Genomic DNA, 69,884 nt, shown 5'->3' with positions numbered 1-69,884 from the left:
ACCATGCATAAGTAACTTAGCCAAAATAAGAGTAGAAGCAGCGCCAAGTCAGTGAGCCTCCAGATGATGGCACGTGTACAGACGGATGCGAGCCACGTGTCCAAGTCTATAACTGCCAGGAGAGAGAAAACCACCAGGTATATAAGAGTTCTTAACAGACTTTTTTGAGGTATGCACGTTCAGTTCATACACTTTACGCTTGCGAGTGAGAGAGGATTTGCACGGTTCTCGTTCTTAGTATTTGGTGATACCGTCACTGACTTGAGCGTCGGAGTGCGATCGGCCGCAGCGGCGCCGTATCGTTTCTTTGCAGGTTCTTGAGATAGATCCAGAGGAGGAACGGAGGTGAGAAGCGGTGCGCACGATCCTTTGACGAGGCATTCTCCCGCGCTCCGGTCAACAGGCAGGATCATCAGGCGCCCACCGTGGGGCCGTGTAAAGCTTGCTCCCATCCACAGCGTGAGTTCGTGGAAGTTTTCGAGATTTTCGGCGTGGTTGTGTGCTGGTGCAACCGTCGTTCGTGGTTTCTTTGAGTTTCGTTCGGTGAAGTTTGCATTTTGAACCGTTCGTTTGGCTTTTCGATCGGTGGATTCGAGTTCGTGGAAGTTTTCGAGATTTTCGGCGTGGTTGTGTGCTGGTGCAACCGTCGTTCGTGGTTTCTTTGAGTTTCGTTCGATGAAGTTTGCATTTTGAACCGTTCGTTTGGCTTTTCGATCGGTGGATTCGAGTTCTTTCGTTTGCTTGGTTGATTCGCGGGGAAACGGTGGTTTTTGGTGAAGCTGCGATTTTCTTCGAAGGTTTGCGGTGTTCTTGGGTTCTTGCGCAGTTTCTTGAGTTTTCTCCGGTTGATCGCTGTTTCGATCGTGGTTGAAGTGTTGTTTGCTGTATTTCTGTGGTTCGCTGAAGTTGATGAGAAAAATGAGAAGCAATCGTTCCAGTCCCGTGGCGCCTGTCGCAGCTGAAGGCGACGCCGCCATGACCATGGCGCAGATGGCAGAGATGATGCGCTCGTTGCAGGCCACTGTGGAAGCCTCGCGCGTCGAGCAGGCGAGGATACATGAGGACCTGGTCGCCTCTCGCGCCAGGAACGAGGAGCTCAGCAAGGTAACTGAGGAGCTACGTCGAGCTCTTCAGGAGCAGCAGGGACGTTCTTCTGCTGAAGAGGTGGCACCGTCGACACCACCTCGTGTGTTCCCAATGCCTTTTATCCAGGCGATTACCGACACGCCTATTCCCACGAGTGTGGTTCCGGTTAAAGCTGTTTTTACCGGCGTGGAGGATCCAGAGGCTCATCTGACCACGTTCCACACGCAGATGATGCTGTCGGGAGGGTCAGACGCCGTCTACTGCAAGATGTTCGTGAGTACGCTCCAGGGAACGGCGATGGAGTGGTTTGTGAGCCTGCCTAATGGCCACATAACCAATTTTCAACAATTCTCAAAAATCTTTGTCGAGCAGTACATTGTGAATAAGGCACCGCCGAGGGTGTCCTATGATCTGTTTGATATAAGGCAGTACCATGGGGAGTCCCTCAGAGACTACCTCAATCGCTTCGGAGCACAGATGGTCAGATCGCCGGCCAAGGATGAAGAGATGCTGGTCTATGCCTTCAAGAAAGGCGTGCAGCCAGGGCCATTCTGCGAGGCCTTGATCAGGGCTCATCCAGCGACGTTTGCTGAAGTCAGGCGACTTGCGGTGGCCCACATCGCCGACGAGAGTGAAGTCGCCGAGAAGAGAGGTAGCGTGGCTCCCGCCAGACCACGCGCCCAGACCAGGATCCAACCGCAGAGGGTGCTGGAAACGGCGGCGGCAGCTAGGAAAGACCAAAGGACTCGCTATCCTTATGATAGGAGAAATAAGGGAAGAAGCCAAGCGCGCCAACAGCCAGCACGCCAACAACCAGCACGCCGGGAATACAATCGCCCGCCTAAGCACAAATTCGTCATGGGACTAGTGGACCTGATCGCTATCCCTAACATATCTGCTAGGTTGAAGGCGCCCGAGAAGGTGGGCGACAAGGTGCTGGGGTCAAAACCGGACGCCTGGTGCGAGTTCCACCAGTGCTTTGGCCACAACCTGGACTCGTGTTTGTCTTTAGGATACCAGCTCGACGATCTGGTTAAGAGCGGGTTCCTAAACGACTATCTGCTGGACAGAAGGACCGGAGGAGCGTCGAGTTCCCAGCCAGCGGGTGGAGAAGCCCAGCAACACGAGATGCCTATCCATGGAGAGATCCACACCATTGCAGGGGGTTTCTCAGGTGGTGGATGCACCGCATCGCAGAGGAAAAAGTACGCGCGATCGGTAATGGCAGTGGACATGTTTGAGGATCACTCGCCGGAAGTGGACATTACGTTCACCAAGCAGGATCTTCGGGACGTTGTGCCTCATGACAACGATCCCATTGTTATTTCGTTGATAACAGCAGGGAGGAAGGTCCACCGAGTTCTGGTGGACCAAGGAAGCTCGGCAGATGTGATGTTCTGGCCGACTTTCACGCAGCTGGAATTGCCCCTTGACCAGCTGAGGCCCTATGGAGGGTGCTTATATGGATTCGCTGGTGACCAGGTGGAGGTCAGGGGGTACATTGAGCTGAGAACCACGTTTACAGATGAGGCTGGGTCGAGGACGGAGAAAATCAAGTACCTCATCGTAAACGCCCCTTCAGCATATAACATCCTGTTGGGAAGACCCACTCTTAACAGGATAGGCGCGATTCCCTCAACTCGGCACATGAAGGTGAAGCTGCCGTCCATGGAAGGGGTGGTGATCACGATCAAGTCGGACCAGAAAGAAGCGAAAAGGTGCTATGAGAATAGCCTGAAAAACAAAAGGTCCGTGAGCTATGTAACAACCACCCCACCTCCCGGCGTGAAGCCCAGACCGCCGGTATCAGAGGAGGCCGCCGGAAGGGATGTAGAGATGATAGATGCTGAGCTGGGGGAGAGAAATGCTGGCCTGGAGGAGGAAGAGGCGCGAAATCGCCCCGAGGAAGCAAGGGAACTGGGAATTGCCAAGGCGGTGATCGCCAGAGAATCCAGGCCCAAACCCGTCGAGCAGTGGCTCGAAAAGGAGATCGGAGGGAAAGTCTTCAAGCTCGGAAGATCTCTGGAGGTCGATCTCCAAGACCAGATCGCCAAGGTGATTGAACGGCATCTGGACGCGTTTGCTTGGTCCGCCTCGGACATGCCCGGGATCGATCCCGACTTCTTGTGCCATCATCTGGCGATGGACAACATGGTGAGACCGGTGCGACAAAGGAGAAGGAAATTCAACGAAGAGAGGAGGCAGGCGATCAGGGACGAAACACAGAAACTCCTCGCTGCAGGCCACATCAGGGAAGTCCAGTACCCTGAATGGTTGACAAATGTCGTACTGGTGAAGAAGAGCAATGGGAAGTGGCGCATGTGCGTCGATTTCACCGATCTGAACAAAGCTTGCCCGAAGGATTCGTATCCTTTACCGAGCATTGATGCCCTGGTTGACAGTGCCGCAGGGTGCAAACTGCTGAGTTTCCTGGACGCCTTCTCGGGCTACAATCAGATCAAGATGCATCCCATGGATGAAGAAAAAACAGCCTTCATGACGGAGAGGTCGTGCTACTGTTATAAGGTGATGCCGTTTGGGCTGAAGAACGCGGGGGCCACGTACCAGAGGTTGATGGATCGAGTACTTGCACCGATGCTGGGAAGGAACGTGCAAGCCTACGTCGATGACATGGTCGTGACCTCGCAGGAGAAGAGCAAGCACGTTGCAGACTTGGAAGAATTGTTCACGACGATCGCCAAGTTCAAGTTAAAGCTCAACCCGGAGAAATGCATTTTCGGCGTGGAGGCTGGAAAGTTCTTGGGTTTTCTTTTGACTGAAAGGGGAATAGAGGCTAACCCGGACAAGTGTGCCGCCATCTTGGCGATGAGAAGCCCGGCTACAGTGAAAGAAGTCCAGCAGCTGACAGGTCGGATGGCAGCCCTATCTCGCTTCGTGTCAGCAAGCGGAGAAAAGGGACATCCCTATTTCCAATGTCTGCGGCGCAATAACAAGTTCGCTTGGACGAAAGAATGCGAGGAAGCTTTTGTCAAGCTAAAGGAGTATCTGGCGAGCCCGCCGGTTCTGTGTAAACCACTGGAGGGTACCCCTCTCAGGTTGTATTTCGCTGTGACTGAGAGAGCAGTGAGCGCGGTGCTCGCCCAGGATCAAGATCAGGCTCAGAAGCCTATTTATTTTGTGAGCAAAGTGTTGCAGGGCCCAGAAACGAGATATCAGGCCCTGGAGAAGGCTGCGCTGGCTGTGGTGTTTTCGGCGAGGAGGTTGCGCCACTACTTCCACAGTTTCACAATACTGGTGATGACTGACCTGCCCATCCAGAAGGTTTTGAAGAAACCTGACGTTGCAGGAAGAATGGTGAAGTGGGCAGTGGAGTTGTCAGAGTTTGACATTAAATATGAGCCTCGAGGCCCGATCAAGGGGCAAATCTTTGCAGATTTTGTAGTCGAGCTCTCTTCAGAGGCGACGCGGGTTGAAGGAGACGACTTCCGTTGGGTACTCTCGGTGGATGGATCGTCAAACCAGCAGGGTAGCGGTGCTGGAGTCATATTGGAAGGACCCAACGGCGTGCTGATTGAACAATCTTTGAGGTTTGCCTTTAAAGCCAGCAATAATCAAGCAGAGTATGAGGCGCTGATCGCCGGGATTTTGCTGGCCAAGGAAATGGGGGCTAGGGTGCTGATGGCTAAGAGTGACTCGCTGCTAGTCACCGGGCAAGTAACAGGCGAGTTCCAGGCTAAAGATCCACAAATGGCGGCTTACTTGGCGTATGTGCAGGAATTGAAGAGTTCCTTTGCCTCTTTTGAAGTAGTGCATGTGCCCCGAGAGCAGAATGCCCGAACTGACTTGCTGGCTAAGCTCGCCAGCTCAGGCAAGGGGGGTAGGCAGAGGACGGTGATTCAAGAAACTCTGAAAACGCCAAGGGCATTTGTAGCGGATCACCTGGTCCTTCAGATAAGCAGGTCGACGGAGAGAGCAGCGAGAAGCCACAAGTCTTTGACGCAAGAAACTCTGAGATCGCCGAGAGTTAGAGCTTGTCGAGGAGAGAAGGTGGACGTGATGCAGGTCTGCGCCGCCCATGAGCCAGACACTTGGATAACACAGTACAAGCGGTGCTTGGCAGATGGCCTCCTCCCGCTAGATCCAACAGAAGCTAGGAAGGTAAAGAAAAATTCCAGCAAGTATACACTGATTGATGGCGATCTGTACAGGTTTGGGTTCACTCACCCACTCCTGGAATGTATACACGGCGAGAAGTGCACGAGAGTTATGGCAGAGCTCCACGAAGGTATATGTGGAAGCCACGTCGGGGGTCGAGCTCTGGCCGCAAGGACTCTCCGTGCAGGCTACTATTGGCCATCTATGAGAGAAGATTGCAAGAAATATGCCCAGTGCTGCAAACAATGCCAACAGCACGCCGATTGGCACAAGGCACCTCCCGAGGAGTTGAAGTCGATCTATAGCCCTTGGCCGTTTCATACTTGGGGAATCGACATCCTGGGACCTTTCCCGCTGGCGATCAGGCAAATGAAGTACCTGGTGGTGGCGATTGAGTACTTCACCAAGTGGATTGAAGCAGAACCAGTGGCCCAGATCACCGCGCACAAAATCGAAGGTTTTGTATGGAAGAACATCGTGTGCCGGTTTGGAGTGCCTAAGCGCCTGGTGTCAGATAATGGGACGCAGTTTGCAAGCCACCTGTTGAAGAAGCTTTGTGAAGGGGTGGGAATTCAGCAAGTGTTTGCATCCGTCGAGCACCCTCAAACAAATGGCCAGGTGGAATCAGCTAATCGGGTGTTGTTGAGAGGTTTGAAGAGAAGGCTTGAGAAAGCCAAGGGAAGTTGGGCTGAGGAGGTACCCCGTATAGTTTGGGCGTACCACACCACCGAGCAGTCAGGAACTCACGAGACCCCGTTTAGTTTGGTCTATGGGTGTGACGCCATGATTCCAGTGGAGATCCAGGAGAGCTCGCCGAGATTCCAGAACTTTGTGGAGGAAGACTCGAATGAAGAGAGAAGGCTGAACCTGGATCTGCTGGATGAGGTCAGGGAAGAAGCAAGGCTGAAGGCTGAGGCGGTGAAGAGGAGGATCGAGCGAAGATACAACTCAAAGGTGATGCCAAGGCAGTTCAGAGAAGGCGATCTGGTGATGAGGAAGGCCCACCAGTACGAGATGGAGAATAAACTATCACCCAAGTGGACTGGACCGTTCAGAATAACCGAGGCGCTCGGGAACGGAGCCTACCGCTTGGAGACGCTGGAAGGTGGGGCGATTCCTCGCACCTGGAACGCCACACACCTGAAGTTGTACTATAGTTAAGAGCTTTGTAAGTAAAGAAAAACACAGTGTTATATTACAATGTCTCTGTTAAAACAGTTTGAAGGGGGCGCTCTTTTTTCCCTAAGGAGGGTTTTTAATGAGGCCACCCAATAAAAGAAGAGTTTTCGAAATATAAGGTGTTTTCAAATTATATATGTGCTATTTCCAAAAGTTTCGAAGAAAGACCTTGTCATTCGTATATGATTTAAGGCAAGAAAGGATATGTCGCGTGTTTTCTAAGTTTTTAAGTCCCCATCGTTTTTCGGCGATTAGAGGCACCAGTTAAGTTTTTAAGTCCTCATCGTTTTTCGGCGATTAGAGGCACCAGTTAAGTTTTTAAGTCCTCATCGTTTTTCGGCGATTAGAGGCACCAGTTAAGTTTTAAGTCCTCATCGTTTTTGGCGATCGGAGGCACCAGATTAAAGACCTCCTCGCCGTCGAGCGAGCGCAGGCGAGAAAGAGGAAAAGTCCTCCGTGTTTCTGGGAGCGGGAAGATGTAACTCCCGGGGCAACGTAGAGGCGAGTTTAAGACCTCCTCGCCGTCGAGCGGGTGCAGGCGAGAAAGGTCCTCAGTGCATCCAGGGGGGAGGAGATGTACACCCTGGGCAAGTTGAGGCACCGGATAAAGTCCTTGTCGCCGTTGTGCGAGCCAAGGCCAATTAAAGACCTCCTCGCCGTTGAGCGAGTGCAGGCGAGAGAAAGAAAAGGTCCTCAGTGCATCCAGGGGGGAGGAGATGTACACCCTGGGCAAGTTGAGGCACCAGATAAAGGCCTTCTCGCCGATGAGCGAGTTGAGGCGAGTTAAAGACCTTCTCGCTTATGTGCGAGTATAGGCAAGATAAAATCCTTCTCGTCTTGAACGAGTTCAGGTATGGCGAAGAGGGTGGAGGAAGCTTGAAAGGTGGCTAAGGTTGGTTCGAAGAGAACGCCTAGCCAGCCGGTCTTTAGCTCTGAAGTTCAGGGGAGGTAAAGGAAGATCCTAAAGGGCGTTTCTCCCCCAGATAAAGAAATGATTGCCGAAGCACGGGGCCAGGAAAAGCTGGTGTTACCAAGAGGTCTTGGCGATCGGGAAAAGTTCAAACACGGCGAGAAGATTGAAAGACTTGCTTGATAAAGCAGGTCGAGTGGGACGTTGTTTGAACCAATGATTAAGTTACAGTTCGTTGCTTGGAAGCTTTTCTTATGATCAGGTTAGTGCCTCAAGGGTACAAGTTGTTTAAAGCGATTGTTGCTTAAGTTTGAATCGGCTCGAAGCAGTTACGCCAAAGGTCGTGTTTGCAAAATCGCTAAGTTAAACTCGGCAAAGTTAAACATACAAAGAAGGTGAAAGCGCTCAAAAGAAGTCAGAAGAAAGAATATCCAAGTTTCGCTATTGAAATAAGTAACTGTTCAAAACACATATGCAAGAGTTTTTACAAGGTAAATACAAGTGAATTTATAAAGAAGCAGATGGGGTGGAATTGGTTGAGCCTTCGGCGGGAACGACCTTTCCATCTACTACTTCGTTGTTTATCGACACCATGCTGAGGTCGAGATCGGGGAATAGGCATGCGAATTGTTCCCGAGCGGCTTCAAATCCAGCAACCAGAATCTGAGCGGAGCTTAGCTTAAGTTCTTCAATTTGCCTTTGAAATTCTTCAACCTGTTGCTTAAGCTCCTTGTTCTGCTGCTCCAGCTCTTCGACCTGTTTTCGGAGTTGTTCGTTGGTCTCTTGAGCATGAAGAAGGTCGTCAGCAACCTTCTTGGATTCTGATTGGGCTTGAGTCAACTCGGCAGCCATTTTCCCTTTCTCCTTGTTTGCCTCGGCGAGATCAGCCATGGCGTCGTCTCTCGCTTTTTCTACTTGCCCAAGTAGCTTCTCGCGGTCGATTGACCTTTGCTCCAGTTTTTGTACCTTATCGGCATTAGCTTGAATGTGAGCCTCCAGGTCGCTCGCCTTGGTGCGCAGAGGCACGATTTTGCTTTCTAGCTCAACTTTCTCTTGGGCAAGTTCATGGACTTTGCGGCGAAGGTCAGCAGCTTCCTTGCGCGCCAGCCTAAGCTCGGTACTCAGGGCATCCTCTACTCGAGAGTGTTCCATTTCCGCGAGCGTCAGGCTGAATGACACCTTCTCCACCTCAACCTTCATAGTGCTATTTTCGGTCTTGAGGTTGTAGAGATCGTCTTGAAGCCGCCTGGTGGAGCTCTCCACAGCCCTCGTTATGATCGAGGGGATATCCTCTGCAATGGTTTTGAGTTTGGCGGTCAGAGGTTCCCACATCCTTGTGACTTCAAGGGAAAGGTTGGATGCCTGGAGAGGCGCCAGGGGGGCTTGTGGAGGGTTCTCGCCGCCACCTTCCTTAGCAGGGTTTTCAGTGTTTGCTTCCTGGCGTGGCGACGCAACCGGGGACTCGGTAATTAGAATTGGGGAGGTGTGAGCAACCTCATCCCCGGTCGGAACGTTCTCTGCAGCTGAAGCATTTGAAGGAGGGCCCCCTCCGGCTGAGATATGGGGCGTAGAGGCACTTGGGGGGTCCTCCAGAAAGTTTAGCTCTTGAGCCTCGACTGCTGGTGGCGCAGTGGCCAGTGGAGTTGCTTGGACTGGTGGTGAAGGGGCTCGTGGTGTTGGCGATGAGGGAGGAGGAGCAGGTGTTGATGGTGGTGTTGAAGCTAGAAGAGGGGGTGGGGCAGGTGGAGAAGGTGGTGCCACCCTTTTCCTCTTTGTAACGAGGCCATCCTCAGTGACCTCGTCGTCCTCTTCCTCCTCCTCTTGGACGACTTGGGGGGCTTTTCGCTTTGGCCTTTTAAGGACCAGTTTCTTTCGTTGGGTGGGCTCCTTGGGCGGTGATCGCCCATGAATGATGGCCTTCTCGACCGCCGAGTTGGGCACCGTCTGGGAACCGGTCGCCAACCCGTGGTTGCGGGCGAGCGCCTTCAAATCGGCGAGCATGTTCTTACCCAACATGGTATCTGCATGAAACGAAAGTGCATGAGTTAGCTCAAAGGGGAAAGGATAAGTGTACAAGGCAATGAGACAGCAAAAACAGGCATATGCAGAAAAGATAAAACCAAAGTCTTGTGCGTGTCGCACAAGACGCCCAGAAACAATATCAGAAGCAATGTCAAGACAAGAGTGTAGCGTCCTGACCTATTTGGAATTCCAACTGGTCCTCAAAGAACTCGAAGGAGATCAGGGTGGGGGTCAAGAATGTTATGTGGGCATCTGCCACCCTCTTCCAGAATAGGCAAAGGTCTCGGTCCAAAGCTCCCATGCTATCAGGACTTCTAGGCCTCCTGAAGCAGCTCTTGGACTCCTTTTTCCCCTTGTCCACCCAGTACAAGGGGAAACCGTCGAGAAGGGAAGTGTCTTTGTCATTTGCGCGAACCTGGATGAACTTCCCCTTCCAATCCTTGTACGACTGCTGGAAGATGGTGAAAATGGATCTCCCAGCAATGGCATTCAGGCTGACCCACAGGCGATCTCCTGGGTGCTTGGCCTCAAACAGGAATAAAAACACGTCCACTGACGCGGGCAACCCCAGGTGGGCGCACGTTATCTCGAAGGCTCGGACAAACGCCCAGCTGTTGGGGTGAAGCTGGGCGGCAGCGATGTTGAGCTCAGTTAAGAGTTCCCTCTCAAATCGAGTAAGAGGGAACCTGAGCTTGACCTTCTTGAAGAAAGTGGTGTAGACGAAGCAGAAGGGCCCATCGGCGCTCACTTTGTCATCGGCGCACACTGGCAGAGCGGCGGGGCAAGGCAGCACCATCATTCTCTCATCGTGCTCCTTGTGAAACGATTGGTGGACCTCGTCCCCATTGGTCAATCGCAGAACCGCTCCCGCAGTGTTCACCGACGAGGTTTCCTTTAAGAGGGTTGGGTTAGCCCATGGGTATAAAGTCTTGAAGTCTGGCAGAGGGATGGGGGCTCCTCCAGCGTTAGATGGAGTCGCCTGAGCCAGGGCAGTTTGGGAAGATGCAGGCCTCACAGCCTGCGAAGAGGGAGCACCACGAACTTGTGTTGAGTCGTGTGCTTGTGAAGGAGGGTTTCGCGCTGATGGAGGGGGGTTCGGGGTAATCTTGGTGCGAGTCATGGTAGCAACTGCAAAGGAAGAAGAAAGAGGAAAAAAAAATAATCAGGAGGGTTACAAAGGCTGACTCGATCATAGAAGGAAGGCGAAAGACGAACGAATGTGAGTTCGTTGCGACGATCGACAAAGCCCTAAGTTACGCAGAAGGAGAAATGGAAAAACAGCCCACAGCGTATGCACCAGACAGTTACAGGATGATGCAAATCGGTGAAAATGCAAGGAAACCCAGCAGATGAAGGAAAGTAGTTACCTTTCGATGATCAAGAGGACGTTGAAGGGAGGTGGTGATCTAGAGCGTCGAGGAATGTTGAGAGCTTTCGCAGAAGGAAATGAGAGCGTATGCAAGTGTGAAGAAAGTGATGGAACAGTAGGAGCGTAAGGGGTTTAAGGGTTTTTCGAAATAAGTTTTGGAAGCGCTAACGGCAGATGAAGAGAGCCGTTGATGAAGCCACGTGTCGAGCGATCGGTGAAGGGTTTGGTGGAGCGTCAGAGCAGCAGAAAGTACGATCGCTTGGAATTCTGCGTCAGTGCCACGTAGATCGGTGTTGACGAGGGCTCTTTCAGTCTTTTCGCTAGACAAGTCTTCGCTTAAGACTGGGGGGCTTGTGTACCGCCCTGGTGGACGGGTGTGATGACGTGGCATCCTGCTACAGTGTAGGCGTGTTGACAAGGCGCCAGGTTGGCAGATAGGAAAGAAGTCGGGAGGCACGTGTGGTCGCCGATTGTTAAGTTGGCGTGTTCCGACTTCCAGTTTACCAGAATAGGCGATCGCCAGGTTGCAGATGGAGTCGCCAGATGCAGACTCAGGCAACCAAGCAGTCGGAGATCGCCAGAACAAGCACATCGCCGAAGGTGAAGGAGAAGCAGGTTATGAAGGCGGCCGGCGAGACCACAGGGAAGGTGTATGAAGGCCCTAACTCGCCAGTTTCAGTAGAGATCGCACTCCTAAGTTAGCTATGCACTGGGCAGTACCATGCATAAGTAACTTAGCCAAAATAAGAGTAGAAGCAGCGCCAAGTCAGTGAGCCTCCAGATGATGGCACGTGTACAGACGGATGCGAGCCACGTGTCCAAGTCTGTAACTGCCAGGAGAGAGAAAACCACCAGGTATATAAGAGTTCTTAACAGACTTTTTTGAGGTATGCACGTTCAGTTCATACACTTTACGCTTGCGAGTGAGAGAGGATTTGCACGGTTCTCGTTCTTAGTATTTGGTGATACCGTCACTGACTTGAGCGTCGGAGTGCGATCGGCCGCAGCGGCACCGTATCGTTTCTTTGCAGGTTCTTGAGATAGATCTAGAGGAGGAACGGAGGTGAGAAGCGGCGCGCACGATCCTTTGACGAGGCATTCTCCCGCGCTCCGGTCAACAGGCAGGATCAGAAAGTATGACCGTTTTAGTTTATTTTAAATTTGATTAAAATTATTTTAAAATATATTTTAAGAGGAATAATAGAATACACTGCCAAATGTAATATTTGAAATGATTAATGTGGGAATAAAGAATTACAAAAATTTAAAATTAATTCAAAACGAAAATTATAAATACTCCAAAATATACTTTTTTTTTCAATTAAAGTAAATTATATATGTGTGTATATATAATATCTATTAGCATGTTTATTTTTATCATTTTATATTTGAAAAATGAACGATCTTTTTTACCACCATTCAATAGATATGGGTGTGAATTGAGCAATGCAATTGAGACAACATTTCAGAAAACCATTCGTTTCTTGAATTTAGAACACGTGAAACGATGAAAACATGGTAGGGTTTGAGTCAGAAGAAGGCAGAGATGTGAAAGACGTTAAACTTGTACAATTAGTTGAGCAGTAATTGCTGTTTCAACTTGCTACACCCTTGTATATATGTATGTGGACCTTTGAGTTCCACGTACGTGTGTGAAGAATACCCTCATCCTCCATTCTTATCGAAGCTACCGTTTTGCTTTTGGGTTGTTCTGCATTTTCAGATTGCAGCACTAGAAGGGATAAAAAGTTGAATTTTTTGGTTACTGTTACATAATAGAGAGAGAGAGAGAGAGAGAGAGAGAGAGAGAGCAAAGATGAGGATTGCAGTGGTTGGAGCTGGGATTAGTGGGTTGGCTTCTGCTTATGTTTTGGCCAAAAGTGGAGTGAATGTGGTGCTCTATGAGAAGGAAGATTGGTTGGGAGGACATGCCAAGACTGTGAATGCTGATGGTGTTGATGTCGACCTTGGCTTCATGGTCTTCAATCGGGTAACCCTGTACTTCAATTGTTTTTCTTTCATTCAATTGTTCAAAACCAGGATTTAGTTATATTATAACATACTTGGATATTCTATTGAACTACAACCAGTTATTCATTGACACATTATCCAAAACTGTAACCTGTGTGCTTTTCAGTTTTCATGATTCTATCTGGTCTCAGCCTTTTTTTTCTTCCATGAACTGAGTTTTAATTGTCTTCATATTTTGAAGAAGGAAATTGGTAAAAGGAGAATTTAGTAGAATGAGAATTATATTCTCATGCTCAAAGAAGGTTACTCATTTCTGATGAATGTGGTATAGCTATGAAGCATTACTGTTTTGATTCTTATTTGACTTTATTCATTTAGCAAAGAAAAATTCAGAACCTACACTCTTCTTTGGGGAATAGATTAAAAGAGAAATATGAAAAGGATTTGTACTTTGTAGTGTTGGGGGATGCTTAGCCACACATGAGAGACACTTACCACTATTCCCCCATTAACTGCATACATTCTCTCTACCATTGCTCAGCATCCATTTCTCCCCAATATATCATTTTTTTTTCAAAACCATTTGTAGTATGCCTTCTAAAAACTTAGTTTCTTACAACTATTTTTTATTTATCATGTAAAAATAAAAAACAAATTACTATAATTTTTTTTACTGTTTCATATAAAAAAATAAAATAATAAATCAAAGAAAAAAAAGTCTTATAATTATCAATAAAACTATATGAAACAGAAGATTTAATTTAATTAAATCAAACAAATCCTACAAAACCAAGTGCATGCTAATGTTTTTAATTCTAAAATATTGTTTTCTATAAATTTTACACAAGAGATTACAAAACCACCAAAGATGAATGCTTCATAAAAATAGTTTGTAAAATGGAAATTTCTAGTCTTGATATATACTATAATTGGACTCTAGTTTTAGTGATATACTCAAAATTGTCAAAAATAGTAATATAAATTAGTGAAGTATAAGTGTACTCTTAGTGATGAAAGAAAGTAAGTATACTTAAGTTGTTCTCTTTAGCTTCACCTGTATGGGGCCCTCAAGTGGTCCTCACGCCTACCATTTTTAGCCTCCTATACTTCTTGAAGTCTGTTACTATAAGGTGGCCATGGATCTTTCTCAATTCCATGAAACTAAACAAAAAGCTTCAGAATGTCTTCGGAAAAAAAATTATAAGAATTTTTAAAAGAAACAAATAGAAAAAAAATTTAAATATTACTTTTTCATAAGTTAATTTTATGGAAATTTTCTAATAACTTCACTTTACTTTTGACAGTGAATAAATGAATAAATTCATCATACTATTTTTTCTTTTAAAAACATAACTAAAAAATTATTAAATAAAAATCAATTTTAAAAATAAAAAATAATTAGTTATTATATTAACTAAATTAAATTAAAGACTAAAAAAATTATTAATATTTAAATTAGTTTTTATTACTGCTAAATAATTTCTAAACTGATAATTAATTAGCTACCAACCTTAAAATTTAAATAATTGATAGCTAAAATCTTAATAGTTAATTAGATATCAATTTAAAAATTTTCTATCAATAATAAAAATTAATTTAAATATCAATAATTATTTTAATTTTTAAAATAATATTTAATTTAGTCGGTGTCTAAAATTATTTTTTCTTTAATAATTTTTTTTAGTGAAATCTTTAATCTTTATGTAAAAATTGTCCAACTAATCCTTTCATCAGATTGAAAAACTATAAATTCAATACTCCGATCAGAGGCATTTTCTAACGTGGATGAGACATTTTCTAACGTGAAAATGGTGTATAATGTAGCATTCATATAGGGTTGTTTATTCTCATTATAATTAAAAGTAACAAGGATCCACATTAAAAGCCTAATCAGTAGCACGGAATAATGTCCTTTAGAGCCCAGAAGAAAAAAAACAGACATGGATAAAGAAGCATCACTATTATATTATGCTGATAAAAAAAAAAATCACTATTATATTATATCTGAACAATTCAATTCATTTACCTGTATCTAGTCATAGAGGTGTCTTGTATAGCTTTTTATGGTACATATCTTGTACAGTTATGAAAATACTAATTGACAATACTTTATTGTTTATATTAATGAATAGAGCATAAAACTCCCATGAGTGTAAAGGGCTGATAATTATTCAGGTTCATCAATTACTAACTCTGTCTGTAACTCTGCATAAAAGCGGGGTTGAACATACTCTTCTTAAACCATAAAATGCAACATGTTGAAATTTCAGGCGTTGAATGCATTTTTTTGCACTTTGAAACTGGTTGATTTTATATGGTAAAGTAACTAGAGCAATGCTTGTGAGACTATATATATACTGACAATGTAACATGGATTATTGAACAGGTCACCTATCCTAATATGATGGAATTTTTTGAGAATATTGGAGTGGATATGGAATTGTCAGACATGTCTTTTTCTGTTAGTCTAGACAGAGGCCGTGGCTGCGAATGGGGAAGCAGAAGTGGGTTGTCCGGCTTGTTTGCACAGAAGAGGAATGTAATGAATCCTTACTTCTGGCAAATGATTAGGGAAATTGTCAAGTTCAAAGATGATGTTATTAGGCAAGTTTTTACCTACTTCTATTTGTTGAATGCTTCAAATTTTGAACTATATAGAACTAAACTGATGGAAGATGACCAAGCACAACCTTTCATGAAAAATCAAGAGCTAAGTCAAGAACGTCCAAGATCAAGCTAGGAGCGTCTAAGACCAAGTTAGTAGCGTCTAAGACAAGAAGACCAAACTAGGATGAATTTGCCATCATAACTGCTGCACTCAATTTTTCTCATGCATTGTTAAATTTCCATCTTTCCTTTGGTCTTTGATTGTCAGTGAACTGAGGAATAATAAATCATACAAACATCACCAAATTGATGGTGCCTCTTGTTTCTAGGAGTTACATATCCAGTGAAACAATTGGTATCCCAATAATTAGCTTTGGATAAAATTTGACTATAGTTCAGCATTCACTTCCCTGTGTAATTGAATTTGAACTCCACCGCATAAAGATGAAGTTGAGAAAAATACCGAGTATACCTTATAGTAGTCTTCTTCTTGTTGCCCTGAACAACTGAACCCTGATCAGTTAGTTGGCTTTGCCTTTTCAAATTTTGCAATGCAGCTATCTTGATATGCTTGACAATAACCCAGATATTGACCGCAATGAGCCTCTGGGGGAATTCATCAAGTCAAGGGGCTACTCAGAGTTATTTCAGAAAGCCTATCTTGTGAGTTCAATGGTGTTATATATATATATATATATATATATATATATATATATATATATATATAAATATTCTCTCTCTCTATATATATTCTCTCTCTCTCTCTCTCTCTCTCTATATATATATATATATATATATATGTATATATATGTATATGTATATAATTTCTATGCTTAGTATGTATTTATAACATCCAATGCCTTTAGATTCCAATATGTGGTTCTATCTGGTCCTGCTCTTCTGAAGGAGTTTTGAGCTTCTCTGCTTTCTCAGTCCTTTCGTTCTGTCGCAACCACCATCTACTTCAGGTAGTAGCACAATAGACTCTTTTCCAGATTTATGTTGTGGCATATAATCTAGCTCTTGAATCCAAAATAATTAAAGATAATTTATTGACACACTTAGACCTCTCTGCAGCTCTTTGGCAGACCACAGTGGCTAACTGTAAGATGGCGATCACAAAACTATGTAAAGAAGGTGCTATTTGTCGATTTTCATACTGTCTTAAATTACAACTGTGTCACTTGGGGAGACATTTTCAGTGTCTCTTATCCAATAGATCTTTCAACTTCTGAGTTATAGATCAACTTTTGTCAATAACTACTTGTTATAAAAATCAGGTCGTAGAAGAGCTTCAAAGGGAAGGTAGTCAAATAATAACTAATCGTGAGGTTCACTTCGTTTCGACAACTGAAAAAGGTGATTAAGTAATCCATTTGTTGTTACTATTTCAATTCCTTCCTCTTCACAAAGAGAAGGTGAATTCAATCTGATTGATTAGCATTCACATTGCCTTTTCATACTTACTTACTATTCTAGTAACATGGTTAGAAAAATAATTGCAGGGTGTGTTGTTTACTGCAAAGATGGTTCTCAAGAAGTGTATGATGGATGCGTACTGTCAGTGCATGCACCTGATGCCTTGAGACTATTAGGAGATGAAGCAACATATGATGAGCATAGAATTCTCGGTGCTTTTCAATACGCTTACAGGTAAAAAATTCATTCTAATATTTCTATTGTTGGCTACCGTCCTCTCATCGAATACGAAAACACTGATTGTAGTCGTTATATTTACATTTGAACTATTGTCAAATGCATGCAATAAGGTATCTTTCCTTTATCATTTCTTTGGATTCAATAGAGTTAACATTGGATAAAAATGTTTAATGACTCAAGTCATGGATTAACATGTTGTCATACCAAAGCATGAAAACATTCCTAAATTTATATTCTCTTAGGACCTAGAGCAGAAAATCAGTTTTTTAAGCCCGGATGCCATTGAGTATATTCTTGTGATCTCGTATGTTAATGACAGAAAAATCTTAAGATGCTAAAGTAAAGAATCTTTTGTCATCTATTTTCAAATTAGACCAAATGCACAATTATTCTTTGATCTGTGTTGGCAGTGATATTTTTCTTCATCGTGACAAAAATTTAATGCCCCAAAACCCAGCAGCATGGAGCGCATGGAATTTTCTTGGAAGTAACAACAATAAAGTTTGTGTCACATACTGGCTCAATATTCTTCAGGTTGGTACATTTTTTATCATAACTGAATTGTGTTGTGTTATTCTAACTAAAGAGAGTAATGAACAAACTTGTTGGTTGATCTTCATTCTAATTTGCAGAATATTAAAGAAACAAGTCTACCCTTTCTTGTAACTCTAAATCCTGATCATATACCAGAAAATACCTTGGTTAAATGGTCAACTGGTCATCCAGTCCCGTCAGTTGCTGCATTCAAAGCCTCGTTAGAGCTAGACTATATTCAAGGGAAAAGAAAAATCTGGTTTTCAGGGGCTTACCAAGGTACAATCCTTCTTAGTATATCGACAACCAAGATATATACTTTAAGCTTCCATGAATCCACTTATGCCTACTAAATTTTCTTATATCCAATCTCCGTTATTTAGAACCTCAGTTAGATTGAGGAATTTATATTTACTTTCAGATATACCAGTGATCTAAACATCATATATTATATATACGTGCTTTTCAGGTAATGGATTTCATGAAGATGGATTTAAGGTAGTTAAAGCTAAGTTTCTAGTGAAAGGGAAAATATAGTCTTAACTGAAAAATATTTCTTTAAAGAGTTTCCTTAAGTGGAAATTTTTAAGGCAGTTAATTTTCTTGCAAATTGTCACCAACCCGTTGAAGTGAAACAAAGAAACTTAACTGTAAGATTATACTTCAGGCTGGCATGATTGCAGCTCATGGCATTCTTGGAAAACGCTGTGTCCTTCAGACCAACCCAAAACACATGGTACCTTCTTGGAAAGAACTGGGAGCACGCATTTTTGTGACTAGATTCCTGAGTTGCTATGTCAATACTGGTTGTTTAACGTGAGTTTACTTCATACAGTATGAATTCTCATAAAAAACAAAAATGAAATAAGTTTGATGGTAATATCACATAATGTATCAAGATTATATACATTTAGTAGTGAGCTCACCTTAGTGTTTTCGAATGATATAAGCCTCGGTTACTCTTTGTTGGTATGTACTTAAAATATAAAAGAAATGAATAATTGGAATTTATTTAGACACAGGATCTTTACTTGTAAATTGGAAAGGTGACCAAAATTTGATGCAGGGTGATTTCAAAAACAATTGGAATTGCTATTTATGAAAAACAACAATAATCATTTAGTCTGATATAACGATTTTTTTTATTCAAAGCTTGACAATAAAAATCCAAAATAATCATGTACTTCATCTTCTATGGATTTGACTTGTCAAAAATGGCATTGGTTAATGGTGCATATACCTTGAGGCGTACAGTTTATTGGAAGAGGGAGGAACAATGTTCACCTTTGAGGGAACTGGAGAAAATGGCATTCTGAAGAGTGTTTTGAGAATCCACAGTCCACAATTTTATTGGAAGGTATATACTTTAAAATTTCACATTAAGTATGATTATTGATTGATGTCATTCTAGCTGTGGAAGTGACAAGATATGTTTATCTTTGTCAATGCATCTCTAAAATTAAGTTGGTTAGGAACTAAAAACTATCATTTGTGCAAGTTTTTCAGGTAATGGCACAGGCAGATTTAGGCCTTGCTGATGCATATATCAACGGGGATTTTTCATTTGTTGATAAAGATGAAGGTCTCTTGAATCTTATTTTGGTAACCATTCTCAACTGAATCTTACAATGAGTTGTCTCTTTGGGACTTTACACTTTACTTTCTTGTACCTTGGTACTTTTACTGCAGATTCTCATAGCCAACCGAGATTCAAATGCATCCAACTCACACCTGAAGAAGAATAGGTAAGTTGATATGATGAGTTGAAGTCTACATTTCTATGTTAGTTAATTGCATTCGCATACCAAACTTTTTGTTTTTTGCCTTTAGGGGTTGGTGGACACCAGTTTTCTTTACATCTGCTTTGACATCTGCCAAGTTCTTCATGGACCATGTTTCAAGGCGAAATACTCTCACACAGGCTCGCAGGAACATTTCTAGGCATTATGATCTGGTATGAATTCAAAAGCTCCTAGATTCAGCGACTTTAGAGGAACAAATAGTATAAAGAACATACTATCCAACAATATAGAGTAGTGTGAGCATATAACTTTATCTTCCTATGCATTGGATTTTTCTTTTTCCTTGATATAAATTGAATATAGACAAACTCAATGCTTCAGTTACAGTTTATTGATTGTGAATAGCATACACAGTTTGTTATACCACAATATGTCAGAAAGAATTATAAATTACCTGAAAAAAGTGTCATTGAATTTCTTAATGGCTCTCTCTTTTGTGTTTACCTTTTATTTATTCATAGTGAAACTTTTTCTATTGATATTCGGTGCCTTTTACTTCATGGCTTTGAGCGCTTACACTAAATGAACAGAAGCTTACAATTTTTCTTTGGTCTGTTTCTAGAGCAATGAACTCTTTGCAATTTTCTTGGATGAAACAATGACATACTCATGCGCAGTATTCAAGGCAAGAACAACTATCTGATCCTTGAGTCCAAACTTCACATAAAAAGTATTTCTCCAATTTTTGCAGCATCAGTAGTTTATATTCTTCCTTCTTTGTTTGTTAAATTATCTGATAGAACAAAGATGAAGACTTGAAAGATGCACAAAGGAGGAAAATCTCCCTTCTGATTCAAAAGGTATGTGCCTTTGGTTTCTCTTTCATTAGAATTTCAGCTATTATCTTACAAAATTTCTAATGTGATTTTTTTTTTCAAAAAACCAAGGCTAAAATTGATAAGACGCATGAAATTCTTGAGATTGGATGTGGATGGGGAAGTTTAGCCATTGAAGTTGTCAAACAAACAGGCTGCAGATACACTGGTATCACTCTGTCTAAGGAGCAACTGAAATTTGCAGAACAAAGAGTTAAAGATGCTGGGCTTCAGGTATCAACAAGCTCATTTTTTTACAATTCCATGAATTTCCTTATAAAAATATGATTGACTCTTTATAAAATCAGAATAAGCTAAAAGCGAATTCATGTTATTTTAATCATGATGATCCCAGGATTACATCAAGTTTCTACTGTGTGACTATCGTCAATTGCCCAAGACATACAAATTCGACAGGATTATATCTTGGTGAGCTATTTATAATTTAATTTTGCAGACTTGTTGTTGCAATATTTCCAACATATTGCATGACTTGTATAAGCATACTTCAGTGAAATGATAGAAGCTGTTGGCCATGAATACATGGAAGAGTTCTTTGGTTGTTGTGAATCAGTATTGGCCCAAAATGGACTTCTTGTTCTCCAGGTATTTGATACATTAGTACTTCTCTTATACTTTTTATCTATATAATTTTTCTGTGTTTAGATTATAGAAATTTTCTGGTATGCTATGCAAATGAAACAGCATCAACAAGTACATTCTTTTTGGTAATAAAATTTCTGCTAACCATTATCAAGATGGTTATTGTTTTGTAGTTCATATCAATCCCGGATGAACGTTACGATGAATATAGGCGTAGTTCTGATTTTATAAAGGAATATATATTTCCAGGAGGGTGTCTACCCTCTCTAAGTAGGATAACATCAGCCATGGCAACCACATCTAGACTATGGTACAAGTTATATGTAAATACTGAGTTCTATCATTGACCATTCCCTTCATTCTTCTCTCATACTATACTACACAAATGAATATTCTTAAATGCAGCGTGGAGCATGTTGAAAACCTGGGAATTCATTACTATCAAACACTCAGATGCTGGAGAAAAAACTTCATGGAAAGGCAGAAGTATGCTCTGAAGTTGATTGAATACGTTAAATTCAAGTGACTACTTACAACAACTAACTATTGAAAATGTATTTATTTGCTGACAGTGAAATTTTGGCTCTGGGGTTTAATGAGAAGTTCATTAGGACATGGGAATACTATTTTGATTACTGTGGTGCAGGTTTCAAGTCACTCACACTTGGGAATTACCAGGTACATTACGCAGTTACTATCCTTAAATACTCAATGAGCATGATATGTAATATGTTGGTTATAGTTGCAATTGTAACAAAAAAACAAGTACATATAATGTGTTTATGTACCATGTAGGTGGTTTTCTCTCGCCCTGGTAACGTTGCTGCATTTGGCGATCCATATAAATCTTAGACCTAAACAAATTGACAGAATAAGCTTCACACATTCTACCAGACTACATTACATGATTGTGCCATGTAAAATTTACTGGAGCTGAAATGTGTGGCTTCGCTGTGCAAAAACAGCTACATTGGTGATAATTTTTTCGTACAAAACAAATATTTTTTTACAGAATGGAACAACCTTTTTATGTAATTAATTTACAGAGTATTATGAAGTACAAGATATGTTGAAATTGAGGTCCCCCTGTGTGTCCTAATTATGACAAGAAAAAAAGGTCAATTTTTCATTACTTATATGTAATTTATGTATTTATAAAACAGAATGCTATCTTTTATCCTATAATTCATATTGAAATAAAAAAAAAAAACACATTCTCTCACAAACATGTTGCATCGCACAAATCACAATCACAGGTATAGGCCAACTAAGTAGGCTATTACGATTCTTCCCGACTCCAACTGTGTTTGCATGAAGGTGAGATTGTGCTTGCGAAAAAAAAACATGGAAGTAGATGTTTGGATTCACTCTACTAAAGCCATACCGATGAATTTAGGGTGATCTTACTTTTTGTCTACCCTCATATGTGTCAATAAAGTCAAACTCAACTATAAATTTGACTCTTTTTATTTTTTTGTCTATGCACATTATATATATATATGGGGAATCTCTCCTTATTTAATAGGAGACCGTGATCAATAAATCTTAGTAAATGATCTATCTTAGTAAATGATTTATTGAATATTGTTCTCCAACTAGGTTGGGGACTGGGAGAACTATTGTCTTCGGACGTCGCTCGGTCGGTCGTATCTTACTTCCTCCTTCGGTCCTTCTCGCTGGATGACTCCTCAGGTGGGTGGGGTACCTGCAGATGGCACTCCAACGCTCAAGTCAATGGGGTATCGTATTCGGTTGGCTAGAATACTGTAGATAATGACGTACCTTCTTCCTTGGAATGCGTGATATTTATATTACCTTGATGGGCCCTCGCTGTTGGGTCGGATTAGGGGGTTACTTAGCGATTAGGGTTGGATTAGGTCGTTTCCTAACCATAGGTTAACCTTTGTTAATTGGGTCAACCTTTGACTTGAGCACTTTATGTCGGTCGGCCACGTGTGACACATGGTCGACCTCGTACCTTAAAGTATGGTCTTGACACATGGGTTGACCGGGTCACAAGACCGGTCGGTCATCCCGGTACAAATATATTTAACGATGGTCATTTAAAGTCTTTGAGTTATACCTTAACTATTGAAAACTCTAAAGTTCAACCTAGAAAATTGAAGATAGTTTTTTCTAGGTATCTTAAAAATGTGACAAACATTAATTATTCATTATCTCTTTATGAAAAAAAAATATTTATCTTCTTCTCTATATAAAGGGAACTTGTAAGGAAGAGAAAGACAAGAAATTGATATACATCATAGTGTGAGACTAGAAATCCTAGTGAGAGACTATAAAAATGATGTATTTTACACTTGTAGTATGAGAGAAACAAATATTGTAATTATACTTTCATAGTGGAGACATTACTCATGAGGACATGTTCAAGTTGCATGCAACTATTCCTACTGAAAACCATGATGGATGATCACTTATACAGTAAGGATATACACAAGCCTATTTCTTACAAAGACAATTCAGAAGGTAAGAGTGACAAAGATTGAGAAATTTTGAATTGAAAGTTGTTGCAATGATTCACAAGTATATTGATAAAAGATTGTTTGAGCATGTGTCCACATACACAAATGCTTGTTGTGGTTAAACTTGAATTTATGATTTAAAAAAAAAACTCCAAGAAATAAAGCATCTCTTAGTGGAGTGATATGAGTTGATTTTAGGATTGTTTATTTTATGGTTTGACACTTTACTTAGATTGAGATTTTAGGAATTTAAGAGTGAAGACCTTAGGAAAATCCACACTGGACATTAACTTAACTAAGTGGTTAAGTAGATGTGAAGGTTCATTTCACAAAGGCAAAAGGAAAAGACAATTATAAGATGAAAATGATGCTAGAAGGTACGAAATTAAAGAACAAGGAAAAGAAACTTGTATCGTTTTGTCTTCTCATCATACCCAATAAAAACATACCTTTTGGTTTTGTCTTCAAGCTTCGTTCTTCGTTGATCATAAGCCACACTACCAAACACTTTGAGATGAGAAACTATTGGCTTTTGTCTGCTCCATGCCTCTTGTGGTGTTTGATCATCTAACTTCACATGTGGACATCGATTTTGCACATAGATGGTGCATTGCACAGATTCCACCCAAAATTCCTTTGGCATCTTTTTGCTCTTAAGCATTGATTGAACCGTGTCGAGAATGGTCTGGTTCTTCCTCTCGGCCACACCATTTTGTTGAGGAGTGTATGGTGCAGTTAGAAATCGCCTTATATCTTGCTCCTCGTAATACTCCATGAAAGTCGTTGAAGTATACTCGCCACCTCTATCAGATCATATAGCTTTGATCTGTCTATCAGTTGCCTTCTCCACCATCACCTTGAACTTTCTGAATGCCTCGAATGCCTCAGATTTTTCCTTCAGAAAATAAACCCAAGTCTTTCGTGAGAAATCATCGATAAAGGTAATGAAATACCTTTTACCGCCGAAGTATTCTGGAGTAATTGGTCCACATGAATCAATTCGAGAGGTTGCTTAGACCAATATTGAGCCTTCTCTGGAAACGAGGTTCTCACATGCTTGTTGAGCACACATTCTTCACAAAATTTTCCCTCGTAGTCCATGTTGGGTAGCCTGTGCACCATATTCTTCTTCGCTAACTCTTTTAGACCACCATAATGTAGGTGACCAAAACGGAGATGCCACAACAATGTCTTATCTTCTATGTAGACTTGCAAACATTTTTCTTGTATGCTTCTCAAATTCAGCTTGTACATCTGATTTCTTGCCATCTCGATTCAAGCAACCAAACGCCCTTGCTTGTTCTTCAAGTGTAGTAGTCGATCTTTCAAAAATATCAAGTAACCTTTCTCCGTGAGTTGTCCCATACTTAAAATGTTGGTCTTAAGGTCTGGTACGTAATAAACATCTTGGAGTGACCCAATTAAGCCATCCTTTTGTAAGTAGCAAACTGTACCTCGCCCTTTAACCTCCACCTTTGACGCATCTCCAAATGACACATGACCATCTTCAATCTTTTGCATATCTTTGAATAGGTACCGCACATATGGTTGCTTGCTCCTGAGTTGAGGTACCATAGAGTGTCACTGTTAATGTTGACTTCATCTTGAGCCATCAAGAGAACACCTTCATTCATTTGGTCTTCCAAGGCTAGGTTGGTTGTTTCTTCTATCTTTATATCAGCACGACAATCTTTTGCAAAATGCCCCACTTTACCATAATTGTAACATTTGTCAGAGTTGCAATCCTTCGCATAGTGACCATATTTGTGACATTTGTAGCACTCGATGTTGGAATAATTCGATTGGTTGCCTTTTCCTCTTCCACGCCAATTTGGTTGGCTCGATTTTTCCTTCTCCTTATTGTACCCTTCATGACTGTTGCCTTTTCCACCACGACCGTTTCCACGCCTTCCACGACCACGCCCTCTATTTCGAGAACTTTGATGATAGAGTACCTTTTCATCTTTGATTGATGCCTTTGTTTGAAGTGCTTGCTTGAGTGTTTTCTCCTTCTTCTTCTTCTTTCGTTGCTCATGTGCCTCGAGAGAACCAGCAAGCTCGTCGACTGTGAGCGTCGCTAGGTCCTTTAACTCTTCTATTGCGCACACAATACTCTCAAAATTGTCAGTTAATGTTCTCAAAATCTTCTCCACAACTCGTGCATCAGTCAACGTTTCACTGTTTCGGTTGAGTTGATTCACCACAGTCTGTACACGCGTAATGTAGTCAGATACACTTTTTGACTCCATCATCTTCATGCTCTCCAACTCGCCACGAAGAGTTTGTAGACGCACTTGCTTAACTCGATCAACTCCTTTGAACACCTTTTTTAAGATGTCCCACACTTCTTTTGAAGTAGTTGCACTAGCAATCTTCTCAAAGCCCGACTCATCAACCGCTCAAAACAACATATATAGTGCCACCTTACCCTTTGATCGCATCTCTTTCAACACCTTGGTTTGAGCCGCCGTATAACCTGTGGTATTTGTTGATTCTTCGAAAGACCACCTCCCATGCATCTTGAGAACTGAGAAGAGCTTTCATTTGAATGCTCCAATTATCATATGTGGTCGCCTTCGTTAACTGTGGTAGCGGTATTTAACCCATCACATTAATCATTGGCTCTTGATACCAAATTGTAAAACAAACAATCACTCACTTGAATTTTCTCTAAAGAAAACACTCTTCTTTTATATTTCTATCTATTGTATTTCTTTTTGTGGTGCATATTACAACTGAAAAAACATCTTATTTATAGGCTTTAGGAAGCTCTTCTAGAAAAATCTCCATTATAAGATTAAAACCCCACTAACAACATAATTAAAATCTCACTCACAACTTTTGACCTTTTACATATCCAAACTGTCATTCCACTCTTTTATAGTAACTTCTAATTTTGAAAACCACAATTTCATTTAAAGTTTATTCAACAATAATTACTTGTCCAGCCAGCTTAATGTTCATCTTTTTCCATTTGACACTTCATAAATAGCATTCCTCTTCTTTCAGTTAACTTTACAGAAAGAAAGTGCGTTTCATTCGCACAGGGAAGAACCTGCCAAGTGAATTGCGTAGGTAGAAGGAATAAAACGCGCATACTATGTTACTCGCGTTTTAGCATAGATAAAAAAAAGTGCATGCACATTTTGCCATTAAATTAGAACCTAAGATTTTATAGCAAACAATTATGAACCTAAAATAATATACATACTCTTCATTCACATACCATATTTGAGAAAAACATTGTTCAAGATATATCTTGGGAAGCTAATTGCGAATTATCTCCTATTAATGGATAAGGTAAATAGCATTTAAGCATTTAAATTCTACACATGACAATATCCAAATCATTACTATATAATTAAAGAGCAAACAAATTTTTGCAAAGTTAAACCTTCAAATTTACGCAAAATTAGATAAACGGTCATATGAAATATAAAATAAGTTTTCCATAAAAACAGATGTAGATTAAATTCCATAACACCTAATCCAAAAAACATCAATCAACTTGACACCCCAAGATTAGGATAGGATAAAATTCTATAGGTAGGCCAACTGAAATAGTCAATGTGCTGCTGACACTCTCAATATCTTTCCGCCACCATAGACCAGATTGAAAGTTAAGGAATTTTTTCTCACAGAAATCTCCAATTCGACGATGCGTTGGTTCGCCAAATTTCATTCCTTAGACATGGGTGGACACTTGGCTCCACCACTTCAATACTCGTGCACCTCTCCTCCTGTACAACACAAGTGCAAATACAGGGGGAAAATGATTATGCCATACTCAAAGTTTTTGACTATCACTACGATTACGCTACCCATTACGAAGTGATCAATCCAAGTCTCCACTGCTATGATTAAATAGCTTGACTACATCTTCATATTTCTAGTTGTCATGACAATAAAAATATGAGTCTAGACAATATGTAATCAGAAAATGACAGACACTAAATAAAATTCAACCACAAAAAGACAACTGATAATAAGCTGCATCAAACCATCATATAAGATGAAATATCATACTATAGCTTAAATGCTACAAGAACGGCCATTCGAGATCAACTAAAATCATAAGCACGCAAATTAAAGCTACACGCAGAAACAAATACTAAATAGAAAGTAGCATCTAGTATCTCTTAAACTTAAACCAACTACTTATTATAAACTACGAAAGCAGATACTGCAAACTACTGGGATTCAAGCAATCCAACCAGTCCCATTGTGTATTGACATCCATCTTTGAGCCCCTCCTTTGCTGCTGGAAGAATTCATTGTGACCTCATGATTTAAGACTTTTAAAAGGCTAGGGATCCTCAAGTTGAAGTTCAAAATCCAGCAAGATATCCAACTATCAAAATTACTGTTGTTGGGCTTGTCGAGACTGAGCACCACCGTAGCCACCACCGTAACCAACCTGCCCACCATTTCCCTGCGGGGTTCCATAATTTCCAGATGCATGTGTTTGTTCTGATCTCCAAGCTGCATTTCCATAACCTGAATTTCCATTTGCATCCCCATAGCCACCACTCATGTAGCTACCACTGCCACCACTACTTGTTAGTTCACCCCCACCAGGACCGCTAGCACTATTGTTTGGAGCACTCCCAGTTCGTCCACCAACAGTGCCATATGCACTTGAATTATAAGAACTATCACTTCCACCATATCCACCATACCCACCATATCCATAACCTTGGCTCCCATATCCAGCAGCTCCACCAGGGGACTGACCTGCAGTTGCTGAACCAGGACCACCGCCACCAGATCCAGCACCACCACTTGGAGCACCCCAAGGAGCAGTATTCCCATAGCCCATAGATCCATAACCAGAAGGTGCCTGAGCAGGCCATGAACTCCTTGGGCCTCCTGGTGGACCACCAGCATAAGCAGCATTAGGAACATTAGGATTTCCATAGGTTGCACCAGCAGGTCCACCATACCCAGCAGTGGCACCGCCATAACTTCCATATGCACCATACCCAATACCATTATTAGCCGGACCATAACCATACCCTGGAGCACTATAGGCAGAAGAACCATAAGGAGGGAATCCACCTGCAGCGCTTTGAGGCTGCATATACCTACTAGAATCCATACGACCATCATATGCATTTTGGTTACCACCAGATGCCCCATACCCTTGATACCCACCAATTCCAGAACCACCACCTCCAGCACCACCCATCATACGGCCACTTGCACCAGGATTGGCATCCTTGGGAAGTGCACGCTTTACCTCAACTTGTTTACCATTTAAATCATGAAATGATTTGTGCAAAACCCTATCAACGGCCTCCTCAGTATCAAATGAAATAAATCCAAATCCTCGTGGCCGCCCAGTATTCTGGTCATACATGACTACTACATCAGTTACATGTCCATAAGACTCAAAGTACTGACGAAATTTTTCTTCAGTCAGGGTAGGAGGCAGTCCTCCGACAAATATCTTTTTAGTTCTGATGTTTCCTCCATTTCCAGAATTCATGCCAGAATTGGAATTTCCACCTCTCGAGGTGACAGAAATTTGTTGATCCTCTCTTGAGAAAGCCTTTTTGGCATCAACCTGAATGATGACATTATGAAATAATTGACAGTTAGTACTTTAATTGATGATGACAAGAAAAGATTGTATAGGATTGAAATTAGCCAAAAAGGCCTTAAATAATGGATTTTGATATCCATATATCCAAAACAAAACATGATAATCAAACAATCTCAAAACAATCATTACTGGAGGTACAGCGTACAAGCTGGGGTAGGCTCATCCAAGAAAACAGGTAAACCAATATTAACTTAGTCCGAAATACTAGTGTTTATGCATATCATTGAAAGAAATAGAACATATCTAGTAACTTCAAAAGGGTCATTTCAATTATATGCATAAGCACAAGTATTCATATAATCAATTCTTAAAATATCAGCATACTATCAATTATTGTAAATTAGTAACAGATAAACTGCAAACAAATAGCAGCGTTCACACATCAAATAGCATTTCGACTACTTGTTTCCTGATAAGTTCGCCCGCAGACAACACAAAAAAACCTTATCTTTTGAAACAGTAGTCAAAACAAAAACACTTCTTGAACTAAGAAAACCAAGTAGCAAAGAGAGCCAGGAACAAATTAGCCCAGTGTTACAGAAAAAAACCCTAGCCACTCGAAATACAAAATAAATAAACCAGCATTCACATACCCTAATTCCAAGAGCAAACCACGAAAACAAAACCCTTACCAAAAACCCATCAATCATTCCACCACAAAAAAACTCATTTTATCCCAAAACCAAACACAACTCAATTCGAAACCAGCACATCAACAAACACGCCCAAAAAATTTATTAAAAACGAGCATAAGCAGCAGCAGAAATGAAGTATAAACGGGATAAAGCGTCACCGTTCTGCCATCGATGACATGTTTATCCTCGAGAACCCTATCGAGAATGGTGGGATCCGCGAAGACGACGAAACCAAAGCCCCTGGGCTTGCCAGTGTTCTTCTCCCGCATAACAGAAGTGCTCAAAACGTCGCCGTAGTTGCCAAAATGCTCCTTGAGCTTGTCCTCCGTAGTGTCCCACGAAATCCCACCGATGAATAATTTTCCTTGATCCGAATCCATTTCCCCTCTCTCCCTCTGTATGTATATAGGAATGAATAAAAATGAATAGTGGTGGGTGCGGTGGTGGTGGTGGTCGATTTGGTGAGAGGGTTGGAAGGTGGGAAATTTAGGTTTGATTTGGGAACGGAGAAGAAAAAAGGAAGAAAGAAGGAAGAGAGGGTTTTGAGGTTGAGGGCTTCGAATAAATGGTATGAGAGAGTGTGTTGGGTTTTTGTAATGCAGTAGAAATGGTTTCAAAAAAGTAGTGCTTTTTAACGGCTCAGATTTGATTGATTCTATTTAGTTACACGTGTAGCGCATGCCAATTCTATTCAATTAACCTACTTCAATTAATAATAAATCAGAACTGGACACTTAATGCTTTGGTTGGACCAAGAGAGAAGATTAAGAGAAAAAATAATTAATAATCAGAATAAACATAATTTTATTTAAAAACTGTTTTCTTTTACCGTTTTATTCACATGAATGATCTACAAATAATTTCATTTTTGTGTCATTAATAAATTTATTTTTTTCTTAATATATAAATGTTAGTAATCAATGAGTACATAAATAAAATTACTGTTTTATTAAATTTTAATATAAACATTTTTTATGAGTCTTATGATTTTTTTTTATTTTAACTTAGAATCAATTTTTGGTACTCATAGCTCTAGAATGTGAAAAAAAATTTGAAAAGTTTAATACCAGTTTCATCTTCAAAAAAATTAAATTAACTAAATTTAATCAAATATAAAATTATCAAATTAAAGTTTCCAAACCAATTAAAATCTAATTCAAGTAAAAAAATTGTAAATTCTGATATGGGTAAAAATTAAACCTGAAAAATTTGGGTTAAACTTGTGGTAAGTCGAATTCCCTTATCGATTAGTTATAATAAAAAACATCTTAACATAGTTCAAACCAATCCAATCCAATCCAATAAAAAAAATGAGGTATCGAAAATTAGAGTTAAAGGATTTTAGTTATTCTCTCTAACTCTTCTTTTTCTTTACTTTTTTTTCTCAAAATTAAAATATATTAATTCACGTATTTTTTTCTCCCTCTTTTCTACCTAGGATTTGTATTTTTCACCGTAAGTACGTACCACCTCCAATCTCCTAACACCCTCATCATAAACAAGTAGGGGTGTCAAAGTGAGTTAATTCAACTCACACAAGTTGACTTACCACGATTCAACTCGACTCATTGTTTTATGAATCAAGAATTTTGTAACCTAGCTTGATCCGCCACTAGTTGGTAGTTTGGGTGAATTGATTCATTTAATATCTCTTAATTTGTTTTATATATTTCTTACAATCAATCAAAGTAGATTGATTTGACCCACCTACTTATTAGAGTGTAATCGAAGTGTTCATCAAGTATTAACCACAACAATTTGAAAGTGATATTATAAAATATAGCATGAGAAAATTAAAGTGTCTAATGTATTGGGCAGACAAATAAATTAAGTATCCAAATAATTTAAACACTATTGAATAACATTCTAATATTAAAAGAGACCAAAGTGTGAACCTACATAATTAAAAATGGTAAATAATTATAATAAAAAAATGGTGAAAATGATGATAAAGGGTTGTTGTTGATGAGTTATGGGTCAATCTATCTCCAACTCAACTCAAACTCGTTTAATCCATAGGTTAAGTGAGTCACATTCAATTTGACCCACATTTAAAATATTTATATCTTTTTCCAACCTAGCTTGTTTCTAACTCATGGTGAGTTGAGTTGACTTACTGATTTGAACTTATTTTGACACCCTTTAACAACAACGTTGCACACCACCAACCCCCTAACCTCTTGTTTTGTATATATTCACATATGTCATGGTCATAATATGTATATGTTTAACCAATTAACCTGTCCTAAACTAGATCAAACTCACCTTTTAAAATTCACTCATAAATAAGTTAGGTTAGGTTAACTCACTAAATGGTCAATCCATAACATGTTAGAGTAAGCTGGATAACCCATTTTGACAGTTGTCTAATAAAACATAATTCAAACCTCTTGTAACATCCCAATAATACATCTAACTATTATAATACAGGTTCTACATATTTCTATACAAACTTAGAGTTTTTCAAAACATTCCTAATACATGATATTTACAATATAAAGTTCTAAGGAACGTCCTAAAGCTTCTTGAGACCTCCAACTCTTGTATGATCATCTGCTCGTGTACATATAGTACAGTCATCGCAGTTCACAACACATCAAGAAAAGTAAGGGTACGCTAGTGAAAATAAAATTTTATAATATACACAATTAAATCAAAAGAGAAAACCAAATTACATGATCAATTTCTCAATTATTCAATATTCTTCAAATACCAACATAAAATAATCACATGGATCTCACATGGATTTACACATCCAGGATATTCAACAAACAAAATAATATCTGACGCCTTCTGGAATACTCGTATTAAGTAAGTCCTACCAAAGACTAACACCTGATTCAAAGATTACCATCGAATCTAATAGAAAGGATCAGGGTAAGTTCAATACAACCCAAGTCGTGCATCTCATATGTCACGGTGTGCATGAACTCCCCCATCAGCTTCTCACCACCTGATATCTTAGTCTATGTGACTTAGATCATTAGTGAAGCTCGAAGATCTCTGTTACCACATAGGCATTAATACTTAATACACAACAAACATCAGTGCATACATGATCTCAAATGTATGAATTCAATTCCATACCATTTTTATCATACAATATCATTCAAAATGTGATCCACAACATTCAAAAGTCTATTTAACATAAAAAAAAACACTTAAATATTAAACCATCAAAATCTAATATTTCTACAAGTTTAAATAATATATAAACAAACAACAAAATATATAAACAAACAACATCCCTGCAAGAGAAATTGAATATTGGGACCAAGTCCCTTCCACATCCAGATCTTCTAACCTAGGGTGTTATTAAAAATTAAATTTAGCTTTCCTTACCTTAATTGCTTGCTTTCCAAGAAACTTCTAGAATTTTATCCCCTGAGTCTGGATAAGCTTCAAGATTTAAGGACGCAATGCAAGTTATCCAAACAAAACAGAAATTCAGTATATAGTAGAATAAGTTGAGAGAGTTACTCTTCTCAACTAACCCCACTAAGATTGATGACTAAATCCTAAGAAAAACATAGAACAAAGGATCTTTAGAGGAAAAATGAATTTACTATGTTTGAAAATTTGATCGGGTAGAAATGTTCTTTAACTCCTCAACTACAACGTGGTTCGATCAAATTCTAAAATAAATAAAATTTGAGAGAGGAATTTAATATAGAAGGAAGAGAGTTGGAGAGATGGAGAGATAAGGAAGAAAGAAAGAAAGAAAGGATCTGTGTGCATGATGGAGGGGCTTCTGGTCTATACCGACCAGGTCATCGGGTGCGATGACGTGTCTTGCGCGTGTCCGGGTGGAGCGTGCTCAGTGGAATACGTAGGCTAGAAAAGATGAATGGTTCAGAAGTGAGCATAGTCGCTGGTTACACTGAATTGGCGTTCTCCGATCTCTAGTGTGCGTGACCGGCGGTCACCAGAGTTACGACGCAGTCGCCGGTTACACTGAATTGGCGTTCTCCGATCTCTGGTGTGCGTAACCGGCGGTCACCACAGTTACGTCGCAATCACCGTATGAGAGTGCTAGGAGATCAGGTGGTGAGAGATCGCCGAGGAATGCTAGGAGCTCGGGTGGTTTACACGTCGCCACGAGGAGCACATCGTCGGATCTCCCAGTAAACTCAGTTAAAACTGTTAGAGGCTCAGAAGGGTAATCTCAAGCGTGTAAGTTTAGTAAGATGACTGTTGCGCCAGCATGGGGCGTGAAGGCTGAGTGGGTTGAAGGGAACAAATTGCTCATCAGCGACAGGATTCCCAGAGGGGACATTCGTTGGTGGCAAGGTTTCCTCAGCTAGAGCATGCATGGCGTAGCATTAAGGAAGGTGGCACTTGCGACGGGCGAGAAAAAGATAAAGTCCTCCTCGACTTTGTGCGAGTGCAGGCGAGAACAGATTAAAAGACCTCTCTGCACCAGCAGATAGAGGCAAGATTAAAAGTCCTCAGTGCATCCAGGGGGGAGGAGATGTACACCCTGGGCAAGTTGAGGCACCAGATAAAATCCTTCCCGCCGTTGAGCGAGTTCAGGCAAGATGAGCTGAAAAGTCAGGGGTGTTTGTGACCTTAGATGGTGGGAAGGGAAGGAAAATGCCTTTCCCCCTTTAAGTGAAACATCAATATTGACCCAGTAAGACCAGATCATTGTTCTGAAACTCAGGGAGGTAGAGAAGGATCCGAAAGGCGCCTCTACCCCCAGATGAGGGAACAATGATCAAGTCATGAAAAGAAGAAAGGTAACATCGCCAGAACCTTATGGCGTGAAAGTTGAGACAGTGAAGGGGTTGTGCGGCGAGTACCAGATCAGAAGAGTTCCGGGCGATGACAGAAGTAGGGGGCACTTCACTTGGCAGATCAGGTAAACTGTATTTTAATACTAGTTTGAGTCAAAACCTGCTGCCTAGTAAGTGATCTTACGTTAAGGTTCGTTGCCTTAAGTTCGCGAGTTTTATTGAATGTCATCGCCGAAGAGTTGATAGTTGCTCAAATTTACTTTGAGTTAACAGTTTGCCAAGTTTGTTATAAGGTTAACAATTTGCTCGAGTTAAAAGCGGTACACGGAGGGTTAAGTTCAAGTATTGCTGAGTTCACGCAGTTGAGCAAGTTTCGCCCGTTATGATAGTTAAACTAGTTGATTGCGCAACAGATAAGTTAGAAGATTATATATATATAATATATATATATATATATGCACATCTGCGCACATGAGCGTCGAACAGTTCGAACAAGATGAGAGTTATTACAGAATAAGGTAAAGCGTAAGAGTCTTCAAGGAGATGAGTCGATCAGGGGCACGATCTTGCCGTCCACCACCTCGTTGTACACTGAGAACTCAGAAAGATCGAGGTCGGGATATTTGCAAGCAAGCTGCTCCAAAGCAACGCTAAAGCCGAAGGTTAGAACCTGGGCAGCCTCGAGCTGAAGCTCGTCGATCTTCGTCTTGAACCCACTGTTCTCCTCGCGAACTCGAGCAAGCTCAGCAGCAGCTTCACTAAGTTCATGGGAAGCCTTATCCCGATCTTGCTCGACCTTTCCCAGAAGAGTCTCTTTCTCAATTGACCTCTTCTCCAGGTTGGCCATCTTCTGAGCGTCGGTCTCCTTCGCCTCCTCTAGCGCGGCAACTCTTTCCCTCAGAGGGATGATCTTGCTCTCCAGCTTGACGGCGTCTTGGAGTTTGTCATGAAGCTTTTTGCGTAGCTCTTTGTTGTCTCGCCGTACGCTCTGGAGCTCGTCCTTGAGAGCGTTCTCAACTCGCGAAAACTCCAAGCCCTGCATCATCATATCGCACTTGGCTTTTTCAGCTTCCGCTTTCGCGGTGCTTGTCACCTCCTGGTTGATCCGATTGTCGAGCTCGAACTTCTCCAGGGAGTCTTTGAGCCCTTCGCCGACGATTTGGGGAAGGCAACCGTCAACCATGGCACTTAGGCGCACAGTGAAGGACTTCAAAGCTTCTTGAAGAGCGGCTGGGAGGCCTGAGGTTGCTAGTGGAGGTGAAGGTTGGTGTTCACCACCGCCCTCGCAAGGTTGAACGGCGGGGGGAGCTTCGAGGCGCGGTGGTGAGGCAGGCGGCTCCTCGGCAGCTTGTGAGGAGGCTTGCGAATCAGCGAGTTGATCAGGAGCAGCCTCAGCAATTGATGCGTTTGAAACAGGAACGCCCCCAGCGGACTCAAATGGAGTGGAGGCACTGGGAGGGTCCTCAATGAAGTTTGGAACGACGCTCTCAATTGCTGGGGGCTCGGAAACCGCCACCCTCCTTCTTTTGCAGATTAGCCCATCCTCGGTGCTCTCATCCGCCTCTTCGTCAGATACTACCCTGGGGGCTTTCCTTTTGGCCTTCCTAAGAGGTAGCTTTTTGCGTTGGGGGGCTGGAAGAGCAGCAGCAGCGGTTGGGCCAGCTGGTGGGGATTGGCCCTGGGCGGCGGCGATCTCCGCAACAGAGTTCAGGATCGTTTGGAAGCCCGCCGCGAGTTCGTGGGCTCGGGCGATCGCCCTTAGTTCAGCCAGTCTTCCTTTGCCCAACATTGTGTCTGCACAAGGTAAAAGTCAATGAGTATGCCCCAAAGCAAAAACAGAGCGTGCAGGCATATACATACAAAGATAACATAGGTAAACAGCACAAAGACAGAGTGGTAAGAGCCCTAGGTCAGCTTAAACACGAAGTGAGAATCTTGGTGTTGGGAAGGGGGCTAACCTATGTACATTTCGAGTTGGTCCTCAAGGAATTCGAAGGAGATTATCTGAGCAGTGGGGAGGGTGATGTTGGCAGAGGCCACATTCTTCCAGAAGAGACAAAGGTCTTTGTCCAGTTCCCCCATGTTGTCGAGACTCCTTGGTCTCCTGAAGTTGTCTTTGGAGTCTTTGTGCCCCTTGTTTACCCAATACAAGGGGAAGCCATCAAGTAGTGAAGGGTCTTGGTTGTTCTGGCACACCTTGACGAACTTCCCCTTCCAGTCTTTGTAGGATTGCTGGAAGATGGAGAGGATTGACCTCCCAGCAATCCCGTTCAGGCTGACCCAGGGGCGATCTCCAGGATTCTTTGCCTCGAACAAAAAGAGGAAGACATCCACCGAAGCTGGTAGCCCCAAGTGCGCGCAAATAATCTGGAATGCCCTCACGAATGCCCAGCTGTTGGGATGGAGCTGGGCAGGGGCGATGTCGAGTTCGGTCAACAACTCCCTCTCGAAGCGAGTGAAAGGAAACCTAAGTTTCACTTTCTTGAACAGCGTGGCGTAGATGAAGCAGAACAACTCACCGTTGCCCCCCTTATCGTCCACGCAAATCGGCTCTCCAGGAGGGCAAGGCAGCACTGTGATTTTGCTGTCGTGCTCCTTGTGAAACGAGAGATCAGATTGATCCCCTTTCCTCAGTCAATGTACCCCCACCTCAGTATTTATCGATGAAGTTTCCCTTAGTAGAATCGGGGAGGCCCAAGGGTAGAGCTTTTTGTAGTCTGACGAAGGAAGGGAGGCTCCCCCGGCCTGCGGAGGGGTTGCTTGGTTAAGATTGGCATGGGATGAGGCAGGCCTCTCAGCCTGTGAGGAAGGAGCATCAGAGGCTCGTGGGGGGTTGCGTGTTGGTGGAGGGTTTGTCCCAGTGGTGACCCTACGAGTATTGGGAGGAGGGTTTCGCGATGAGGAAGGACGGTTAGCGGTGGACTTTGTCTGAGCCATCGCAGGAACTGCAAAGGAAAGAAAAGGGAGGAAATGAGGATAGCAAAAGAATGACTCGATTGAAGACGAAGAAGACAGAACGAACGAATGAGAGTTCGCTGGGAAAGACGCTATCAAGAACGAAGCTCTAAGTTACGAGAAAAAAGAGAAACAACCCACAACGTATGCTCCAGGCAGTTAATGAATGATGCAAACCGATTAAAATGCAACAAATATCAGTAGAAGGCGTAAAAGAGTTACCTTTTGACGATCGGATGAGTGTTGAAGGAAGTTGAAGATTGAGGGAGACGTAGGTTTTGTAGTTCGCAGAGAGAGTGTTCAGAATGCTTGAAGACGAAGAACGATAATGAAACAGTGAATAGCGCGAAGGGTTTAAGGGTTTCGAACGTTGTGGGAAGCGCAAACGGCAGTGAACAATGGCCGTCGATAGGTCCACGTGTCGACTGATCGGAGGAGTTGGTGAAATGTCGAGTCAGTGAACAGTCTTAGCGCCAACGCGCAAAGCAACGTAAGCCGCCAGTTTAAACCTCTTTAGTCTCCTCGCTGAACAAGTCACAGCTCGAGACTGGGGGGCTTGTGTACCGACCAGGTCATCGGGTGCGATGACGTGTCTTGCGCGTGCCCGGGTGGGGCGTGCTCAGTGGAATACGTAGGCTAGAAAAGATGAATGGTTCAGAAGTGAGCATAGTCGCCGGTTACACTGAATTGGCGTTCTCCGATCTCTAGTGTGCGTGACCGGCGGTCACCAGAGTTACGACGCAGTCGCCGGTAACACTGAATTGGCGTTCTCCGATCTCTGGTGTGCGTAACCGGCGGTCACCAGAGTTACGTCGCAATCACCGTATGAGAGTGCTAGGAGATCAGGTGGTGAGAGATCGCCGAGGAATGCTAGGAGCTCGGGTGGTTTACACGTCGCCACGAGGAGCACATCGTCGGATCTCCCAGTAAACTCAGTTAAAACTGTTAGAGGCTCAGAAGGGTAATCTCAAGCGTGTAAGTTCAGTAAGATGACTGTTGCGCCAGCATGGGGCGTGAAGGCTGAGTGGGTTGAAGGGAACAAATTGCTCATCAGCGACAGGATTCCCAGAGGGGACATTCGTTGGTGGCAAGGTTTCCTCAGCTAGAGCATGCATGGCATAGCAGTAAGGAAGGTGGCACTTGCGACGGGCGATATCACAGAGATGATGCACTTTGTTGCATCCGATACCCGCCTTGTCAGGTGATGTTTCACAGCGCATTGTGCGCTAGCTTGCTCCTTGAGTGGAGGACTTAGCTGTGTGGCTGGTTACTACACAAGAATGACGTTCAAGTTGCCCCAATCCAGATGACGACACGTGTAGGGTTAGATGTTACCAGTTACTCCAACCTAGATGATGGCACGTGTAGGGTTGGGAGCAATGGAGAAATGACGCTCAAGTTGCCTTGGCTCAGATGACGACACGTGTAGGGCTGGGCGCTACCTGCTATCCCAGTCCAGATGGTGACACGTGCAGGGCTGGATGCGAGCCACGCGTCCAAAAGCATAACGGCCTAGAGAGAGAAGAAACCTAGCTATAAAGGTAACCTTAACAGAATTTGCAGAGGTACGTTTTTCATTACGGCTGATACTGCTAGGGTTGTGTGCCTACAGTACGGTCCTACAGAGCATATTCTCTCTTAGTTTTGGGGTGTTCTTGTCACTGACTTGAGCGTCGGAGCGCCACCGGCCGCAGAGGCGCCACTGTGTGTTTTTCAGGTTCTCAGAGAGGCTATCTGTGGAGTGGACTTGGAGGGCACGTGGTGTCAAGCTGGTGAGGAAGATCGTGACGAGGCAACGCTCTTGCGCTAAGTCAACCGGCAGGATCATGGTTTATTTTTTAATGTTGTTACATTACCAATAAAGACATTAGAGTATAATGCTCGTATCTCCTCTTCAATTTCTCAAGTGGAGTCTCTAGAGATGAGATCCCACAATACTTTCACCATGGGAATACTTCTTCCACGAAGTTGTTTCACTTGTGAATCTAAAATTAAGATTAGTTTCACTTCAAAATGACATATTTTCTTTCACCTGGATTGAATCAGACTCTAAAATGTGGTTGGAATCAGGTATGTACTTTCTTAGCTGGGATACATGAAAAATATTGTGAATGTTAGCTAAAGGAGGAGGCAAAGCAATTTCGTAAGTCACATGGTCTATTCTCCTGAGAATTTGATAAGGTCCTGTGAACTTAGGAGTCAATTTCTTAGATTTGATTGTTCTTCCTACATCAGTGAATGATGTAACTCTCAAAAAGACATGCTCACCCGTAAAGAATTCTAAAGGTCTTCTTCTTTGATCTGCATAAGATTTTTTCTTGCTGAGAGATGTTTTCAATCTTTCCTTAATCATTTTGACTTTCTCATTGGTTTGTTGTATTAATTTTGGTCCAATTAACACACTTTCACCATCCTGAAACCAACAGAGAGGTGTCCTGCACTTTCTTCCTACAATGCCTCGAAAGGAGCCATCCGTATGCTTGTTTGGTAACTATTATTGTAGGTGAACTCTACCAATGGTAGAATTTCATCCCAATTGCCTAAATGATCTAACACACAAGTCCTAAGTAAATCCTCTAAGGACTGGATAGTTCTCTATGATTGTCCATTAGTCTGAAGATGGTATGTTGAACTAAGTCTAAGTTTAATCTCCAAAGCTTTTTGAAGTGTTTGCCAAAATCTGGAGGTGAATTTGGGATCTTTATTTGAAACTATGCTGGAGGGTACACCATGCAATCTAACTATTTCATCTATGTAAATTTGGGCCAACTTCCGCATAGATATTCTCCAATCTATAGGTAGGAAGTGTGTCGTCTTTGTCAACCTGTCCACTATGCGCTAAACAGAGTCATGCTTCCGCAAAGTACGTGGCAAGTAGGTAATAAAATCCATTGAGATATTGTCTCACTTCCACACTGGAATGTCTAACTGAGTTAACATGCCTCCAGGCCGTTGATGTTCAATCTTTGATTTCTGACAAATCAAGCAAACAACTACAAACTTGGCTACATCATTCTTCATGTCATGCCACCAATAAGACTTCTTGAGATCTTGATACATCTTGGTCATTCCTGGATGTAAACTGAGTTTGCTTTTATGACCTTCAGATAACACTATTTGCTTTAGTTCATTATTTTGTGGTATGTGTTAGAATATATGGCTTTAAACTAGAGGGGGGTGAATTGTTTAAAGAGATTTTTCGCAATCTTTTAATCCTTGAATAAAAATACTTCGCGAATACCTTGATTAAGAAATTAGTTTTTCAAAACACAAAGCTTAAAGCACTGCACCAGCAAAACAATCGGTTGTTTATACCAGTAAACAAATATCAAAACTGAATTTAAAGAGTTAGGCATAGAGAAAATGTACACAGATGTTTATACTGGTTCACTCCAAACCCAGAGCTACATTCAGTCTTCTCAGAAAACCTCTAAGGAAATCCACTAAGCAATCACACCTTGATCACTTACACCACAACCAAGAAAGTGACCTTGATCCCCTCAAGACACACACTTCTCTTGGCCAACACACCAACACTAAGATTTCTGATCTTGATCCCCTTAAGAACACACAACAAATCTCAGGAAACACACAAACGAAACTTGTTTTACAGAGTACAAGGATTACACTTGTTACAGAAGATAATCTGAAATCAATACAAGCAGAATCCTATTCTACACACTTTGATCAATCACAAACTCTAAGCAATCTCAGCTCTTTGAAAAACTCAAAAACTCTATTCAAAATCTTATTTCTCAAATCTGTTTTTATGAATTTATTCAAAGATGTTGTTTGTTATCAAATCTTAACAAACTCTTAAATTGCATTTAAAGATTGGTCAAAGCATTTAAAGACTGGAGCGTAAGCATTTAAAACATTTAAATCTCAGTCAAAGATAAAACAGTTTTTTTGTTATGGTACCAAAACAAACAATCGGTTGTTTCCTCGAATCAATCGGTTGTTTTGGTTTTTGATCCTGCCGGTTGACCTAGGTGCAAGAGCGTTGCCTCGTCTCGATCTCCCTCACCAGCTTGACACCACGTGTCCTTCAAGTCCACACCACAGATAGCCTCTTTGAGAACCTAAAAAACACAAGGTGGCGCCTCTGCGGCCAGTGGTGCTCCGACGCTCAAGTCAGTGACAAGAACACCCAAAAACTGAGAGAAAACTATACTCTGTAGAACCGTACTAAAGTGCACTCAACCTAGAATAATGAGCCGTAATGAAAAACGTACCCCTGCAAATTCTGTTAAGTTTACCTTTATAGCTAGGTTTTTTCTCTCTCCAGGCAGTTACGCTTTGGACGCGTGGCTCGCATCCAACCCTGCACGTGTCACCATCTGGGCTGGGGTAGCAGGTAGTACCCAGCCCTACACGTGTCATCATCTGAGCTAGGGTAACTCGAGCGTCATTTCTATATTACATCCAACCCTACACGTGTCATCATCTGGGTTGGGGCAACAGGTAGTATCCAACCCTACACGTGTCGTCATCTGGGCTGGGGTAACTTGAGCGTTATTTCTGTGTAATAACCAGTCGCGCGGCTAAGTCTCTTACTCAAGGAGTAATCTAGCACGTAATATGCTCTGGAACACCACCTGACAAGGCGAGATATCGCTTGTCGCAAGTGGCACCTTCCTTATTGCTACGCCATGCATGCTCTAGCTGAGGAAACCTTGCCACCAACGAATGTCCACTCTGGGAATCCTGTCGCTGATGGGCAAGCTGTTCCCTTCAACCCACACAACCTTCACGCCCTATGTTGGCGCAACAATCATCTTACTGAACTTACTCTTCTGAGCCTCCAGCAGCTTCAACTAAGCTTAATGGGAGATTCGGCGATGTGCTCCTTATGGCGATGTCAGACCACTTGATCTTCCATTACCTACTACGTCGATGACACACAAATCCGGCGACAACCGACCATGTTCACTATAGAACGCCAGTTCCACGAATCGGCGACTATGCTCACTTCTGAACTATTCATCTTTCTCTTGTCCACGTGTTCTGCTGAGCACGCCCCACATAGTCACGTGCTAGACACGACATCATACCCGATGACCTGTCGGTACACAAGCCCCCCAGTCTTGAGCTGCGATTTGTTCAGCTAAAAGACTAGAGGGTCGAATTTTCGGCGACCTACGTGGCCGTGCGCGCTGGCGCTCATACTGTTCACTGATTTGACATTTCACCAACCCCTTCGATCATTCGACACATGGACTCATCAACGACCATTATTCGTTGCCGTTTGCGCTTCTCGCGACGTTCGAAACTCTTCGAAACTCTTAAACACTTCACGCCACTTCACTGTTTCATTATCTTCTTCCTCACTCCAAGCTCTCGAAACGCTTCAGCGAACACTTCGACTCCTTCAAACATCCTTTACTGAACGCCCTTTTGATCATCAAAAGGTAACCTTTTTCTCACTCCCACTGATATTTGCTGCATTTTAATCGGTTTGCATCATCCATTAACTGTCTGGAGCATACGTTGTGGGATGTTTTCCCTGCTTCGCTTTTTTCTGCGCTTAGGGTTTCTAACCCTTTCTCTGCGAGCCCCCCTTGTCCCCTCTACCTTCTTCTTTTCTGTTGGGTCCCTCTGCTTTCAAACTCTCATCTCTTCCCTTTTCATTTTCTTTGCAGCTTTCCTGATGGCTCGCTCCAAAGTTACACCAAACCCTCCTCCATCTACTCAAAACCCTCCGATGAAAACTCGTAGGGCCAACCCTTCCTCCCCTCGCAACCCACCAAGGGATCCTAACGTCCCTTCGAGCCAGGTCGTGAGGCCTGCGTCTTCTCGACCCAGCCAACCACAGCCAAACCCACCTCACACCAGCACGGTTGTGAGGCCCCTCCCAAACTATAAGAAACTATACCCCTGGGCCTCTTCAGCTTTGCTGGGTGAGACCTCCTCCATCAATACTGACGTCGATGTCATCCGCCTCAAGAGAGGTGATCCAGCTCACATTTCTTTCAGCAAAGAACACGACGACAAGGTGTCCGTCCGCCCTTGCCCTCCCGGAGAACCCATTTGCACTGACAACCAGGGAAGCGACGGCGAACCCTTCTGCTTTGTCTACACCACGATGTTAAAAAAGGTCAAGCTTCGCTTCCCCTTCACTCGCTTTGAGAGGGAGCATCTGACGGAGCTTGACATAGCCCCCGCCCAGCTTCACCCCAACAGCTGGGCGTTCGTCAGGGCGTACCAAATCATTTGTGCGCACTTGGGGCATCCGGCTTCGGTGGATGTTTTCCTTTACCTGTCCGAGGCCAAGAACCCGGGTGATCGCCTATGAGTCAGCCTTAATGGGGTTGCTGGGAGGTCATCCTCTCCATCTTCCAGCAATCTTATAAAGACTGGAAAGGGAAATTCGTGCACGTCTGCTGCAGCGCTCAAGACCCCACCCTCCTCGACGGGTTCCCCTTGTATTGGGTGAACAAGGGGAAGAAAGAGGCTAGCTTCAGGAGGGCTAGGGGGCCAGAGAAGATGGGGGAGCTCGACAAAGACTTATGCAAATTCTGGAAAGGAGTCTCCTCCTCCAACGTGACGTTGGTCACCTCCTCCATTATCGCCTTTGGGTTCCAAGAAGGCCAACTTGACGTTCATATAGGTTCGTCTACCTCCGAGTCCCCTTAGCTTGAATTCGCATCACCCTGTTTTTTTTTACTTTGGTGTCGCTGTTCTGATTCGCGCATAGTCTTAACTTATTCCATGCATTGACTTACACTGCTCATCTTCCTGCGCATACTAGTTTGTAATTGTTGGCCTCTTTGTGCAGATATGATGCTGGGAAAAGGAAGGATGGCTGAGCTGCGCTCCATAGCCAAGCTCCACAATCTAGCGGCGGGCTCTCAAACCGTCCCAAACTCGATTGCAGAGATCGCCGCTGCTCAAGGAAATCCTCCACTAGTGGGCCCGTCCAACGCCGCTGCTATTCCCACCCCTGAGCGGAAGAAATTACCACCCAAGAGGGCTAAGAGGAAGGCCCCCAGGGTTGTATCAGATGATGAGGCTGATGAGAGCACCGAGGACGGACTGATTTGCAAAAGAAAAAGGGGAGTAGCAACTGAACAACCAGCAGCTGAGGTCGCCCCTCCTGATTATGTCGAGAACCCCCCCAGCGCCTCCACGCCCTTCGAGTCCGCTGGGGACGTTCTTGCTTCAAACGCCTCGGCTGCTGAAGCTGCACCTGAACAACTTGCTGATACGCAAGCTTCCTCTCAAGCTGCAACAGAACTCCCCGCCTCACCACCACGCCTCGAGGCTCCTCTCACCATCCAACCTTGCGAGGGTGGTGGTGAGCACCAACCTTCAGCTCCTCCAACAACTCCAAGCCTTCCAGCTCCTCTCCAGGAAGCCTTGAAGTCTTTCACCGTGCGCCTAAACACCATGGTCGACGAGTGTCTTCCCCAAATCGTCGGTGAAGGGCTAAAAGACACCTTGGACAAGTCTGAGCTCGATAACCGCGTCCATCAGGAAGTGGCGAGCACCGCGAGAGCTGAAGCTGAGAAGATCAAATGCGACATGATGATGCAAGGCTTGGAGTTCTCGCGGGTTGAAAACGCTCTCAACGAAGAGCTCCGAAGCTTGCACAAAGACAAATCTGAACTGCGCCGGAAATTGCACGACAAGCTTCGGGACGCCGTCGAGTTGGAGAGTAAACTCGTCCCTATGAGGGAGAAAATTGCAACGTTGGAGGAGGCCCGAAAGACCGACGCCGAACAGATGGCCAAGCTGGAGAAAAGGTCGATTGAGAGGGAGACCCTCCTGGGGAAAGTCGAACAAGATCGGGACAAAGCCTCCAAAGAACTGAGCGAAACTGCTGCTCGAGCTTGAAATTACCCAGGCTCGTGAAGAGAACAGTGGGTTCAAGACGAAGATCGACAAGCTTCAGCTTGAAGCTGCCCAAGTTCTTACTTCCGGGTTTGGAGCGGCTTTGGAGCAGTTCGCTTGCAAGTTTCCCGACCTTGACCTCTTAGAGTTTTTGGTGTACAACGAAGTGGTGGATGGCAAGATCATGCCTCCGACTTAACTACTGCTCCCATCTGCCAGTTCAACTTTACCGCCTTTGAAATTCTTGTACCTTTGAAACTCTTGTATCTTTGAAACTCTTGTATTTAATTTTGACTTGTATGTAATAACTTCTATTCTACTTAAACTGTTTGATATACATGTGTGCATATATATGTGGTCTTCTAATTTATCTGTTGTGCAATCACCTGGTTTGACTGGTTGGTTTTTACTCAACCAAATGCACTTTGCACAAATTGGTACTTAATTCTCTGGAAATCACCTTAACTCAAACAAACGGTTAGTCTGTAGCAATAATGTTTAACGCGAGATCACTTACTTGGCCAAAAGGGCGTAGGTCGATCTTAGTATCTGAAACCTCACTCGCTCGATCTGCCAAAGGACAAACGTATTTCCACGTTATCGCCCAAAACTTTGCTGATTTGGCTCTCGCCGTGTGATCCTCTTTCTATCTCAATCTCAAGCCATGGGCTTTTGGTGACGCCATTTTCCTTTTAACTGAAAACGTCCCCTACGGGACCACCTCATGACTTCATCTTTGCTCATCTGGAAGGAGAGCTGCCTTTCGGATCTCCCTCTACCTTCCCCGAGTCTTTAACCTGAGATAACTTAAATCATTGCCCCCTCATCTGGGGGTAGAGTCGCCTTTCGGATCCTTCTTTACCTCCCTGAGTTTTAGAATAATGATTTAGGTGGTAAGGTGTCCTCTGCGAACCTCCCCCAACCACCCTTTAATCTCTTTTTAACTGGTCTTACTAGGTCAATATTGATGTTTCACTCAAGGGGAAAGGCGCTTTCACCAACTCTCCTTTCCCATACTTAAGATCATTAACACCCCTGACTTTTCAGCTTCATCTTGCCTGAACTCACTCGAGGGTGAGAAGGACTTTTTCTGTTGCCTCAACTTGCCCAGGGGTTACATCTCCTCCTCCCCTGGATGCACTGAGGACTTTCAACTTGCCTCAATTTGCTTACGCAAAGAGGTCTTATGATCTGCTCTTGCCTGTACTCGCTCAGGGCGAGGAGGATTTTAAATCTTTTCTCGCCTGCACTCGCTCGAGGCGAAGAGGTCTTTTCGATCTCTTTCTTGCCTGCACTCGCTCGAGGCGAGGAGGTATTTTTAATCTCTTTCTCGCCTACACTCGCTCAAGGCGAGGAGGTCTTTTTAATCTCTTTCTTGCCTACACCCGCTCGAGGCGAGGAGGTCTTTTCAATCTCTTTCTTGCCAGATGGCGGTCAGAAAGTTTTATACTTGTGCCTCCGATTGCTGGGCGGCGGTGAGGACTTAGAAAACTTTATTCCTGTGCCTCCGATCGCCATGTGGCGATGAGGACTTAAAACTTTAACTTACACCTCCGATCGCCAGGTGGCGATGAGGGTTCAAAACTTCATACTTTGAAAACTTTGTACTGGATGCATGCGATTTGGATTCACCGTTGTTTAAAACTACACAAGGGCGATAAAATCTCTTTCCAAAAACTTAGAAAACGATGAGCATGCAAACTTAATAACTGGGAAACTTCGATAAACTTCAAAACCTTCTTTATTGGGTGGCCTCGTTAAAAACCCTCCTTAGGGAAAAAAGAGTGCCCCCTTGAAAAATTGTTTAAACTGATACATCTTAAACTGTTCGAGTTAATTGCTACTTACAATGCCTTAACTGTAGTAAAACTTGAGATGGGTGGCGTTCCAAGTGCGAGGAATCGCCCCTCCTTCTAGCGTCTCCAAACGGTAGGCACCGTTCCCGAGTGCTTCGGTTATCCTGAACGGTCCTGTCCACTTGGGTGACAATTTGTTCTCCATCTCGTACTGGTGGGCCTTCCTCATCAGCAGGTCACCATCTCTGAACTGCCTCGGCCTTATCTTGGAGTTGTACTTACGCTCAACTCTTCTCTTTACTGCCTCGGCCTTCACCCATGCTTCCTCCCTGACCTCATCCAGCAAATCCAAGTTCATTCTCCTTTCTTCGTTCGAGTCTTCCGCCACGAAGTTTTGGAATCTTGGCGAGCTTTCCTGGGTTTCAACTGGAATCATCGCGTCACACCCATACACCAAACTAAACGGGGTTTCGTGGGTTCCTGATTGCTCAGTGGTATGGTACGCCCACACTATACGGGGGACCTCTTCAGCTCAAGACCCTTTGGCCTTCTCCAACCTCCTCTTCAACCCTCTCAACAAGACCCGGTTGGCTGACTCCACTTGGTCGTTCGTTTGTGGGTGCTCCACAGAAGCAAACACCTGCTGAATCCCAACATCCCCACACAGCTTCTTCAACAGGTGGCTTGCAAACTGAGTCCCATTATCTGATACCAAACGCTTGGGCACGCCAAATCGGCACACAATGTTCTTCCACACAAAACTCTGAATCTTGTGTGCGGTGATCTAGGATACTGGTTCCGCTTCAATCCACTTCGTGAAGTACTCGATCGCCACAACCAAATACTTCATCTGCCTGATCGCCAAAGGAAAAGGTCCCAGAATATCGATTCCCCACGTATGGAACGGCCAGGGGCTGTAAATCGACTTCAGCTCCTCTGGGGGTGCCTTGTGCCAATCAGCGTGCTGCTGGCATTGCTTACAACACTGGGCATATCTCTTGCAATCTTCCCTCATCGTGGGCCAGTAATAACCTGCACGGAGGGTTCTTGTCGCCAAAGCTCGACCCCCGATGTGACTCCCACAGATCCCCTCGTGAAGTTCAGCCATGATTCTCACGCACTTCTCCCCGTGTACGCATACCAGAAGAGGGTGCGTAAAACCAAACCTGTACAACTCGTCGTCGATGAGGGTGAACTTGTTGGAGTTCTTCTTTATCTTTCTGGCCTCTGTCGAGTCCATTGGGAGCACGCCATCCGCCATGTAGCGCTGGTAGGGCGTTATCCATGTATCTGGCTCATGGATGGCGCAAACTTGAGTCATCTTCGTCGCTCCCGCTGGATGCGCCCTAACTCTCGGCGTCCTCAGAGTCTCTTGAGTCAAGGATCTATGACTCCTCGTCGTTCCCTCCATTGACTTGCACACATGAAGAACCTGGTGATCTGCCACGAATGCTCGAGGTGTCTTCAAAGTTTCTTGAATAACGGTCCTCTGTCTGCCCCCCTTGCCCGAACTGGCGAGCTTGGCTAGCAAGTTAGCTCGGGCATTCTGCTCTCTCGGCACGTGCACCACTTCAAACAAAACAAAGGACCTCCTCAACTCTTGCACATACTCCAGGTAAGCCGCCATCTGCGGATCTTTGGCCTGAAACTCGCTGGTTACCTGCCCAGTGACCAACAACGAATCACTCTTGGCCATCGGCACTTTTGCTCCCATCTCCTTTGCCAACAGAATCCCAGCGATCAAAGCCTCATACTCCGCTTGGTTGTTGCTTGCTTTAAAAGCAAACCTCAGGGATTGCTATATCAACACACCGTTGGGTCCTTCCAAAATAACCCCAGCCCCGCTACCCAGCTGGTTAGACGACCCATCCACCGAGAGTACCCAACGAAAATCATCCCCGGGGTTCTGCACTGTTTCGGAATATAGCTCAACCATAAAGTCAGCGAAGATTTGCCCCTTGATCGGTCCCTGGGCTCATACTTGATGTCGAATTCCGACAACTCCACCGCCCATTTCACCATCCTCCCAGCTACATCCGGCTTTTTCAAAACCTTCTGGATGGGTAAGTCAGTCATTACCAACACCGTAAAGCTCTGGAAGTAATGGCGCAACCTCCTCGCCGAAAATACAACCGCCAGCGCCGCCTTCTCTAAGGCCTGATACCTCACCTCTGGGCCCTGCAACACCTTGCTAACAAAATAGATGGGTTCTGGACCTGATCTTGATCCTGGACGAGCACCGCACTTATCGCCCCTAGCAAAATATAACCCGAGGGGCGTTGCCGCTTGAGGTTTGCACAGAACCGGCGGGCTCGCCAGTAAACAAATATCAAAATTGAATTTAAAGAGTTAGGGATAGAGAAAATGTACACAGATGTTTATACTGGTTCACTCCAAACCCAGAGCTACATCTAGTCTTCTCAGAAAACCTATGAGGAAATCCACTAAGCAATCACACCTTGATCACTTACACCACAACCAAGAAAGTGACCTTGATCCCCTCAAGACACACACTTCTCTTGGCCAACACACCAACACTAAGATTTCTGATCTTGATCCCCTCAAGAACACACAACAAATCTCAGCAAACACACAAACGAAACTTGTTTTACAGAGTACAAGGATTACACTTGTTACAGAAGATAATCTGAAATCAATACAAGCATAATCCTATTCTACACATTTTGATCAATCACAAACTCTAAGCAATCTCAGCTCTTTGAAAAACTCAAAAACTCTATTCAAAATCTTATTTCTCAAATATGTTTTTATGAATTTATTCAAAGATGTTGTTTGTTATCAAATCTTAACAAACTCTTAAATTGCATTTAAAAATTGGTCAAAGCATTTAAAGACTGGAGTGTAAGCATTTAAAACATTTAAATCTCAGTCAAAGATAAAACAATTTTTTTGTTATGGTACCAAAACAAACAATCGGTTGTTTCCTCGAATCAATCGGTTGTTTTGGTTTTAACAGCTCAACCATTTGAAAAACAGTTTTCAATCTTTTCTAAAAACATCAAAGTATAAACAATCGGTTGTTTCGACAAAACAATTGGTTGTTTTTAACTTAGTTTGAAAAACATTTTCTTTCAAAAAGATTGAGAATGCCTATGCTTTGGATTCAATCAAGAGGTGGATTACATACACAATCTACCCCAGATCCTAACTAAAACAGCACAGCAACAACAAGCACAACCAAGATTTCAACATCCTTCAAAGGGTTTGGATTCTTCAAAGCTTGAACACCACTTGGTTCAACAATATGCATATTCTATTCTTGAATCTCAAAACACTATAAACTCCTAAAGAGAAGTCTTTAGCTTTGTCAGTATTTAATAAGCCCATGAAGTTCTTCAATTTTGAATCTTCCAACTGCTTCTCCTTCACCTTCTCTAGAAATTCATTAGTTATAACAAGTGTATTACAAATAATGTCATTTGAAGACATGGAAACCTCCAAATTCATACTCCTGGAATCTTCAATAAATGCTAGCTCTCTAATCATAAGTCACGACATCTGTATCTTCTTACGACTCAACACATTTGCAACAACATTTGCCTTCCCAAGATGGTATATCAACTGGAAATCATAGTATTTTAAAAATTCAATCCACCTCCTCTACCTCATATTAAGCTCCTTTTGATGAAACAAATACTTCAAGCTTTTATGATCATTGAACACATTAAAACTAACTCCATAAAGAAAATGTCTCCATATTTTTAAAGCAAAGATAACTGCTGCCAATTCTAGATCATGAGTTGGATAGTTTCTTTCATGCACCTTTAACTGACGAGAAGCGTAGGCAACAACTTTCTTATTCTGCATTAAAACACAACCCAATCCTTGATAGGAAACATCACATAAAACTTCAAAAGTCTGATTGGTATCAGCAATTGTCAATGCAGGAGCATTAATCAACTTTTTTTTAACTCTTCAAAGCTTTTCTCACATTGTTCAAATTCTAAAATAAATGAAAATTGAAAAAAAAAAATTAAGAAAGAAGGAAGAGAGTTAGAGAGATGGAGAGAGAAAGAAAAAAGAAAAAAAAATGTGTGCGGGGAGGGTTTTGTTCTATTTTTAACGCAGTTACACTTCTTTGCTAAAATATGCAATTTTTTTATAATAACAATAATATTAAAACTTATAATTAATATTTTTTTTAAATAAATAACTATTGTTATCAATATATATAGCCACATGTCAACACGTCAATACTTTTAGGTAGAAAGTGAAGAATAAATTAGTTGTACAAAAAAATGTTTAGTTTTAGAATATTCATGGCTAAATGAGCAATTAAATTTTTATAAGGTCAAAAGTATATATTTACGAAATTATAGGAATGAAAAATGAATTTCAATATTTTGTTTTTATTTTATTTTTTCTATATCAATTCAGTAATAAAAGTCTATATTTTTTTTATCAATTTATATATATATTTTTCCTCTGTTTTAATTTTAAATAAACAATACTGATAAAACAATGTCGTACCTTTTTATGATTTTTAATTTAGAATAGTTTATTTAGATAGATTTTAGTTTAATCTAGTCAAATATATTATATAAATTTAAATATTTAATATATAACTTTTTTAAAATTATCTAAAGTAATATTTTTTGTAGTAATATAAATTATTTGTAACGTATATGAATATGTAAATGAATGTAGATTTTTAAATTAATTAATAAAATAAATAAACATTTTACTGACGCTGAAAATGGAAATACGCGTACATGATAAATTGCTTACTATGAAAATAGTTGATATTAAATTTTGAAAAAAATATTTTTAATATAATTTAAAAAATATTAAATGTTGTCAATATAAGCATTATATTTGGTTGAAACCGTAAAAGCAAATTAAACATTCAATTCAATAAGAAAAATTGTAATTGAGTTAGGGTGAGATTTTGCATTTTCTTTTTATTAAACTCAATTCGATAAAATTCATTCTTAACATAATTAGATTAATTGAGTTCTAAATTTTGAAAAACATTTTTATTAAAATTTTAATTTTAAATATTGTTTTATTAATAATTTAAACGAATATATTATATAATCATTATAGATAAAATTAAATAAAAAAAGTATAGTTACAGTTAATTTTAAATGATAAACAGTTTTTATGATAATTTTAGTAGTATAAAGTTAAGTCTTATATTTAATGTTCATAATGTCAGAGATATTAAGTTAATTTGGGTTGGGTTAAATTTGAGTTAATCACAAAAACAAACCTATTTAATCTATTTAATTTGAATTGGATTTATCATCTAAACAAAAAATATTTATTTATTGTTATAAAAATTAACTGTATCAAAGCTATTAGTTTAAGTAATGATAAGACTTTTTATTTTGATATCATGTATTTTTTTTATTAGAATAAACTAATTAGAATCAATTATCAAAATAAAGATATTAATTAAAGTATTGATTATAATTAAAAATTTAATACTCGAATTCTGTGGTTATAAAATTTTCATGTTGTTATCATTATACTAAACCTTTTTTAACATGTAATATACTTAATGCTTTGTGATGGCGTATTTTGAAAGCCAAATATTTGGTTAGAAGGGATTTGTAGGTGCATAAATATAACCTATATTTTGGTGGGCAAAGAGTATTTTCATCTAAGAGGGTTTGTAAGATAATAATGAGACAAATGAAAAGTTTGGAATGATGCTAATATTTTCATTTGGGACCACCTTGGTTGATTGAAAAGGGGAATATTATATATTAGACCCATTGCATGAAGGATCGGAGAGGATGTGAAAGTTTGTGAAATTATTGTTCTTGATGTTTTTGTTGTTGTTCCTATATTGAATCTAACTAAGATATAAAAAAATTTGTCAATTTCATAAGGATTGCATATAAGCTAAATATACTTGAATTCATAGTTTATATAAATAATGATGTGTCTCCATATTTATAGGACTTTAGATCACAAAACTTGATCATGCAAAAAAAAAAAAAAAGTGTATTTCAACCAAAGTCATTCTTAATGGTTTCTTGGTAAGCATTTGTAATTTAAAGTGAAGACAATTTTTTTTATAGTGTAAATTATTGGAAATCTCACTTCAACTAGTTATAAAGACATTTTATTCGACTAGGTATAAAGACATTTTTTAGTATATAAGTGTGTACAAATCTTATTTAAATTTAACTCATTCTTATAAAACTGACCTCCAACACCCCCATAGCGCCAAGACTACCAACTCGTACATGAGACTATATATCATGGGTGGTCTGATAGCGAGTGTCTTGATAAGCCTAACAAGCTCTCGCTATGATAGTTCTAAATGACTCTGATAGTATATTAAGAAGTGAACATTAATCATAACTCAATCTTATAAAACCGACTTATAAGGTGAAGTTTGCACCCACTTATATACTATTAAATGTCCTTATCTCTAGTCGATGCGAGATCTCCAATCAGAAAGGATCAATGTAAGTTTAATACAACCCAAGTTGTGCGTCTCATATTTCATGGTGTGCATGAACTCCCCAATCAACTTCTCACCACCTGTTATCTTAGTTTATGTGACTTAGACCATCAGTGAAGCTAGAGGGTCTCTGTTACAACATATGCATCAATACTTAATACACAAACAAATGTATGATCTCAATTCCATACAAGTCCATCATAATCATACAATATCATTCACAGGAAATGCATATCCATCACTCATACATTATCTATGATTTCTCAAATCAATTATACGTATAGTTATTTCATACACGTTTCATCATTCACACCAATCCATATTATTTAGAAATTTCACACTTTAAAATATAACAACTAATATTCATTTTATATTTATAAAAAGAAATAATATATAATCAAATTAGTTTAACTAACTTTATACTCTAACATACACAATCCTGTTATTAGATCAACTTATTATCTAAATCAGTTATACAAAAGTTCTATCCAAAATAGTTTCCCTTACCTGAAATTCTTTATTCTAATGGAAACTTCAACTCCAACACTAAAACCACTCCAGAATCTAGGGACCTAGAACATGTTATCCAAACATCACCAAAATCCAATATGTGGTAAAACTAGTTGAGAGGAACATTTTCCTCAAGTGTCCCATTAAGATTGATGGCTAAATCATAAGGAAAAATAGAAAATACAAGATCTTTAGCATAAAAACGAACTTACGTTGTTTGAAAATCTAATCATATAGAAATGTACCATGACTCCTTAGCTATTGCATGGTGTGATCAAATTTTGAAATGGATGAGGTATAAATAAAGAGAGAAGGGAGAGGGAGAGAGAGGGAAGGGAGAAAGGATAAAGGAGGGTTTGTTACACTTTTTCTTTTCTTTATTATGGGGGTTACACATAAACACACTCATTCAACCCAATTGATTTAAAAATGTTTCAACACAAAAATATTCACACTCATTTCTAGTTAAATACACATAAAAAATTACAATTATTTTTAAAAAAAAATTACATACCTAGAAGAAGACAAGAAGCTGATTGATGAAGAAGTGGCTAACCTCCTTTCTCAAGGAATTTGCACCAAGAACAACACCTCAAAACATCACTTTCAAGAGCATAATCAATTATGCTTTGCCTTAAACCACAATCATAATTGATTATCTACAATTTTTAACAGTATAATCGATTAGGCTTTCATTCAAACACAAAGGATAATCAATTATGCTAAAAAAATACGAAAGTAATCGCTTATGCAATGTGGATAATCGATTATGCACTACTTTTTGTGAGTTAATTAATGATGTGACATGTGTTTTCATATGCTTAATTGATTATGTGGCTTCAAATGAATACTCAAGGACTTCGAAGATCAAACACAAAACTAGAAACCAATTTGCTTCAATCACCACACCACCAACAACAACTCACTCTTAGACCAAGACCTTCACATACAATGCACACAAATTTCAAGAAACGAGATGCATGCCAAACCAATAAACATGAATGTTAAATATTGAGCTACCCTATTTATTAAATCTTTGCAAAATTCATCTACCCATTTAGCAGCATTGAACTCGATCAAGATGTCCTATGTAAGAGTTAGGAATCTCTACATGAAATATGTTATGTGCATGCAAAAAAGATACAACATAAAATCAAGTCATAGGCATAGAGAAAACAAACTAAATTTTGTAGGCGAAACTATAATCACATGCAAGCTGTACCGACTAGGTCATCGGGTGTGATGACGTGTCTTGCAAGTGACCAGGTGGGGCGTGCTCAGCGGAACACGTGGGCAAGGAAAAGAGGGAGGGTTCAGAGGTGAGCGTAGTCGCCGGTTCATGGAATTGGCGTTCTGCGATGAACATAGCCGGTTATCGTCGGGTTTGCCTGTCATGGACGCATTTGGCAATTGGCGATCAGGCAGCTTGACATCGCCGCAGGAAGCACGTCGCCAGATATCCCGACGAGTGCAGATTGAAGCTGATGAAGGCCCAGAGGTGTAAGTTCAAGTGTACAACTCCAGTGAGGCGATTGTTACGCCAGCATGGGGCGTGAAGGGCGTTTGGGTTGAGGGGGCAGCTTGCCTATCAACGACAGGATTCCTAAAGTGGACATTCGTTGATGACAGGGTTTCCTCAGCCAGAACACGCATGGCGCAGCGGTAAGGAGGGTGCCATTAGCGACAAGCGATATCACAGAGATGGTGCACTTTGCTGCACCCGATACTCGCTTTGTCAGGTGGCGTTCTAGAGCGTGTCGCGTGTTAGTTTACTCCTTGAGTTGAGGACTTAGCCGCGCGACTAGCTACTACACATAAATGACGTTCAAGTTGCCCCAACCCAGATGACGACACGTGTAGGGTTGGATGCTCTCAGTTACTCCAACCCAGGTGATGACACGTGTAGGGCTGGGAGCAATAAAGAAGTGACGCTCGAGTTATCCTAGCTCAGATGATGACACGTGTAGGGCTGGGTACAACCTGCAACCCCAGCCCAGATGGTGACACATGCAGGGTTGGATGCGAGCCACGCGTCCAAAAGCATAACGGCCTGAAGAGAGAAGAAACCTAGCTATAAAGGTAAACTTAACAGAATTTGCAGAGGTACGTTTTTCATTACGGCTCATTATGCTAGGGTTGTGTGCTTTCAGTACGGTCCTACAGAGCATATTTCTCTCAGTTTCTTGGGTGTTCTTATCACTGACTTGAGCGTCGGAGCGCCACCGGCCGCAGAGGCACCACTTTGTGTTTTTCAGGTTCTCAGAGAGGCTATCTTTGGTGTGGACTTGGAGGGCACGTGGTGTCAAGCTGGTGAGGAAGATCGTGACGAGACAATGCTCTTGCGCTAAGTCAACCGGCAGGATCACAAGCCAACATGGTTTTCCCCGCTAATCTCTAGTCACGTGAGAAACAACCCTAGACACTCATTCCCCATTTCCATACCCCCACATTCACGTAAAATATTAGAAACAAACACAAACCATCTCATATTTACCTGCGGGAACCGTCCATTCCTAAAAATAAACAAGTGTGTTTTCAATTTTATTCTTACTAAATGTTTTAGCTGATTAAATAATATTTCAATTATCATTGAATTATAATTATGTTTTAATTGAATATAACATTTTAAATACATTGGATTATAATTGTTATACATAATCATTAATATTTATTAATAAAATTTTAAATAAAATAAAATAAAAATATTTTTTTTTATTTTGTAAAATAATATTAATATGTCCTCGCAAAATATAATTTTTAATTAAGATTTTATGATAATTTTTTATATTAGTTATTTTGATTTTAATTTATATTTATAAAAGAATTTAGCATTAAATTATTTTATAAAATTATAGATAATAACATGATATTAATTAATTATCTTTTAATTGTAATTTATTCTTTTTATATTTTATTCAATGATATTTTAATAATTCATTATATTAATAAGTTAATTCAATTTTTTATTCAGAAATATTAATGAAATTGATTATAAAATTTTAACTATTTTTTGTAGTTATTACAAATTATTGTTGTGATTATGTTACATTTCATTTTAAACGTAATCTTTTAATATATACTGACAACATACATAAAAATAAATAAATTTCAATTATGAAAATAAAAAGGATAAAAAGAATTATACGAACTAAAATAATAAAACATGTTAACTGTATTTAAGTTTTTTTTCTAATCTTAATCATTATTGTGCTTTTTTATAGCATAATTATTTGTTTTTCTTTTATGTTTTTAATCTTTGGGTTATTTTTTTTCTCTCTTTCCAATCAAACAAATTTATAGTTTTATTTTTTAATCACAATATTTGTTCATCAAAACATAATTCCTACGAATACACTTTTATATATTTGTCTTATTTGACAACAACCCCTTCATCATTGTTTTCCTGTCACGTTTTTTAATTTTTAGTATGATTGGATTGGAAAAATAAAATTGTTCTTTTAGTTTCTTTTTTACTTTTGTTTATTTAATTTTTATTTTTTTGTCTTACTCTTTTTTGTTAAATTTTACATCGAGTGCAGTATGAAGTTTTAAATTTGAGGTTGTTAAGTAGTTCATGCATTTGGTATATTATTTTTTTCATACCAGATTCATGCATAGCCTTCACTGTTTTCTCATGCATAGTTACTAGTTTTATATAGTTTCACATGAATTCATAGTGTTTAGGATCTATATATATTCATTATTATTTCTCACATATATGCATTATTTAATAGCATTTATGCATTGAATGATACCTAAAAAGGCATATATGTTTTGTATATGCTTAATTAATTTATATATATATATATATAATTGGTTTAAATTTATTATATACATTAATTTAATACTGCATTTTTATTTTGTACGAAATAAACTTTAGACAAATTTATAAATTGAATTTTTTTCAAGTTGTTGTTTTGTTTTCTTCTATTTTGAATAAACATCCCGTCCAACAAAAATATTTTTTTACTTTTTAATTCGAGAAAAAAATCATATTTAATTTTTTTTTTCACTTTTTTTACATGATTAAAAATAATAATAAAAGAAAAGAAAACTCTTATATTAAGCTATACTTATTTTTAAATATATTTTAGTATTTATTTTTCTTCATGCAACTATGCATACAATTTTTTTATAAATAAAGGCATAAAACTCTTTGTTTAATATTTTCATTTAAAAATGTTTTCTTTAAATTATATAAGATCTCTAATAAATTTATATATATATATATAAATTATAAAAATATATGTTTTATATATCATTTTTTAATAGTTAAAGTAGTTTATCTTTTTGTCATAATACTAATACTTTTAGCTAATCCTAATGTTAAAAAGTAATTAATGAGAAAAATATTAGTTTAATAAAAAAAAATTAAAATGAAATTTGTTCCAAAATATTAAAAGCTTTGTTTTTTTTTTATCTCAATCCATTAAGAAATTAATTAATTAAAGTATTCATATAATATAAAATAATATCTATTTTTCATAATGTATATTAGATAATCTCTTATAATATATTATCAATTTTTGTAATAGTAAAAATAGTTTATCTAATAATTTTTTTTTTCGTAATAATAATTTTCCCGAATCTAATTTATTAAAAAAATTAATTAATGAGAAAAATATTATTTTAATAAAAATGTTCAAAATAAAATTTGTTCAAAAATATTAAAAACTTTTTTTTATCTCAATCTATTAAAAAATTAATTAATGAAAAAAATTATTATTTAAATTAAAAATTTAAAAAATGAAAAATGAATATTTAATTTATTTTACGTATTCTTATTAAAAATATCGTATTTAAAATATTGAAATAATAATATACTTCAATCCAATCTAATAAAAAAATGGAGTATCAAACATCAGAGTCAATGATTTCTAGTTCTTCTTTTTAACCATTCTAAACCTATCAAGTACCAAAACTAGATTCAAGATAAAAATAAAAATAAAAAAAATTAGTAAGAGTCATAAAAAATGTTTATATTCAAATTCAATAAAACAGTAATTTTATCTATCTACTCATATTACTAACATTTATATATTAAGAAAAAAAATCAATTTGTTAATGACACAAAAATAAATTATTTTTAGAGACCAAAATAAACTAGTTGCTATAGTAACTAAATTAAAGACCATTTTAGACACTAAAATAAATTTTAGTTTCTAAATTAGTTTTTATTATTGTTAAATAGTTTCTAAATTGATATCTAATTAGCTACCAAACTTTTAATTACCAATTATTTAAATTCTAAATTTAGTAGCAAAAACCCTAGTAGCTAATTAGATACCAATTTAGAAACCATTTCACTATAACTAATTATTTTGGTTTCTAAAGTTTGTTTCTATATTTTCTTGTAGTGATATAGTTGCTTTAATGGGGTGAGGATAGTAATTGAAGGTGGAGTGTTATTTTATTTGATATATGAGATTTGATGCGGAAATTGATAACTTTTTATTCCTTAAAACAAGAAATTAAAAGAAGAGTGGAGGAGTTAGTTTGGGTATAAAAATGGTACATTAATATTAATTTAAAAAATTAAAAAATAGTTTTATTTTATTTTTAAATAGTTCATATGAATTAACAAAATATTTCATTCTACTAATAAAATAGAATATATAAGACCATTTTTCTGATTATTAATTATTTTTTCTCTCACTTAATCTTATTTATTATTAATGGAAGTAAGTTAATTGAATAGAATTGACATCACTACTCATATTATTGTTTTTCTCTTTGACATCCAAAAGAGCATTTACCCACTTGTCGTTTTTGGATGTCCTATTAATATCGAAGAACATATTGAAGTCATTCTAATTGAACTTAAAATTTTTGGCTTAAACTTGTGGTCAGTCGGGCTCCCTTCTTAATAAAAAATATCTTAACATAGTTGAATCTAATCCAATAAAAAAATGGGTGTAAAACATTAGAGTTGATGGGTTCTTGTTCTTCTTTCTAACTTTTTTTTTTCACTCCTTTTTTCTCAAAATCAAAATATCTTAATTCATGGATTCTTTTCTCCCTAGGGTTTTTTAATTTTTTAGTGTGAGCACGTACCACCTCCAATCTCCTAACACCCTCGTCATAAGAAATTGGGGGTGTCAAAATGAATCAATTCAACTTATACAAAATTGAATGACTAGAAGTTGATTTAAATATAAGTCAACTCAACTAACTATTTTGTGAATCAGAAATTTTGTAACCTAGCTTAACTTGCGAGGAGTTGGTGGTGGTTTAGGTGAATTGATTCACTTAAGCATGCTTTATTCTCCTAATTTGTTTTATATATTTCTTGCAGTCAATCAAAATAAATTGATTTGACCCACCTACTTATAAAAGTGTAATCAGAGTGTTCATGAAGTATTAACGATAACAATTTGAAAGTGATATTATAAAATATAGCATGTGAAAATTAAAGTGTCTAATATATTGGGGAGACAAATAAATTAAGCATACAAATAATTTAAAACGCTATTGAATAACATTCTAATAATAAAAGAGACCAAAGTGTCAACCTAATTGAAAGTGGTAAATAATTATAATAAAAAATGATGAAAAGATGATAAATGGTTGTTGTTGATGAATTACGAGTCAATTTATCTCCAACTCAACTCAAACCCATTTATTCCATATGTTAAGTAAGTCATATTCACATTGACACCCTTAACAACAACGTTATACACCACCAACTCCTCACGAACAAACCATGCACCAATGCACCATTTAAAATTATCATTTAATATTTGTATTTTATATGCATATTAATATTGTAGTTATAACTTGCAGATATTTGCTTTATACATATTTACATATGTCATGGTCATTTTATGCATTTGTTTAACCCATAAATCATTTATAAACTAGATCAAACTCACTAAAAAATAAGTTAGGTTAGGTTAACTCACTAAATGGTGAACCTGTAATAAGTTACAGTAAGCTGAATCCCCCCTCATTTTCTTCTTTTTTTCCTCTTTATTCCTCTCTCTCCCAACTTCGCTTCTTCCCCCCTCCCTTTTCATTTTCTCTCCCATAACTCATCTATTTCAAAATCTGACCACACCACCATAAATCATTTATTTCTTACTGATCAAATTTTCAAATAGAGTAAGTTCATTTCTACTCTAAAGATCCCTTATTCTTTGTTTTTCTCTATGATTTAGTCATCAATCTTAGTGGGGCCAGTTGATAAAAGTGTTCCTCTCAACTTGTTTTACCATATACTAAAATTTGGTAATTTTTGGATAACTTACTATAGGTTCCTAAATTTTGGAGTGGTTCCCTATTTAAGGTAGAATTTCCACAAGTGAAATTTCAGGTAAGGGAAGCATAATTTAATTTTTCAATAGCACCCTAGGCTAGAAGATCTAGATGTGGATGGGACGTGGTCCCAATATTCAATTTATCTTGCAGGGATGTTGTTCGTTTATATATCGTGTTTGTTTATATATTGTTTAAACTTGTAAATATATTAGATTTTGATGGTTTAGTATTTAAGTGTTATTTTTTTTATGTTAAATAAGATTTAAAATATTGTGGATTGTGTTTTGAATGATATTGTGTGATGAAAATGATATGGAATTGAATTAATATATTTGGGATAATGTATGGATTGATGTTTGGTTGTGTATTAAGTATTGATGACTATGTGGTAACAAAGATCTCCGAGATTCATTGATGATCTAAGTCACATATAATAAGATATTAGGTGGTGAGGAAACTGATGGGGGAGTTCATGCACACCGTGACATATGAGATGCACGGCTTGGGTTGTGTTGAACTTACCCTGATCCTTTCTGTTTGATTCGCTGGTAATCTTTGGATCAAGTGTTAGTCTCTGGTAGGACTTACTTAATACGAGTCTTCCGGAAGGCGTTAGTTGTTATTATGTTTGCCGAATATCCTGGATGTGTAGATCCATGTGAGATCTATGTGATTGTTTTATGTTGGGATTTAAAGAAGATTGAATAATTCTGAAATTGATTAATGTAATTTGGTTTTCTCTTTTGATTTAATTGTGCATATTACAAAATTATATTTTCACTAGCTTACCCTTGCTTTTCTTATTGTGTTGTAAATTGCAATGATTGTACTACGTACACAAACAGATGATCATACAAGTGTCGGAGGATCTGGAGGGCTTTAGGATGTAATTTTGAACCTTATATTGTTAATATTTGCATTTCTATAAGTCATAATCTTGTAATAGAAATATTTTGAAAAACTCCAAGTTTGTATAGAAATTGGTAGAACTTGTATGGTATAGTTAGATGTTTTTCTTGGGTGTTACATTTAATGGTATCAAAGTGGTTTGAGGGTAGTCAGTTTATTATGTTTCTCCTGCGTGTAGATTTTTGTTTAACTCTAGCTTCAAGACTTAGTTAAAAGTTTCTAATAGGATGTTTAATAAAGTTGTTGTTTGAAATAATTTTTGTGTTTGTGTTAAACTGGTTGTTATAAATAAAGATGAAAGTATTAAGAATCAAAAGAATCTTGATAAAGTGGTGATGGTGCACACTCATGACTAAATGAAGATGATTTTCTATCTTAATTCTAAAAGTAGAGTATATTTATATGTACCGTCCCGTATCAGGGCGTTGACTAAGTCAAGGTCAAAGTCAACAACAGGAAAGTCAAAGTCAGCTCGAGGTGTCGCCCAGATGTAGAGACGCCAAGAGGAAGAGTCGCCAAGGCAGAACGAGACGTCGCTAAGGTGAGGCGTCGCCTAAGCGAAGGCGTCGCCTAGCTGAAGGCGTCGCCCTGGTGAAGGCGTCGCCCTGGTGAAGGCGTCGCCCTGGTGAAGGCGTCGCCCTGGTGAAGGCGTCGCCCTGGTGAGGGCGTCGCCAGATTAAACAGTGTAAAAGCAAGGCAATCACGGTGTAGTTCCCCGATACCCATGGGTAGGAAAGACCATGGAGGGAGCGACGTCGTGGGAGAGCCTCAGGTCCCGATATCGCGGGAAAGTAATAAAGAGAAAGAAAAGGTGGCTCCAAGGCCATAGTAATAGTACCAGTGAAGGGCAGCCTGACTCGCGAAGTACCCCTGCCGCCCCAGAGACGCCTTCGGGACAGATACGACCCAAGAGGAAGGTCACGCCCAGGATAACCGGGTGCAGGGTGTGAGAGGAAGGCAGATACGCTCTCAGAGTAAGTGGCTAGATACTTGGGGGCATGAGTTGGCACCCAAAAAGCCACCCCTAGCGCAGTAGCACTCCCAAGCAGGAGGACCCACACGTAGAAACGTCCCCAGATGGGCAGAAACGCCCCCAGATGGGGTCATGGCGTCGTGAGGCCCTCCACGTGTATGACAGCAATGCCAGAATAGAAACACCCTCTAGTCAGGTGCCAGGTAATTAAAGATATTCAATACAGTTTCCCTTTTTGGCATTCAGGTACTATTTTGGCTCCCAAGCGTTTCAACGTCTTAAATGCGCTACGTTTCATAATTAAGCGCTTTAATGAGCGCGTTACGTTTGAGTTTAAAAGCGCTTTAAGGCGCTTTAAATGCTGGGGGCAGTTTAAATAGCGCTGAGAATGTCGGAAAAAGGGTTGGAACCTTTGGCAAATTTAGGAGAAACTCTCTGGTTGCTTGCCCGTGCTTGAGGATTACGTACAAGTGACTGGAGAATATTTTTGCCTGAAGGGGACAACACAGACACACATATACACAGTTCTTTTACCACCCTTCAGAGTGCCACACGCGGTGCTCAGATACGTGGGTGGACAGTTTTTGGTGTTTCTTGCTGGCTGACTTGAGCGTCGGAGTGCAAACGGCCGCTAGGGCGCCTCTTTGTCCTCTTTTTTGCAGGAAATTTGCAGGCATTCAGTGGGAAGGAGTCCTTAGCTGACGATTGAGGCCACGCACGAAGACGTCCCGGTCAACCGGACGGAACATTTGGCGCCCACCGTGGGGCCGATATAAAACATCAGTCCCATCACAAGTTCGAGAAAATCTACCAGGTTACAGTAGTGCTGAAGGAGGTTGGAGTGACAATGGCCCCCACCAGACGAAGATCAGCGCGCGCAGCCCCCGCAGACCTATCCATGCAGCAGGTCCTGGAAATAATGAGGGGGTTGCAGCAGGACATGGCGGATTCGAAGATGGAGCAGGAGCGCATGCAGGCAGATCTTGACGCCTCGCATGAGCGCAACGAAGAGCTCCACCGTGCGAATGAGGAGTTGCGCCAGGGCCTGAGAAACGATAGGAGGCGGCTTGGGCATGACGAGATGGAGAACCACTCCCCACCAAGGGAGTTTTCCACTCCGTTCTCGCAGGAGATCCTAGACGCAGCAATCCCGAACACGTTCGCGGGACCCAAGGTAATCTTCACTGGGATGGAGGACCCAGAGACGCACCTCGCGGCATTCAACACGCAGATGGTCCTGATAGGCGGTTCTGACGCTGCCAAGTGCAAGCTCTTCATGAGCACCCTGACCGGGATGGCTATGGACTGGTTCATCAGCCTCCCCGAGGGCCATATCACATCTTTCCGCCAGTTGTCGCGGTTATTCAGAGAACAGTATTTGGCCAACAAGGCCCCGCCGCCGGTCTCCTACGACCTGTTTGACGTGAAGCAGTATCAGGGGGAGACCCTGAAGGAGTATATCAATCGCTTCGGGGCCCAAGTCGTGAAGGTTGGTACAACAGAGGAGCCTATGATCGTGTACGCATTTGTGAAAGGCGTATGCCCAGGCCCCTTTGGAGAATCTATTATCCGCAATCGCCCTAGGACTTTCGCAGAATTACGGCGTAGGGCGGTGGAGCATATCGCTTCGGAAGGGGAGGTATGTGTGAAGCGCACCAGTACCGTGCCCTCACGCCCAAGGGGACCGGCGCGAGCTCAACCCGTCAGAGTCAATGAGACCACGACGGGGAGAAAGAAGTCAGAGGCGAGACGCCCCTACGAGGCCAGAAAGCCCCAGCCTCGGGGCCCCGCAGGAGGCGAACGCCCCACCAGAGAAAGAGCAAGACCGGCGAGGTACAACTTCGTAGTCGAGTTGAAGGATTTGATCGCCGTGCCCAACATCGCCGAGAGGCTGAGGCGACCGGCGAAGACCGACAAGGTGCTAGGGCCCCGTAAAGACTCTTGGTGCGAATTTCACGAGGCTTTCGGGCACCAAATTGATAATTGCCTGTCGTTGGGCTACCAGCTAGATGAGCTGGTGAGGACTGGGTTTTTGAAAGATTATGTCGCAGAGTCCACCACGACCGCCACCCTGCCGTCGCTGACGGATGAGCCAGCACACGAGATGCCTGTGCTTGGCGAGGTCCACACCATTGCTGGAGGTTTTTCCGGCGGAGGACCCACCGCCTCCCAGCGGAAGAAATATGCGAGGGGGGTAAATTCAATCGAAGAGAGGCTCTCGGGGGAGCCCTGGGAGTCAGATATTGTGTTCACAAGAAGGGATCTCTGAGATGTGGTGCCCCATGACAACGATCCTGATCCTGCCGGCAACTCAAACGTGGAGGAATCGCTTCGTGGCACTCTCTGCCCTGTCTTCGCGACTGCGTCTCCTGAAGAATCACCCTCTGAACTTTCTCTCAGATGTCTTCAAATGTGACCTGCAAAACACGCAGACGGCGCCTCTAGCGGCCGTTTGCACTCCGACGATCAAGTTAGTCCAACAGAACCACCAGAAACTGGAAACTAGTAATGTGTGTGTGAGCAAAAACTTGCACTCTGTTTTTCGTCTATCTTTTTCTTCTCCCCCTTTCACTCTCCCCCCGATTCTTTCTTTTATCTCTCTCTCTCCTGCTTCTGGGCATAACAGAATTCTGTTATGCTTTTCTGGCATGTGTCAGAACCCTGTTATGCTTTTCAGAGAAAGCGTACCTTCAGAATCAGCAATGGGGAGCGTGAGAGTCTGCGCATGTCTGCGCTTGGCTGCGCCTGTCTGTACCTTTAGTGGTACGGAGTGCTCTTTTGTCTGGACCGCACCCCTCTCAGATGATGACACGTGGAAGCCTGCAACTCACATCTAACCACACACGTGTCACTTACTGGAAGGGCTCTAGCGCTTCTCTTTGTGGGCCTAAGTTACGCCCTCGCGGAGTAACGTAGGTCGTTTCTCTTATCTGGGCAGATCGCATACTCTTGGGAGAACGTCGGGTGTGGCTGGTCTAGGCACACTCACCAAACGTTGCTCTCTGCGTATACAGCTTACCCTTCACGATGCCATGCACGTAATGGGTTGAGGGAATCACCAACCACTGGCTGGTTTACTAGTTCCCTCAGGCCACTCTCGTGCATGATTCCCTGAGGTGTGCACATGCGAGATCCATGCGTAACGCTCTCGCTGGGAACCTCATTCCCAGTTTAACTGCGTGTAACACGAGACCCCGATGACAACACCCCGATGACTGATCAGTGTTTATTCGCTTATCGCGCTCTGCCTCCAGGCGCGAGTCTGGGAACCGGTCTGCTGGTGGTCACTTGGCTACTGACCACCGATCACCATTCTGGGTGATCTATCCCCCGACCTCTCTGCCGCCTGATCTGTCGGTGGTAACTTGGTTACTGACCACCGATCACCTCTCTTGGCGATCGTCCCCCTGACCTCTCTGCCACCTGGTCCACGTGTCACCCTACGAGTGGTCCACGTGGTTCTCTGCTGCTGACGTCATCGACTACCGATGACCGATCGGATCAGATCCCGTTGTCATCTCGGTTGTCACGGCTGGAAGAAAGGTCCACCGAGTGCTTGTTGATCAAGGAAGCTCGGCAGACGTCATGTTTCTGTCGACTTTTAATAAGTTACGGCTGTCCCCCGATCTACTGAGTCCCTATACGGGATGTTTGTATGGGTTCGGGGATAACCAGATAGAGGTCCGGGGGTACCTGGAGTTGAGGACTACGTTCACGGACGGAGAGGCCTCCCGAACAGAGAGCATTCGGTACCTCGTCGTTAACGCCAATTCTGCCTATAATATTTTGCTGGGCAGACCGGCGTTAAACCGTCTGAGTGCAATATCCTCCACCCGGCACATTGAGATGAAGCTACCGGACCTCAGTGGCCGGGTGATAGTCATCAGATCAGACCAAGAGGAGGCAAGAAAATGCTACGAAAACAGCCTGAAGACGAAGAGAGGCGTTTTCATGGTGTACGAACGTCCACCGAGCGCGGACGCAACGATGATCGAGGCGACGCCCGCTGGGCAGACCCCCGAAGAGGCCATAGCAGAAAGGGCGATGCCCGGAGCAGATGCGCCAATGGAGGAAGCACACGTGGAGGAGGCGGCGCCCGTAGAAGAAGCGGCGCCCGCCGATGATGATAATAGGGAGCAACCCGCGACCAACATCCTAGAGAGGGAGATTGGCGGCAAAGCTTTCAAGTTAGGAAGCTCGCTAAATCCAGAAGAACGGGAAGGGGTGGCGGAAGTGATTTCGCGCCACCTGGATGCCTTCGCGTGGTCCGCCTCGGACATGCCGGGCATCGACCTCGATTTTCTGTGCCACCACCTCAGCATGGACGCCACGGTTCGCCCCGTGCGTCAGAGAAGGAGGAAATTCAATGAGGAGCGACAACAGGTGGTGAAAGACGAAACGCAGAAGCTGCTGAGTGCTGGCCACATTAGGGAGATTCAGTACCCTGAGTGGCTCGCCAATGTCGTTTTGGTGAAGAAGGCAAACGGAAAATGGAGAATGTGCGTTGACTTCACGGACCTGAATAAGGCGTGCCCAAAGGATTCCTATCCGCTGCCCAGCATTGACGCCCTAGTGGACAGCGCGTCTGGCAGCAAAGTGTTAAGCTTCCTGGACGCCTTCTCAGGTTATAACCAAATCAAGATGCACCCCAGGGACGAGAGCAAAACTGTGTTCATGACTGAAACATGCAGTTATTGCTATAAGGTGATGCCTTTCGGACTCAAAAATGCGGGCGCCACGTACCAGAGGTTAATGGATAAGGTTTTGGCGCCAATGCTCGGGAGGAATGTATACGCCTATGTGGACGACATGGTGGTGGCGTCGCAGAACAGGATGCAGCACATGGCAGACTTGGAGGAATTGTTCAACACAATATCCAAGTACCGCCTCAAGTTGAACCCCGAGAAGTGTGTTTTTGGGGTAGAGGCCGGTAAATTCTTGGGTTTTCTGCTCACCGAGAGGGGTATAGAGGCGAACCCCGACAAATGTGCGGCCATTATTGCCATGCGGAGTCCGACATCGGTAAAGGAGGTTCAGCAGTTGACAGGGCGGATGGCGGCGCTCTCGAGGTTTGTTTCCGCTGGAGGAGAAAAGGGGCACCCGTACTTCCAGTGCCTCAAGAGAAACAGTCGCTTTGCATGGACTGAGGAATGCGAAGCGGCTTTCGTTAAACTGAAGGAGTACCTGGCGACGCCTCCGGTTCTCTGCAAACCGGTAACGGGCGTGCCCCTCCGTTTGTATTTTACTGTAACAGATAGGGCCATCAGTTCTGTGTTGGTACAAGAGCAGGGCCAGAGTCAGAAGCCCATCTACTTTGTAAGCAAAGCCTTGCAGGGAGCCGAGACAAGGTACCAGGCGCTGGAGAAGGCGGCGCTGGCGGTAGTGTTCTCGGCTAGGAGGCTCCGTCATTACTTTCACAGTTTCACGGTGGTGGTAATGACCAACCTCCCCATACAGAAGGTGCTGCAGAAGCCCGATGTGGCAGGAAGAATGGTACGCTGGGCTGTGGAACTGTCGGAATTCGACATACAGTACGAGCCTAGAGGATCCATTAAGGGGCAGGTGTATGCGGATTTTGTAGCAGAACTTTCGCCCGGAGGTGAGCAAGAAGTGGAAGCGGGTTCACAGTGGCTGCTCTCGGTTGATGGTTCCTCAAACCAGCAAGGGAGTGGTGCGGGAATAGTGCTGGAAGGACCCGACGGCATACTAATCGAGCAGGCCTTGCGTTTCGCCTTCAAGGCAAGTAACAACCAAGCAGAATACGAAGCGTTGATTGCAGGAATGCTCTTGGCCAAGGAGATGGGCGCACAGAACCTCCTGGTGAAGAGCGACTCCCAGTTGGTCACGGGGCAGGTGTCGGGTGGGTTCCAGGCGAAGGACCCACAGATGGCGGCGTATCTCAAATACGTCCAGTTGTTGAGAGGGGCGTTCAACGCTCTTGAGTTGATACACGTCCCGAGGGAGCAGAATGCCAGAGCTGACCTGCTTGCAAAGCTGGCCAGCTCAGGCAAGGGGGGTAGACAGAGGACAGTGATCCAGGAGACCCTCAAAGCTCCGCGTCGATTCGTGGAAGACAACAGGGTGGATGTCCTCCAGATTTATGCATCAAGGGGAAGGCCGAGGAGTCATTCCTCATTAACCCAAGATACGCAGAGGGCGCCCCGCATCAGTATATACGCGGGTGTGTCTGAGGAAGAGCAGATGCAGGTTTGTGTCCTGTCCACGGGAGACACCTGGATGACGCCCTATAAACGATACCTGGCGGATGGGGCCCTTCCAGTGGACCCTGAAGAGGGTAAGAAAATCAAAAGGAACGCCGTAAGATATACCTTGGTGGATGGGGTGTTGTTCAGGCACGGCTTCACTCACCCTATCCTAACATGCGTCAGTGGCGATGAGTGCACCAGGATAATGGCGGAGCTACACGAAGGCATCTGCGGAAGCCATGTAGGAGGAAGATCCTTAGCCTCCAAGGTAATACGCGCAGGTTTCTTCTGGCCAACAGTGAAAGAGGATTGCGCACGGCACGCCCAGCGGTGTAGGCAATGCCAAAAGCATGCCGACTGGCACAAGGCACAGCCTGAAGAGTTGCGGTCCATATACAGCCCGTGGCCTTTCCACACATGGGGTATTGACATCCTGGGCCCTTTCCCACTGGCAATCAGGCAGATGAAGTATCTGATTGTCGCCATCGAATACTTCACCAAGTGGATAGAGGCAGAGCCCGTGGCACAAATCACCGCGCATAAGGTACAACATTTTGTGTGGAGAAACATCGTGTGTCGCTTTGGCGTACCTAGGCGCCTGATATCTGACAATGGGACCCAGTTCGCCAGTCAGCAGTTAAGAAATCTGTGCGCTGAAGTGGGAATCAAGCAAGTGTTCGCGTCGGTTGAACACCCTCAGACCAATGGACAAGTAGAGTCAGCAAACAGAGTTCTGCTGAGGGGGTTAAAAAGAAGGTTAGAGAAGGCCAAAGGGGCGTGGGCGGAAGAGGTGCCAAGGATTGTATGGGCATACCACACCACGCCCCAATCCTCCACTATGGAGACGCCTTTCAGTTTGGTGTACGGGTCGGAC

General features: G+C 41.7%; 3 protein-coding genes across 6 annotated transcripts; 1 reads left to right on the top strand and 2 right to left on the bottom strand.

Moving 5' to 3' along the window:
* Positions 1-12,118: 12,118 nt before the first annotated feature.
* LOC137825609 (uncharacterized) lies at positions 12,119-21,756 on the top strand. 3 transcript variants are annotated; one of them, XM_068631318.1, is made up of 24 exons: positions 12,119-12,672; positions 15,040-15,257; positions 15,818-15,923; positions 16,127-16,228; positions 16,338-16,397; positions 16,541-16,619; positions 16,766-16,913; positions 17,330-17,453; positions 17,552-17,732; positions 17,923-17,951; positions 18,121-18,269; positions 18,708-18,810; positions 18,960-19,055; positions 19,143-19,198; positions 19,284-19,407; positions 19,818-19,880; positions 19,996-20,055; positions 20,143-20,304; positions 20,426-20,499; positions 20,583-20,676; positions 20,847-20,983; positions 21,079-21,159; positions 21,246-21,351; positions 21,469-21,756. In XM_068631318.1, the coding sequence occupies exons 1-24, from the start codon at positions 12,499-12,501 to the stop codon at positions 21,523-21,525; spliced, it is 2,583 nt and encodes an 860-aa protein (XP_068487419.1). In that variant the 5' UTR covers positions 12,119-12,498; the 3' UTR covers positions 21,526-21,756. The 3 variants fall into 3 exon arrangements, with proteins under 3 accessions (XP_068487419.1, XP_068487421.1, XP_068487420.1); XM_068631319.1 differs by having other exon boundaries at positions 12,175-12,672; positions 17,380-17,453; XM_068631320.1 differs by lacking the exon at positions 17,923-17,951 and having other exon boundaries at positions 12,137-12,672.
* A 2,821-nt stretch (positions 21,757-24,577) lies between these two features.
* On the bottom strand, positions 24,578-25,414 carry LOC137825098 (uncharacterized). Its single transcript, XM_068630773.1, has one exon. The coding sequence runs from the start codon at positions 25,412-25,414 to the stop codon at positions 24,578-24,580; it is 837 nt and encodes a 278-aa protein (XP_068486874.1).
* A 1,171-nt stretch (positions 25,415-26,585) lies between these two features.
* On the bottom strand, positions 26,586-29,992 carry LOC137827161 (heterogeneous nuclear ribonucleoprotein 1). Of its 2 annotated transcripts, XR_011083673.1 has the most exons (3): positions 29,555-29,956; positions 27,371-28,722; positions 26,586-26,896 (listed from the first exon to the last, which is right to left on the bottom strand). XR_011083673.1 is itself a non-coding variant. In XM_068633382.1 (2 exons), exons 1-2 carry the CDS (start codon positions 29,774-29,776, stop codon positions 27,517-27,519), a joined length of 1,428 nt encoding a protein of 475 aa, XP_068489483.1. In that variant the 5' UTR covers positions 29,777-29,992; the 3' UTR covers positions 27,137-27,516. The 2 variants fall into 2 exon arrangements, 1 of the variants encoding a protein (XP_068489483.1); XM_068633382.1 differs by lacking the exon at positions 26,586-26,896 and having other exon boundaries at positions 27,137-28,722; positions 29,555-29,992.
* Between the last annotated feature and the right edge of the window lie 39,892 nt (positions 29,993-69,884).

This window comes from Phaseolus vulgaris, chromosome 8 (assembly GCF_000499845.2).
Source record: "Phaseolus vulgaris cultivar G19833 chromosome 8, P. vulgaris v2.0, whole genome shotgun sequence".
Taxonomy (NCBI): domain Eukaryota; kingdom Viridiplantae; phylum Streptophyta; class Magnoliopsida; order Fabales; family Fabaceae; genus Phaseolus; species Phaseolus vulgaris.
This window is presented reverse-complemented; position numbering and strand designations above follow the sequence as displayed.

What these genes read in the sequence shown, in the direction of transcription:
- LOC137825098 (XM_068630773.1), bottom strand. Translation starts at nt 25,414, where the DNA reads ATGAAGATGATGGAGTCAAAAAGTGTATCTGACTACATTACGCGTGTA.
- LOC137825609 (XM_068631318.1), top strand. Translation starts at nt 12,499, where the DNA reads ATGAGGATTGCAGTGGTTGGAGCTGGGATTAGTGGGTTGGCTTCTGCT. An exon ending in TATTTCAGAAAGCCTATCTT is followed by an intron (nt 15,924 to 16,126) that starts GTGAGTTCAATG and finishes CAATGCCTTTAG; the next exon opens with ATTCCAATATGTGGTTCTAT. An exon ending in ACTCATGCGCAGTATTCAAG is followed by an intron (nt 19,881 to 19,995) that starts GCAAGAACAACT and finishes ATTATCTGATAG; the next exon opens with AACAAAGATGAAGACTTGAA.
- LOC137827161 (XM_068633382.1), bottom strand. Translation starts at nt 29,776, where the DNA reads ATGGATTCGGATCAAGGAAAATTATTCATCGGTGGGATTTCGTGGGAC. An exon ending in ATGTCATCGATGGCAGAACG is followed by an intron (nt 28,723 to 29,554) that starts GTGACGCTTTAT and finishes GTCATCATTCAG; the next exon opens with GTTGATGCCAAAAAGGCTTT.